Source organism: Musa acuminata, chromosome BXJ1-5, assembly GCF_036884655.1.
Source record: "Musa acuminata AAA Group cultivar baxijiao chromosome BXJ1-5, Cavendish_Baxijiao_AAA, whole genome shotgun sequence".
Classification (NCBI taxonomy): Eukaryota; Viridiplantae; Streptophyta; class Magnoliopsida; order Zingiberales; family Musaceae; genus Musa; species Musa acuminata.
The window spans coordinates 39,128,762-39,200,672 of NC_088331.1; the positions used below are offsets into that span (position 1 = coordinate 39,128,762).

The 71,911-nt window shown below is 41.4% G+C and overlaps 3 protein-coding genes across 6 annotated transcripts; 2 read left to right on the forward strand and 1 right to left on the reverse strand.

The window, feature by feature from the left end:
• Window positions 1-4,354: 4,354 nt before the first annotated feature.
• Window positions 4,355-38,472, forward strand: LOC108952797 (transcription factor MYB4-like). 4 transcript variants are annotated; one of them, XM_065183849.1, is made up of 12 exons: window positions 4,355-4,581; window positions 4,662-4,791; window positions 5,100-6,717; window positions 6,797-7,046; window positions 17,669-17,720; window positions 18,757-18,812; window positions 18,964-19,019; window positions 25,554-25,611; window positions 33,608-33,703; window positions 33,809-33,880; window positions 34,281-35,295; window positions 35,413-35,513. In XM_065183849.1, exons 1-3 carry the CDS (start codon window positions 4,449-4,451, stop codon window positions 5,641-5,643), a joined length of 807 nt encoding a protein of 268 aa, XP_065039921.1. In that variant the 5' UTR covers window positions 4,355-4,448; the 3' UTR covers window positions 5,644-6,717; window positions 6,797-7,046; window positions 17,669-17,720; window positions 18,757-18,812; window positions 18,964-19,019; window positions 25,554-25,611; window positions 33,608-33,703; window positions 33,809-33,880; window positions 34,281-35,295; window positions 35,413-35,513. The 4 variants fall into 4 exon arrangements, with proteins under 4 accessions (XP_065039921.1, XP_065039919.1, XP_065039922.1 ...); XM_065183847.1 differs by lacking the exons at window positions 17,669-17,720; window positions 25,554-25,611 and having other exon boundaries at window positions 34,473-35,295; XM_065183850.1 differs by lacking the exons at window positions 17,669-17,720; window positions 25,554-25,611; window positions 34,281-35,295; window positions 35,413-35,513 and adding an exon at window positions 37,048-38,472.
• On the reverse strand, window positions 13,218-16,777 carry LOC135673957 (uncharacterized). The gene is made up of 2 exons (XM_065183352.1): window positions 16,592-16,777; window positions 13,218-16,504 (listed from the first exon to the last, which is right to left on the reverse strand). Exons 1-2 carry the CDS (start codon window positions 16,775-16,777, stop codon window positions 13,229-13,231), a joined length of 3,462 nt encoding a protein of 1,153 aa, XP_065039424.1. The 3' UTR covers window positions 13,218-13,228.
• A 4,701-nt stretch (window positions 38,473-43,173) lies between the features above and the next one.
• On the forward strand, window positions 43,174-44,680 carry LOC135674223 (protein G1-like5). Its single transcript, XM_065183851.1, has 3 exons — window positions 43,174-43,381; window positions 43,468-43,534; window positions 43,791-44,680. The coding sequence occupies exon 3, from the start codon at window positions 43,862-43,864 to the stop codon at window positions 44,447-44,449; it is 588 nt and encodes a 195-aa protein (XP_065039923.1). The 5' UTR covers window positions 43,174-43,381; window positions 43,468-43,534; window positions 43,791-43,861; the 3' UTR covers window positions 44,450-44,680.
• The last annotated feature ends 27,231 nt before the right edge of the window (window positions 44,681-71,911 follow it).

A 71,911-nucleotide genomic window follows, 5' to 3' on the forward strand; every position in this document is an offset into this window, starting at 1 on the left:
TACAAATGATCTAAATGAACTTCTAACCTCAACTAAACAAATTGCAAACCTAAAAATATGGTGTTGCAATGGTTTATGAGTAAATACAATGTAATGTCACTCATAGTATTTTTAATATATTAATAAAACACTATAAATATCATTGAAAAATACTATAAATGAGTCAAATGAAAAAACGATAACGATTGAAAACTAATAAAAGAACAAGTAAAAAAAGAGCCAGAAGACTTTGCACACAAAGCTGAAGTGGTAGGTGCAAATCGATCGATTAAACTATGACCACTCTTCCCTTTATTGGATCAATTAAATATGAGCTTGTCGACAAGCATTAGGTCAATTAAATTATTTCTTTGGTAGTATAACACAAAGCGTATGCATGCATATGTATATATATATATATATATATATATATATATATATATATATATATATATATATATATATATATATACATATATATGAATTCTTTGGTACGTACTGATATGATTAATGTGACATCAACAACACCATCACATATCTGCCATGGAATTGATCTCAATCTCTTTCGGAAAAGGCAAATAATAATAATTAGGCTAAAGAACACCAACATAGACTGTTCTATAGTCCTCAGAGAGAGATCATGATGCGTTTTCTAACTTGATATGATGTGCTTATATATTTCATATCAAGTTTCCGTTTTTATTTTTCGGAAATGAATTGTCAACATTCCTGTTTAATCCAATATCGTATATGGATAAAGACTTGAATGGTGATAAAAATATCATGATAGAGACACACATGGAATAATACTTCTTCTTTTTTTAGATTCTCAATCAATCTATGGTATTCGAGTAGTTGATCCGATTACATGATTTGAGTGTACAAATATTTCTTAATCAATCCTTTTCACAATATATTCCTCGATTATATGGTAGAAGAGAACTACCAACCGCTTGTCACCTTCGGATGCACTCAGTTTTCCAATATCTACGTATACTCAGATGTCATCGTAAGAAATCCAAGTGAAGCTGTTTACTACTTCTTTCTCAGCACGGAGTCTTCATTTCAGTAGGCAAGTGATGATTCATCTCTCTCTCTCTCTCTCTCTCTGTGTCTCTCTCTGTGCATTTAAGGTGCATTGTCGAGTACGTAAAATAACATCCATGACTTGAGCTCCCCAAATGCTTTGAATCGAAGTGGAACGAATGACACTCCATCTCATACTTGCATCACATCAGAAACAACACAGTGTCACAGCACACCGTAACGTTGTCAACGACCAAAACCACCCGTCATTGACTCGCGCTTCTTTTATGCTACGAAGAACGACTTGAAATGGTCGATAGGGGGGAGAGGAGGACAAGTGCTCGGTGAGAGGCACAAGTCGTACGCATACGTATGCCTGGGGAACGTGACACGCTCGCTACTGCCTTGAGTCCTACGGCTTCTGCCTTTCTTGAATCGAAGAGCTACTTCCCATTAAACAAACCAGGCTGACTTCACGGAGTTTGACTGTTCAACCTGAAGAAAGCCGATTCCCACTCGGAGTTTCCTACTTGGTTAAGCCTCCCCATGGAGATCAGCAGGATGTGGCGGCAGACAGCAGGTATTAGGGTTACATATATGAATAGGTTTGGAATATTAGACGATCGGAGAGCTGTCAGTCATAACACAAACATCTTAGTTTAGAAGAAAGAGAAGCAAGTTCTTCATCTTGCGTTTGCGGAATGATGGAGGAAACAAAAGTAATTTTCCTTGAGAAGAATAATGCCATACTCGTGCTTGACATATACTGAAGTAACTATCGGTATCAGAGAAAATGGAGCTTTGTATTTGCTAAGATGATATGCTATTGACAAGTCTTTTTTGGATGATCTGAAAACTACCGATTATATCACAAACAACTTGTTTCAGTGAGCAAAAGAATGAAAAGGAAATAGACAGATTCTCTATCTTGTGTGCTTAGAACAAGGAAGGAAACAAGTAAATTTCCTTGAAAAGACTTATGCCATGCTTACACTGAGACCTATCTATATACGATGATCTTTAAATAAATATTATGTAAAGTGGAGCTTGTTGTTCTGAGTGGTTTGTGTATTTCTTTTAGGTTGGTAAGTATTTTTAGGTTTTTAGAGTCAAGGATACAAATTTGACAACACTTCTATATATCGAAAAGACACTCTAAAAACTAGAGCTTGATTATTTTGTAAATACTCCATCTATCTCTAGGTTTCGATCGGGGATGTGGAAAAAACACTTTTATGTACTTTCACGATTTCTTTCAAATTTTTTGAATAAATAAAATTTTTTAGAATTTATATGAGAATTTATAGAAGACGAACTGAGTTAATTCAATAGATCATTTAGCTTTAGTTTGTTTGAAGAACCAAACTATGTAAAAGTTACAGGAGAAAGAAAAATCTTTGATTAAAAATCAAAGAACACATAGATTTTTTACTATGTGAGATTAATTAATTACAAGTCCACAACTCGAGTATAAATTCATATATATATTATTATTATTTCTTATCTTCTCTAGATTTACTAAAATGTCTAAAGTATTTTCTCACATCTTTCTCTCCATCACAATCTGGAGGAGATATATGAGGTATTTATGGAATAAAGAAATTATATATTGACTTAGAATTCTTCTGATAGCTTCAACTTCAACTGTATCTTCGATGTAGACTACAACTGGGAGTATGTTTTTCTGGCAGATTATAATTGAAGACACTGCAATCCGTGCATCCACACCTCTCGAGCTGCTTTCATGATATCATGGCACCGGGAGCGACGACACATCACGCAACTTGCTCTTCGCTTCACCACCTTGCAAAGACTTCCATGGAAGAACATGACAAACCCACCTGTATCCATCGCTCAGGTCTCTCCGTGCAGTGAGGTAGTAGAAGACTGCCACTTCCTGCTACGTTCAGAATAAACCTCTCTGTGCTCCTACCAAGTGATGCTCGTGCTAATCTATAAAAGTATTTGTCACGTAGACGGTATGTGGTCGATCGGCATCTGTGCTTCCTCGGGGAAAATTCAACCCGGCATGGCAGCAGACTCATCTCTTCGAGTCGATGCCAGAAAAAGAAGCTTTTCACGTTGACTGGGAAGCCGAGGGGCTTGCATGTGAGGTGGACTTTCCGTGAATCCACATGATATTTTAATTCCTTTTGGGTTGGTGTCACCTAACTCTCGAGCTCACAAGAGATGAGACGGTCAGCCATCGGCAAAATAAGATATATTACGGATATGATTGAATTTTGATTATAATTATTAATTAATTAAAAATAAAGATAAATTATTATAAAAATTTTAAATAAGATTATTTTGATCGAAGGGATTCTCTTAATTAATTATTATAGATTTTTTTTATTTTCGACTATAGATAAATATGATCTCTTAGGGACCATATATATATAATATATATAATAATTGGATATGTGGATTATATGAATGTATGAATATGTGACATGATTGAGAGATTACATATCTTCTCTCACGTGTGTAAGTTTAATTCTGTTTGTAAAACAATATCACTATCGATTTTGGATCCGACGATAGTACGTTTATAAATCAAATAAAGATTTTCTGAGTAGCATCGTATACATCGTAAATTTAGATATATTATTATTTGATTTTATATTTTGATATTAAAATTATTTACACAATCATAACATGATTTTTATGCTTATATCCTCTCTAAATTAATGATATTACGTACCTCAAATCCCAAGTGATAATAGGAATGTAGCAATTGGCAAACACAACACCAACACCTTATCTTATCTTACAGATAAATATGATATAAATAATAATTTGTATATCAAAGTTTTTTAAAATAATAATTTACCAATTTTTTTAATATAATAATTTGTATAATAATTCCAATATTTTTGTGGGGGTAAATCGGGCTTAACCTTTTGCCTCCAAAATGGATCCATGTGCGGCTGACCATTTGACCATGGACTTATCAGTACCCGAAAAAACCAAATGCAGTCAAGAGAACCTTTTTGAAGTGAGCCACTATGCCATGAACATGTGTTGGCACTTCAATGTCTCACATTTATTTCAGCCACAAACGGCGTGTAATTGGTTTGATCAGGTAATTAACCTGACTTGGTCCTTTGCATGGAAAAGTATGACCGGGAAGAGAGAAGAGAGGTGCCTTGTCGCGTCAGAAACTTGAGATGGAAGGGCGCATGGAGAGAGTCACAGCGAGTGTGACCGTGACAACATCACACAGCACCGCCAATGTACCCCTGTTTCCACGAAGCTACAAAGCGGTGACATCACCTTGGACTCGTTATCACACGTTGGCAATTGGACGCCGTGATATATAGCCGACGGACGCCTCATGTGGCTTTGCGAAGCTAGGGTGGATGAAGGAGAGGAGGAGGAGAGCAGATTTAGGGTGGTGAAACCGTGGGAGAGAGAGAGAGAGAGAGAGAGAGAGAGAGACGATGGGCAGGGCTCCTTGCTGTGACAAGGTGGGCTTGAAGAAGGGAGCATGGAGTGCGGAGGAGGACAAGATTCTGGTCGACTACATCCAGCAACATGGCCATGGAAACTGGCGAGTGATGCCGAAGAGAGCCGGTAAGTCTTGACTTGAGTACGTGATTAGCTTCGTCATGCATGCTATTGCGTACTGAGACGGTCGGACCAACTCTCTTCAGGGCTGTTGCGATGTGGGAAGAGCTGCAGACTGAGATGGACCAACTATCTCAGGCCGGACATCAAACGAGGAAACTTCACCAAGGAGGAAGAAGATACCATCATTAGCCTGCATGGGGAGCTTGGGAACAAGTAAGTTGATCATAAGCCGGTCTCTAGCATTGTTCATGTTCTTCCTACATCCGTTTCATTTACTCCGATAAAAGAGGTGATGTGAATCTTCTCCTCCTTTTCGGACACACACAAAAAAATGCATCCTTATCTCCTTGCACATAAAGATCATTGCCACGAGGATCACATGAGCACTGGATATGCAGATTCGTACACGATATTCCATGTTCCCTCTACGGCAGATCTGTTGTCTGTCAGACGAGGAATCAAAACTTGTGATTAGGATTCGATAGAGTTTCTTACGCAGTCTTCTGCCTCCCTGTCCACAGATGGTCTACGATTGCGGGAAGCTTGCCGGGCCGAACGGACAACGAGATCAAGAACGTGTGGCACACCCACTTGAAGAAGCGCATGGATCCCAAGGAAGCGACGCGTGCGCCCAAGAGGGAGAGGAAGAGGAAGAAGAAACGTGACGCCAAGGACAAGCTGGAACCGGAGCAAGAAAACCAGCGGCCGGACGCAGACGCAGCTCGTCCTAGTCCGAGACGCGATGACGCAGGGCTCGTCGAAGTGTCACTGGAACAGTCCTACAGCGGCTTCTCGTCCGCCGCCACCGACTCGTCCGTGATGTCGGGAGACGCTACCGTGGACGCCAAGGACGAGAGCTTCACCTCCAAGGAACTCAAAGAGATCGACGAGAGCTTTTGGCTGGACGCGTTCGCCGTCGATGGTTCATTGCAACTCCCTCCTGCAGCAGTTGCAGACAGTGCGGCCTTCAGCGACGACATGGAGTTCTGGCTGAAGGTGTTCATGGAAGCTGATCATTTAGAGGACCCGTCGCAGATGAATCCCGCGAATGTCCATCTGAACTAACATCGATTCTTCCGGTGTTGTAGATTGCTCGATTGCCAAAGGTGTGTAGTGAAAATAGCCATTGAAGATTAGACTTGATGAAGGATTGGAAATAGGAATAAGACACTGTAAAATATTATGAGAACTGACACTTACCATCTTATTGCCACAAATCAATGTTGATTATGCTATATAATATATCAACGAGGACAGGAAATGGTTGGCCGCACATCGAAATCTCAAGCACAAAACATCTTTTTTAGCCTGAGAAATCTTTCGTGTACATCTGTGATCTAATCAGTGTTCCTCGAATCAAGATTTTCCTCAGATCGTTTATACTATCTACAATCTGAACCTTCCTCTTAGATTTCCACGGAGATATCAAGTAATCTAACATCCTTTGTAGCGCTGTCTCATTCCTTCTTCGTCTTCTGCTTCTAATAAAAATGAAGCTTTTCATGATCATCTTTTTTTATTTTTGGTTCGGTTTCCTGAGGATTGAGAGTAAAGACAAAAGAAGAAGAGATGGAGAAGCAGCAACAGAACAGAAAAATAGAAGACGATAACGAGAAAATAATTAAAAAAAAAAAAGAATTCCATTTCCTGAGGGATGAGAATAAGTAGCAAAGGAAAACAAAACAAATACAATATAACAAATGAAAATAAAATAAAATAATAATTAAAATAGACCACCGAAAAGAAAAAAAACTGATGAAGGAAACAAAGTGTTCCTTTTGCAGTATAAATACTAATTCTATAGTGGCTTGGGTTTATAACGGGTGATTTAGGTAATATCATGTAACGGGTGATATAATTGTAACGCTATATAATGGAAACCCCCCAAAAAACGGCACGTGTAAACAACGTTATAATCGTTCCAACGGCCAGAGGTAAACCGTTATATGGACTTCAGTCCGTCCTGTTTCCCAGGTTTTCGAGAGCCGATAGCCCCCGAATCCTAATCCTCTAATCCTCCTCCGAGACATGGCGACGACGACGACGACGATCGTATCCCGGTGCCCATTGCTTCACTCAATCGGTCAGAGAGAGCCTCACAGTGATTCCGGCGGCTCCACTGGGCCCCTCTTTCATTAGGTATCCCAGCGAAACTTACCGTTGGCTTGTTGTGACGCTCTTTTGGGTGTGATTTCTAGTGTTACTTGATCTCCGGCAGGTTCTTTGGAAGACCGACGAGTCAATTACGGATAGTATGTATGGCGTCGTCTGCTGCAGGGAACCCATACGAGAGTGGTGATGAAAACCCATACGTGTTAGCACATATGTTCTCCAAATTTATCAGTCCAAGCTGCGCGACTGTTTGTAACGATTTGGTGGCAGATAAAAGGGTTTGATATGGTGAGACTGCATATACAAGAAAGCGTAAGGATGCAGAGCGAAGGGGAGATGAAGTATATGTTGCCAAAGTAGGTTATGAATTACTAGTTTAACTTGCGCTGCGGTTGTATGGTATCTTAAACGAGCTTGTTTTGCTGTCTTCATTGCTTCTAATTATCTGCTTACTGTGTTTAACATGTTATCTGTACTCTTTATTACTTTTCCTGTTAATTTTGCTTGGTAACTGTTACGGAAAGTAACTTTTTAGCCGTGACCCCGGGGTCGACGCCGCTGGTTCAAGGCTCCAAATGGCTAGGTTCAGACGTGGTTCCTCCTTGGGATCCTGAGATGGCGGATGCAGTGGGCCTGGCTGGAAAGCTCCGCCATGCCGAGAGGGCTCAGCTACGGTCGCGTACCTGATGCGCCATACTGCGTGTCGTGACATTTGGGGCCCTCCTTCTAGCGTGTCGTGACATTTGGAGCCCAGCTACGATCGCGTACCTGCACACAGGTCGGGTCGGCAGCTCGGCCCGACCCCTCCGACGATCGAGTTAGCGATGTGGAGTGGAGTGTTGGGTGAGGGAGCCCCCCCCCATTTCGTTAGGAATCAGGGGGTATTTATAAGCGGGTTTGATGTTACCTGATGCGCCATACTGCCAGAGCAGGGTCGTACCTCTGATGGCGTCTGTCGCTGTCGTGGTCGTTGCGTGGAGGGCCGAACTACCGTAGGGTATGGGGGGTGTCAGTCAACGCCTCCCCCTGTCTTGGCTGATCATGGGGGTTCCGCCGGGGGGGTCGTTTGGGTACGTTCGGTATGGGCGCGTGTCGTGTCGTTGTTAATGCTCGTTCTGGGGCAGTGCGCCGCGCGAGACCTTCGTCGCGGGGGGTGTGTTATGTTGAATCCGGGGTGTTATGTCAAATCGATTAACTACCCCTATCATATGCCCCACCCGAAAGGAGCTATGCATCGGTTTTGCATGTAGGGAGTCCGATGCATGGCTTCCTGCTTCAAGAGGACCGTTCATGCGGATCCGAGGGGCACGACACAGGCGGGCCGGCCGCGCGAACGCATCTTGAGCAGCACGAGGCCGAGGCGCGCAACTTAGTCAGGAAGCCGAGCAGAGTTGGACTCGGGGGCAATGGAGCCGATGAGGGCCGAGGAGCACAGCGCAGGCGGGGTGACCATGCAGGTGTGGTTTCGGGAGTCGTAGAGCCGAGCGCCGAGGAGCACAACGCATGCGGGGTGACCGCGTAGGTGTGGTCTCGGGATGGCGCAGAGCCGAGGGCCGAGGAGCACAACGCAGGCGGGGTGACCGCGCAGGCGTGTCTCGGGATGGCATAGAGCCGAGGGCCGAGGAACACAATGCAGGCGGGGTGACCGCGCAGGCGTGTCTCGGGATGGCGTAGAGCCGAGGGCCGAGAAACACAATGCAGGCGGGGTGACCGCGCAGGCGTGTCTCGGGATGGCGTAGAGCCGAGGGCCGAGGAACACAATGCAGGCGGGGTGACCGCGCAGGTGTGTCTCGGGATGGCGTAGAGCTGAGCGCCGAGGAGCACAACGCATGCGGGGTGACCGCGTAGGTGTGGTCTCGGGATGGCGCAGAGCCGAGGGCCGAGGAGCACAACGCAGGCGGGGTGACCGCGCAGGCGTGTCTCGGGATGGCGTAGAGCCGAGGGCCGAGGAACACAATGCAGGCGGGGTGACCGCGCAGGCGTGTCTCGGGATGGCATAGAGCCGAGGGCCGAGGAACACAATGCAGGCGGGGTGACCGCGCAGGTGTGTCTCGGGATGGCGTAGAGCCGAGGTTGCGGGGCCCGGCCGGAATGAAGCCGAGGCCTTCGCCGTAGGAGGGCTGCGGCCGAGGCGGTGCTTGGCCCTTGGCTGGCGATCGGTTGCGGCCGGGGATTGGCTGTCCGAACGTGCGCGGGAGGCCGGGTCGCTTTTCTTCTGGGGAAAGTAAAGGGCTCCCCCCCCTTTAGGGACTACCGGTTTTTGAGGCTGATATGATTGGGCGCCTTCGCACCGCGCTGCCGCTGGCAGCCATGTCATACTGCATTTATGGCGAGGTGATGCTCTTTGTTTTTCGAAGCGTTTTTTGGGGAGACGAGGGGTTGCGTTTTGGCGGGGCGTGGCCTGCTTATAGGTAGCCTGAGGTTGGCCGCTGGGGTTTCCCTCACCTGTTTTCATCGCGCTACCTCGTGCACCCTCACTCGTCTTGCACCTATCGTCCCTTCTTTCTTTGCTAAAGGTTAGTGAGAATGGCGTATTCCTCCTCCCTTTCGTCCTCTTCGAAGGCCGTGGAGACGGCGACTTCGTCGAATCCCGCATCGTCGTCTGATGAGAAGGCGACCCGGGCCCTTGAGGCCCTGATGTGGCCGTACGACCACGACTCCACCGTGGGCGAGTCGTCGTTGAGCCTCCTCCGGGATCGTTATGGTATCCCGGAGGAGTTCGTCCTTCATGCTCCCGAGCCCGGTCAACGTGCGTATGACCCAATTCCTGAGGGCTTCGCCCTTACCCTAGATGCTTTCGAGGCTGGGCTACGCCTCCCCTTACACCCCGTCATAGTTTCGTGTATTTCCTGGTGGCGCATCTCCCCGTCCCAGATGGCGCCGAACTCATGGCGCTATCTGGTGGCGTTTTTGGGGGAGTGTCACTATGCCCATATAACCCCGACCCGTGCCCTCTTCCTTTCCTGCTTCCGTCTTACCAAGGGGTCGGGGGGCTACTATCTGTCCGCCCGAGCGGGTTTCCGGGTGAGCGGGGCCCCTTCCAGCAATAAGGGGTGGAAGGAGCGTTTCTTTTTCGTCAGCCGCCCGGGAGATTGGGGGTTCGGGATCCGCTGGGGGGCGCGTGTGATAGACAACACTGTCCCGGTTTTGGACGACGAGGGGCGTCGAGAGCTCCAGAGGCTTAGAGAGATCCTCCCGGCCTCCCGAGCCATCCGGAACATGTCCGAGCGGTGGTTGGCGGAGGCGGGTCTCAGCCCGGTGCCTTTAGGGGTTCTCATTTCGCTCACGGGCTGCCCGCTTAACTGATGGTTGTTTTGGCCTTCTCTCGCAGAGATGGTGCGTCTCGAGGCCCTTCGAGGGGGAAAAACTTCTTCGGCCGCGTCGGGCCGTTCGCCTGTCGTCGCCAGGGCGGGAACGAGGGAGGCCCCCGTGGACGTCGAGGCCGGTCAGCCCCGGAAGAAGGCACGGGTGCTTCCGAGCGATGGTCCTGAGGTGGTCCCGGCCTCAGTGGAAGGTGTCGTGGCGCCGGCGGCGGGGGCTGCTGCAGCACCGGCGGTCGAGGGCGTCGTAGCGCCGGTGGACCACGCCGCGGGGAGTCAGGAGGAGGGCACGGCCGGTCCGAGTGGTCGTGCGGTGATGGAGGCGCCTCGCCAGCCCTCCATCCGCGAGCTTCTTCGTCTTCCGCTCGGGAGAGAGGACGAGCCTTACTTGGCGCGGGAGGTGGGCGCTCTTCCACGCGGTGCGGCCACTGACCTGTTAGTGGGCCAGTGGGACGGTCTCACCCGGGGCAGCCGGGTGTGGGCCGACGGCGATTGTGCGGCCAAGTTCGTCCGCGGAGGGTTGCATCCCGACATAGCTCGGGATTTGTACACTTTATCCTCCGAGGCTCTGCTTAGCAAATCTGCTAAGTCGCTGTTGTGGGTAAGTGTTGCCTCGTTGCTCCGCTTGTGCGTTTTTAGGACATGCCTGATTTTGACCTTTCCCCTTCCCTAGGGCAACCACTATGCCGCTGCGCTGATGGATCGCGTCTGTGACGCGGGACGTGTCATTGCTGCCTTGAGTAGTCGCAATGCCGAGCTCCGAAGGCAGGCGGACGAAGCGCGGGCTGGAGCGGGCCCTGAGCCAATCGCGGCGGCCGAGCAGCGTGCCTCGGACTTGGAAGCGGAGGCGGTGCGCCTTCAATCTGAGCTCCAAGCATCCATGGAGCGGTCCGCGGAGTTACAGGCGCGGCTGGAGACGTCGGAGGGGCGTAATACGGAGCTCCAGACGAAGTTGAGAGCGTCGGTGGCCGAGGCTTGTTCGGCGAGGGCGGACTCCCTTGAGCTGCTCCGACGCCTCGAGGAGTCGCGAGCCGAGGCGCGGGGGGCCTCAGAGGCTCTTGACGCCGAAATCTGCCAGAGGCCGGGGAGGGAAAAGAAGCTAATCGAGGACTACAAAGATTCCCCGGGATTCCAGCTCGGCCTTGTCCGGACCGGGCGGGTTTCGTACGAGTACGGGTATCGGGTTGCCCTTGCTCGTTTCAAGGTGCGCAACCCCGGCTCGGAGGTTGTGGAGGATCCCTTTGGTTCCTTCCCTGAGGACCTGGACGTCGGTATGCCAGCCGATGTTCCCTTCGACGACAGCCCGGATGCCCCCGAGGAATGATGATTTTTGTACTTTTTTGCTTTGTTTTTGTAACCTGCTTTTTGAATAAACATGATCTTTCTCTTCTCCGGTAGACTGTCTGCGTCTCGGCACGACTCTATCTCCAGCCCAATCTTTTTTCTTACGGAAAGTATTTTTTGAGATTTTGGGCGTTCCAAGTCCTTGGCAGGGGATGGCCCATCATTGTGGTGAGTCGGAATGTTCCGATTCTGATGACTTCGGCCACCCGGTATAGGCCTTCCCAGTTCGGAGCTAACTTGCCTTTTGCCCTGGTCGGGTCGCTGACTTTGGTCCTTCGTAGGACCAGGTCGCCTAGTCTGATGGGCCGGGGTCGCACCCTTCGGTTGTAAATCTTTGCGACCGCCCTTTTGTACGAGAGAGCTCTTACATTTGCGCTGGCGCGCCGTTCTTCCAGCAGATCGAGGGCTGCTCGAAGTCCTTCATCCGAAGCCTTTTCGTCGTAGCTTCGTGTCCGGAGGGTGGTGATGGCTACCTCAGGTGGCAGGACAGCCTCAGTTCTGAACGCAAGGCTATATGGGGATTCTCCGGTTGCGGTTTTGGGAGTGGTGCGCAACAACCATAGCACGCTGGGGAGCTCATCTGTCCAGGTCGATTGGGCTGCGGACACTCTTCTTTCGAGTCCATCCAGGATGGACCGGTTGGTTACCTCCGCTAGCCCGTTGGTCTGAGGATGGGCCACCGAACTGAACCTCAGTTGGATGCCATGATCGGCACAGAACTCCCGGAATCTTCTACCGGCAAACTGAGGTCCATTGTCTGTGATGATGGCCTTGGGCAACCCGAACCGAGTTACTAGGTTCTTCCACACGAATTTCTCCATTTGATGTTCCGTGATCGTCGCCAGTGGTTCGGCCTCGACCCACTTTGTGAAATAGTACACCCCCACAATTATGTACTTCCGTTGTCCAGAGGCTGGTGGGAAGGGTCCGAGCAGGTCCAAACCCCACTACGCGAACGGCCACGCGCAGTCGATGGGACTGAGCGGAACCGCGGGCTGTCTGGGCGCGCGGGCGTGCTGCTGGCACGAGCTGCACCGTCGAACGTAGGCTTTGGCGTCCTGGCACATGGTCGGCCAGTAGTAGCCTTGACGGAGTATCTTGTGCGCCAAGGTTCTCCCGCCGATATGCTCACCGCATACCCCCTCGTGGGTTTCGGTTAGAACCGTATGGGCTTCGTCAGGCTCTAAACATCGCAGGAGGGGATAGGTGAAGGACCGTTTGTAGAGGCAGCCACACTCCACGGTGTACCATGCGTGCGTACGTTGCAGGCGCCGAGCCGCGACTTAGTCGAGGGGGAGGGTTCCATCTCGCTTGAAGCGTAGCAACTCTTGTACCCACGTGGTCGGCGCGCCGCCTGGGGTCGTAGTTGCTATTTCGACGGCGCGAGCGGGGAGCTCCTCGACCTCTGGCCATGCTTCGGAGATCGGTTTCGACGCCAGCTTAGCTAGTGCGTCGGCTCGCTCGTTCTCCTCCCTCGGAACGTTAGATAGTGTAAAATAGCGAAACTTGGCGATTAGGTCCCTTACCCGTGCCAGGTATTTTGCCATGGTCGCGTCCCGAGCTTCGTATCCGCCGTTGAGCTGCTCGGCCACAAGTTGCGAGTCGGTGAGGACGCGTATTGCGGCCACCTGCATCTCGAGGGCCAACTCCAGCCCTGCTAGGAGCGCCTCGTACTCCGCCTCGTTGTTGGTGGCTTTGAATCCGAAGCGAAGGGATCGCTCGAACGAGCGTCCATCGGGGGCGAGGAGGACTAGCCCTGCGCCGGCGCCCTTTGGGTTGGCCGAGCCGTCGACGTGTAGGGTCCAAGCTTCGGGAGCCTGCTCGAGATCTACGTCCTCCAGCTGCGTTAGCTCCGCAATGAAGTCGGCTACCACCTAGGCCTTGATGGCGGTCCTGGGCGAGTAGCTTATGTCATGTTCGCCGAGCTCCACCGCCCATTTGAGGAGCCGTCCTGCAACATCAAATTTTGTTAAGACCTGCCGAAGGGGTTGGTCGGTGATGACCTCCACCGGGTGTGCCTGGAAGTAGGGGCGCAACTTCCGAGCTGAGAGCACTAGGGCGAGCGCGAGTTTCTCTATCGGCGGGTAACGCTCCTCAGGTCCACTCAGGACGTGGCTAACGTAGTAGATCGGGAGTTGTTGGCCGGAGCTTTCTTTGACCAGGACGGAGTTGACTGCATGCTGGGAGGCCGCCAGGTAGAGGCCCAGCTTCTCGCCTGGAGAGATGGAGGCGAGCCGGGGGAGGCTGGCCATGTGCTGTTTTATTTGTTTGAAAGCTTCTTCGCATTCTGATGTCCACTGGAAGCTCTTCGGGCTTTTGAGTGCCTTGAAGAATGGGAGGCAGCGATCGCCCGATTGGGCGAGGAAGCGAGACAGAGCGACGAGTCTTCCGTTAAGTCGCTGCAGGTCTTTAACCGTCCGGGGAGACTGCATATTGATTATAGCTTGGACCTTCTCTGGGTTAGCGTCGATTCCTCTCTCGTGCACGATGAACCCGAGGAACTTCCCGGAGGTGACGCGGAAGGCGCACTTTGTGGGGTTGAGCCGCATGCCGAACTTGCGTAGCGTGGCGAAGGCCTCGGCCAGGTCGGCAAGGTGTGTTCTGGCCTCTTGGCTTTTTACGATCATGTCGTCTACGTAGACTTCCATGTTTCTTCCTATTTGATGGGCGAACATCTTGTTTACCGTTCTCTGGTATGTGGCCCCAGCATTTTTCAGCCCGAACGGCATGACTTTGTAGAAGTACACGCCTTGATTGGTAAGGAAGGCCGTGTGCTCTCTGTCTCCGGGCGCCATCCTGATCTGGTTGTACCCTGAGTAAGCGTCCATAAAAGAGAGTCGCGCGTGACCGGCCGTTGCGTCGACCAGTTGGTCGATCTTCGGGAGGGGGTAGCAGTCTTTAGGGCACGCGTCGTTGAGACTGGTGTAGTCAACACACATCCTCCAGCTTCCATTGTGTTTCTTTACGAGGACTACATTGGACAGCCACCGAGGATATTTGGTTTCTTCTATGAAGCCCGCGGCCAGGAGCCGGTCCACCTCTTCTTGTATTGCACGTTGTCGGTCAGGGGCCTGGCGCCGGGCCTTTTGTTTCACGGGGCGAGCGTCAGGTGGGATGTTGAGGTGGTGCTCCGCGATCTCGGGGTTGACACCCGTCATGTCCGATGGGGACCAGGCGAAGACGTCGGCATTTTCCCGTAGGAGACCGACGAGCTGCTCTCGTTCCTGCTCTGGTAGCTCCGATCCGATCTTCACAGTCTGGTCTGGTCGGGCTTCCATCAAAGGAATGTCAACGGTGGACCCCCTCGGCTCGGGATGAGGAGTCAGTTTTTTCGTTTCCCGCGGATCTGTCAAGGGTGACTCGACCCTGGCTTTCTTGCCCAATGATACGGCGGTAAGGTAGCACCGCCTGGACTCTCGGGGGCTTCCCGTGGCTTCCCCGACCCCATCGTGAGTCGGGAATTTAATGGTCTGGTAGTAGGTCGAGACAACTGCTCTGACCTTGTTGAGGGTCGGCCGGCCGAGTATGGCGTTGTAGGCGGTAGGGAGGTCGACCACCAGGAAAGTGGTCATCACCGTCTTCGACTTTGGCGGGGTCCCCAGAGTCAAGGGCAAAGTAATGGCCCCCGGGGGGGATATCGAATCTCCCGTAAAACCGGTGAGCGTCGAGCGCATCGGGCTCAGGTTCTCCGTGGCCAAGCCCAGCTTCTGAAAGGCGTCGAAGTAGAGTATGTTGGCCGAGCTCCCTGTGTCGACCATGATCCTCCTCATCTGTGCGTTGGCTACCCTGGCGGATATCACCAAGGCGTCGTCGTGGTCGGGTCGCTTGGCTGCTTCGGTTGGGAAGGTAATCTCGGGCTCCGGCTCGTACCCCGAGGCTTCGTCGGGGGCAGCTCGGGCGTACGCCTTCCTGCCTGACGTGGAGCCTCCCCCTGATGCGAGGCCCCCGGCTATCACATCGATGTGCCGCTCGACGGGGCCCTCTGGGCGAGGCGACTGCTCTTTGTTTGGCCGGAGGTACTGGCCGAGGTGTCCTCTGAGGATGAGCTCTTCGATTTGCCTCTTCAACTCGTAGCATTGCTCAGTGTCGTGCCCGTGCTGCCGATGAAATCGGCAATATCTTGATCGGTCTGCGAGCTCCCGCGGGTTCCTCATCGGGCGAGGGTCCTTGAGCAGCCCCTTCCCCTTCTCGTGCAGGAATATTTCAGTCCGGGACGAATTCAAGGCGGGAAGAGGAGGCCTTGGGTCAGGTCTGTCCAACTTTCGCCGGGAGGTGGCGAGTTGTTGCTGTCGGGGCGGTTCTGACTTGATCTTTTTGTGTTCCTCCCGTCTTCTAGCCATCCAAGTCTCCGCGGCGATAAACTGACTGGCACGCTGGAGCATCTCGGGGACCGCGACGGGGGGTCGCTCCACGAGCGACCAGAAGAACCTGGAGGGTCGCAGGCCTGTCATGAATGCCTGCATCAAGAAAGAGGGGTGGGTATCCGACAATCCGCGGATTTGGGTCGTGAATCGGTTCACAAAATGGGAGAGGGGCTCGTCTTCCTTCTGGTTGAGCCCCAAGAGCAATGCCATGGACGGCTTAGGCCGGGCGTACGCCAGGAAGTTAAGCTCAAAATCCTTGGCGAGCTGGTCGAAGGAGGTGACGGTCCCTGGATTCAGGCCGCTGTACGACGTGCGGGCCGGTCCCCGCAGAGTTGTGGGAAATGCCCTGCACATCAGGGCGTCAGAAGTCCCGAATAGCGCCATCTGGGCGCGAAAAGCGGCGACGTGGTCTGTCGGGTCGGTGGCGCCGTCATATGCATCCAGAGTGGGAAGGCGGAAGTGCGATGGGATCGCCTGATCTTGTATCTCGGGGGTGAACGGAGATCCGTGGCGTCCGTCCACCCCGAGCTCTCCCTTTGACTTGCGGACTTCCTGTTGTACCTCGTCAAGCCTTTGACTGACGAGGCGTAGCTGAGCTCGTAGGGCATTAGTCGAGTCGGCGGTCGGAGCCTCGGGCTCGGGTCGGCTCGCCGTGTCTTCTGCTTCTCGGCTCCCCGGCCGGGCTGCGGGGTTTTGAGGTGAGACGAGGGGCTCAGGGGGTGGTGCGTGAGTCTGGACAGGGGTCTCCCGTTGTGGCGAGGGCCGGGTCGCGTGTGGGGGGGTCCGCTGGGAGACGAGCGGGATGATGGTCTAGACCATGCTGGTCAGGGTCCGGACTTGGTGGGCGAGGTCGTGAAAAGCTTCGGGCGATACCGACGACGGGCCGGCGGGTGCGCCGTCGGGAGGCGACAAGCCTGGGTCATTGAACAGTTGCCAGTAGCGTTCCGACACCGCTGCGGGGCGTTCGTTGCGAGCTTCGCCGTGTGGGGGGTGTTCCCCCGAGGCGGGGAGCCCAGCGGTTGAGGACTCGCCGAGGTGGATTCGCTGGTCACCTGACATTTGGGGCCCTCCTTCTAGCGCCAATCTGTTACGGTAAGTAACTTTTTAGCCGTGACCCCGGGGTCGACGCGGCTGGTTCAAGGCTCCAAATGGCTAGGTTCAGACGTGGTTCCTCCTTGGGATCCTGAGATGGCGGATGCAGTGGACCTGGCTGGAAAGCTTCGCCATGCCGAGAGGGCTCAGCTACGGTCGCGTACCTGATGCGCCATACTGCGTGTCGTGACATTTGGGGCCCTCCTTCTAGCGCCAATCTGTTACGGTAAGTAACTTTTTAGCCGTGACCCCGGGGTCGACGCGGCTGGTTCAAGGCTCCAAATGGCTAGGTTCAGACGTGGTTCCTCCTTGGGATCCTGAGATGGCGGATGCAGTGGGCCTGGCTGGAAAGCTCCGCCATGCCGAGAGGGCTCAGCTACGGTCGCGTACCTGCACACAGGTCGGGTCTGCAGCTCGGCCCGACCCCTCCGACGATCGAGTTAGCGATGTGGAGTAGAGTGTTGGGTGAGGGAGCCCCCCCCCATTTCGTTAGGAATCAGGGGGATTTATAAGCGGGTTTGATGTTACCTGATGCGCCATACTGCCAGAGCAGGGTCGTACCTCTGATGGCGTCTGTCGCTGTCGTGGTCGTTGCGTGGAGGGCCGAACTACCGCAGGGTATGGGGGGTGTCAGTCAACGCCTCCCCCTGTCTTGGCCGATCATGGGGGTTCCGCCGGGGGGGTCGTTTGGGTACGTTCGATATGGGCGCGTGTCGTGTCGTTGTTAATTCTCGTTCTGGGGCAGTGCGCCGCACGAGACCTTCGTCGCGGGGGGTGTGTTATGTTGAATCCGGGGTGTTATGTCAAATCGATTAACTACCCCTATCAGTAACCATTAGTTTATCTTTCTTGTTTCAGCTAGAGAAGGCTTATGACAGAATTATGATGTCACAGCTACAGAATAGGAAAGGTTTGACATTTGGGTCATTTAAGATCATATTATTTTATAACTTTCCTTTTCTTTATTTTTCTTGGTGCAACAGTTGGAGAATCAGCTAGATATGAGTCTCTCTTCAGAAAAAATGATTTTCATAAGTGCATGATTACTTTATATGTATCTTCAACATTCTTCTTTATGATAGTATAAAATTGATCCTGTCTTAGAACTTTGTGTTGGTGGCATGTTGAACTTTGTGTGGCACTTTTGACTTCTCATTCCACTATTTGAACTTTTTGGACATTGATTCAAAATTTTAAAATATTACTTGGCACTATATAGTTTCTCAAAATATTTTTGGATAATTGGATATGTTCTTCATTACTGTGATCCACAATCTATGATACTTGTTGCATCTCATTGATTTAGAGTTCTTTTGTTGCCTGATGAGATCTGGATATTCCAGCTAGCAATGATACTACTTTTGGTTTTGTCACCAGGTTTAGTATTTCCAAGCTATCATGCCTTGATAACATGAAGAATGAAATACACCAACATATCCTGCAATACCTACTAAGTAAATAATCAGAACCTAGTAACTTCATGGATGTGATTAACTAGATGGGAAGATATGGCCTAGTAAATTACAATATGGGTAGATATCAAATTCTTAGAAAATCGTGTGCAGTTGCAAAATTTGTTTCGAGTTATAGGGTGTTTGCTTTACAGATTTTTATTGGATGTCCATGGTGACATAATTTGTTTATTTAGCTTGTAGAGCATTTTCAGAATTTCTTTTGCTCATTGTCTGAGGAACACTCTCGATGTATGATAAATCTTACTGTGTATGTGGTGCAAACTGGTATGAACTCTTTATTAGGTTGTGGTTTTTTATGTAACTTCCTCTGAGGGAACTGGCAACAGATGCATGGTTTTCTATGTGTTGGATTTCTTTTCCTACTTTATGGTGAATGTTTGTAGTCAATCATGTTTTGCTTTTGTTTCAGACATCTTGTTTTAGTGGTTTTTACCTTACATTATATATTTTGATACTTGTTACATAACTCAGGTGTCAAAGGATATCAAGTATGCTGATAAGCAGCCAATAGTATCCTGGGGTCCAAGGTACTTGTTTGAATTATGCATTGAAATGGGCCTGTTTTTTCTAATTATTGCTATATGGTTCATAAGTGTTTCATTCACTTAAAAAATATATATATTGTTTTAGTGGCTTTTACCTTACATTATATATTTTGATACTTTTTTCATAACTCAGGTGTCAAAGGATATCAAGTATGCTGATAAGCAGCCAATAGTATCCTGGGGTCCAAGGTACTTGTTTGAATTATGCATTGAAATGGGCCTGTGTTTTCTAATTATTGCTATATGGTTCATAAGTGTTTCTTTCACTTAAAAAAAAAATTTGGTTGTTAGTGCAAAGATTATTATACTGTCTGACACGGATGTAAAATACTATGCCAGAAAAGGCATTGAAATGCTTCTTTCTGGCCTATTCTGAGTTTCTCGATATATGGTTAGGCTAATTTCGGACCGAGAGGTATCAACATACCTTTTCTTATATCTTTGTCGGTTTAGTTTCATTGGCTCTCCACTTTGATATGAATGATCACCACTTTGCTATGTTGATGTGGCAATCCATTGATTGTTTCCGTTAGATGGTGGACCAAGTGGTTATCAAGGAATAGCTTCAAACATGTGCTGTTTAGACGTTCTCCCTTGCAGAATACAGTATGCTACAAGCATCCCTTATTCCATTACACAAAAAATTGATGAAGTTGCAAATTATGAATGACATAGGTGGCATTAGCTTTCTAGTTGTTCTGAGCGGTCAACATAATCCTTGAGCGGTTTGAATAAGATGCGATGAGAAGGTAAACTAACTATGTTACTTAATTATGGAGATTTATTTATAGGATTCTCTGATCAATAATCAGACTTAAAAAATTATCGAATTAGGTTTTCTTATTATTTTTCCCTAAAAGCTTGAGCTGTTGGTTGACTTAAAAAAGGGTGGCCTATTGCTCAAAAGGTCCTGTCAATATGGGGTCTTGAGAGGATCGATATTTGGATTGCCCATTTCTTTTTTGTAGTTGAAGATTATCATGGACAATGTATCTTGGAATAATAGAATCATTTGTTTTTATTGATAAGCTATAGTAATTAACATACAAGGAAATGACAACTCCTTGTAATGGAAGAAATAGTCTTTTTGTTTAATAAACTTTCTTGAACCTTCTATGTTCTTTTTGTCAAGTTTAATCAGGTAAGAAACTTGGGTCCTTTTTTTTTATGAAGATCATAATATTTTTAAGGTGAACTTCATTTTTATTGATAAATAAAAATGAACTTTCTTGAACTTGCTATATTCTTTTTGTCAAGTTTAATCAGGTAAGAAACTTGAGTCCTCTTTATTGGATAAATGATAAGCTGTATCATTTTTATTGTCTTCTAACTTAGGTTAGACTTATGGTCCATTACGGAAGCTGAATTTTTACATATAGGCATGTTATTGATGTTTAAGTGGCTGGAACTTGGAAGTGTGAAGGTACCATTATACCTCAAGTGTTTGGAAGGTTGAGATTGGTACTGGTAGGATAACGTGGGGTGTGCAGCACCACCTGAGATGTTCTTATACTGTTTCTAGGAGGACACAGCGGCCTCATGAGGATTTGGTTCCTGTCTTGTGAAGTTGAGGACAGAAGGCATATTGCAATAGATATGGTTGCTTGGATATGAGTTTTATTCCTTGTAATGGAAGAAATAGCCTTTTTGTTTAATGAACTTTCTTGAACCTTCTATGTTCTTTTTGTGAAGTTTAGTCAGGTAAGAAACTTGGGTCCTTTTTTTTTATAAAGGAAGGATAACGTATTATCACGGACTTAGCTGGTTTTGCCTAAGTCGTGCGGCACCCTTGCGTGTTCGTCCGCAAAGGTCAGCCTCCTCGAAGCCTCCCATGATCCCTTAGGTCCCACAAAAGAGAGAACAGGACAGAGAAAAGGCCTCACTCGGGATCCACAAGCAAACATCTCCGAAAAACACTTTATAGACAATGCAAATTACAAACAGACTTTACAAGCTCTGAACAGTTGCACAACAAAGGGTAAAATGATCCATTATAGACCGAGAATCTCTCACACGTGTCCACATGACACAACCTTTATTTACAAGCCTAAAGCGGCCACCGACCCAACTAAAATGGGACTATCAAGCCTTCGGCCGTCCCCCTACATGTTGTACAAAGCATGAACATACCAAAAGATACGGACATACATAAGCATTACATCAAACACCCTGTTTAGAAGTTTGTCTGTGACATTCTCCCCCACTTATTCCTTCGACGTCCTCGTCGAAGCCTTTGTCGACACTGCAATTCCTTGCCTCTGCTGAGTCTTCAATCTTCTGCTCCAGCTGCAATGCGTCCCTTGGCTCCCAACTGCTCTCCACTGTTGTTTTCGAGTAGTCGAACCTTTTGATCCGCCATGTTGCTTCAACTCACCAATGACTCTGACTCCGGTGTGGGGTTGGCTGAGTTGTGTTGATCCTTGTTGATTCCTGCGGATCCTTCAAATGAAGGAAAAGACCATCCTTACTGCGCTAGTCTCTCAAATGCCTCATGCTGCTTGAATTGGGTGGATGCTTGTTGGAGCTTTTAACGAGCATCGTCTCGCAAACTTCTAAAGATTTGGGTCATTCCTCCACAAAATTTGCTCATTGACTCTTCTTTCACTTAGTTGTCACATCCAAGTTGGTTCGCATCACTTCCGCTTTCGATTGCCATTTCGTTGGGAAATGAAGCGGACAATCTACTCTCAGTAACACTGATCACCATTGGTGAGGATTTGACAACTATTGTCTTTCATTATCTTCGAAGGGTCTTTGAACTTTTGTAGAGCTCCTCTGCTGGATAGATAAGAGAATTGAGGTACTCGGTTTCGCCGATTCTCTTAAGGGTTGAGAAGGCAAAGGTTACTTGACTTCGCCCGCCTCCTCGAGGTTGTACTCCATACATCGAGCTGGTTACTGGCCTTCGCCTGCTCTTTGCTCACACTTCTGAAGCACTTGAAGTGTTTGCACTCCTTGCGTTGAGTTAGCTACTGTGATTCACCTTCTCAATGCCATCGAACTTCTGGAATGCAGGAAGTTTTCACCCCAACTTGGAGTAATTCTCTAATAGATTTGGTCGCCTCTGGGATTGTACCGTCTTCTCCATCAACCCTATCGCCTACTCCCCTGAGTAGCGAAGGTACAGCACCGCGTACTGACTACTTCGTACCATGGCGCTGCCATGCCCACGACCCGAAGTCCTTCGCTTTCAGCTATCTTGATGAGAAACTCATTGACACCGGTCTTACGAAGTTCCTTGGCCTCTGCCCTTCAGCCTTGTCTCGGTACTTGGAGTTTGCCTCTGCATGCTCCACCTCCTCGGCCCCTTTTACGACCAAGCGCTCTTCCTCCATGAGAGCAAGGGATCAATGACTTTCACGGAAGTCCCGCCTCTGCGGTACCATGGCGCTGCCATGCCCATGGCACTACTATCTGTCGCCTCGCATCTGCATCCCTTTTCTTCACAATCAGTAGATATGCCTCTGTGGTACTCCTCCGAGTCCACCTCCATTCTATCTGATGCTTGATTTTGGGTAGCCAAGTCCCTTTGGACTCGTCGTTGCTTCCTTGCCCCTTTCGACCCCCTGCTTCAACACCTCTGTGTTCTCCAAGCAGCACCATTTTGGTCGATGGAAAGACAGACTGCAACTCCCATGCTCGGCCTCTGCCATCACGTTGTAGGGTTTGCACTGATTCTGTTCTCCTTAGCTTCCTTGGTAGCAACGTTCGCTTACTCGACGTTGTCTTCTGACTTGTCGGGCTCCCTTAAGCGAATATGAGCTCTGGAGCAGTCCAACTCTCCAGCTGCTTCGATCATACCGCTGTATGATCAAGTCCCTCCCATGGGACTCACTGGTACTTGCATTCGAACTTTTCCCTTGGTGGAACACAGCCCCCGTATGCTGATGACCAAGGCTTTCATCCGATGCAAGATTCGATGCACGCACGGAAGACCCACCTCTGCGGTACCATGGCCTTCACTCCTTGAATCCATAGCCCTTCTTGCCGTCGTGTTGTTCACCGAAGTGGAGCTTCCAGTAGCTCCCGATCATACCTCCGTATGATCTAGTCCCTCACGGGGCTAGGTTGTGTGAATCACATTGCCACGAACTATTCCACCACGATCCTCTGCACCATGTCGCCTCCTGGCGACATCTCTATTACATTCTGATCCTTGTGGGATGAACTCGAATTGTGAACCCTTCATGTGTGGCCTCTACCAATATATCGCAGGGTCTCTTCCACCATCGATTTTGTTCGCTCCTTTGGCAATCGACCTTCATCCACCCACTCTTGGGTCACACCACGATGAAGCACCGCTCTAGGACAGTCCGTCGCCTAGTAGTTCCCAAAGTCCTCCGACTTCACTGCAATTAGTGCACCATTGTCTGGATCCTGGGCCTCTACCCCTACCAGCACAATCTTCGCTGCGCACCGCCTCCTTTATAGCAACTTGAATGACAACACTGTGGCATATTCTTCAAGAGTACCCGCCTCTGCGTCCTCTTGCCCCGTGCTAAGGCCTTCTGAACCCAACTTCGCCTCCGCAAATTAAGTCGCCTTAGTTCCTCCATCAAATGCTCCTCCGAGATAAAGTGCATGTGCCCAGAAGCTCCCTTCGTCTTTGGCACCATGCAAGACCGCTCCGTCAGAATGAATGACCCATGTAACAACATGATCCTGCTCTTGCCTCTGCAAGAGCTCATGTCCTTTACCTCTGTCCAAGGAAAGCACTATGCCTCTGGTCCATGTTCCATCTTCTATGCTGGCTCCCTTCATGCGGCTTCGGTACTTCGCCAAGTTACACCCAAGTTGCTCCGCTCCTCGTTTTTGCATTGAGTTGATGGTGGCCCTCGCGCCCACCATTCCACGGGTCAGCCCTCCCTTGAGTCCGATCTCCGTATCGACTCCAAGTGTGCCTTCATTTGTGTTACTTTGGGTCACTCCCCCACTTGATCTCGCAATGCATCCACCAATGCATTCTCTCAAGCGAGATCATGCGACGACTCATCGCCGCTTGCTCAGTCCATTGAGCTTCGTGGAGTTGTTGTTTGTTGAGGTACTCCTCCTCAACTTATGAGGTCCGTCCCACATGATTCTCCCTCTGGAGAGCTGGGACTTATCCCTCCTGGATAACTGTCCCATTGGAGCAACATCTCTCTTCGTTTCGGAGACTACCATCCCCTTGGACTACTCCGATCTGCTGAACAAACTGTGCATTTTTCTGCCTTCTGCAAACACACTTGCTAGATTGCAACTCCACGTCAATACAGCCCCCGCTGCACCCCTCAAGACCTAACAACATGCTAAACTAGTTGCACCCTTCAGCCTCCTACGGACATATCCTTCACATGCCGAAGAGAAAGTTTCAATGCTCCATGGCGCCGAGTTTCGGTCGCCTTGGGATGGCCACGAACATTCCATCGTCCACATACAAGCCCATGTATGAGTACCAAATTCTTCGAGCTAGCAATTCCCCTCACCTCTGTGAGCTTTGCATAACTCTTTTGGTCGTTGAGCAACTCATTCCACCTTGTATGGTCTCATCCTTTACCAAGCGTCTCGCTTGCCTTTAGCACCATCAAGTATTGTTGTCAACGTTGAGCCATAGCTCAAACTCAACCATCCCAACCTTTGTGCGCTTCACATTCTTCCAAGCTTGTCTGTTCTCGTGGTGCCTCTTGCGCGAAGGGTTGGCCATTCCTCTGAATGCCAATCTCAGATGCCCGCTCCTCTGAACGACTCCTTTTCCCTACATCTCCATGCCCTTTTTCCCCCAAACGACCGCGCATGTGCTGACTGCCCTCAACGCAGCCCCGCTAGGTCCCCCACGTTTGCATGCTAAGTGTTTCTATGAGTGCTTGTCCCGCTCTGATACCATCTGTCACGGACTTAGCTGGTTTTGCCTAAGTAGTACGGCACCCTTGCGTGTTCGTCCGCAAAGGTCAGCCTCCTCGAAGCCTCCCATGATCCCTTAGGTCCCACAAAAGAGAGAACAGGACAGAGAAATGGCCTCACTCGGGATCCACAAGCAAACATCTCCGAAAAACACTTTATAGACAATGCAAATTACAAACAGACTTTATAAGTTCTGAACAGTTGCACAACAAAGGGTAAAATGGTCCATTATAGACCGAGAATCTCTCACACGTGTCCACATGACACAACCATTATTTATAAGCCTAAAGCGGCCACCGACCCAACTAAAATGGGACTATCAAGTCTTCGACCGTCCCCCTACATGTTGTACAAAGCATGAATATACCAAAAGACACGGACATACATAAGCATTACATCAAACGTCCTGTTTAGAAGTTTGTCCGTGACAGTATGGTGTGCAGTACCACCCGAGATGTTCTTATGTTGTTTCTAGGAGGACACAACGGCCTCATGAGGATTTGGTTCCTGTCTTGTGAAGTTGAGGACAGAAGGCATATTGTAATAGATATGGATGCTTGGATATGAGTTTCATTCTATTGATACTGTCCAGATGTCGCTCATGTAATTGTGGCTTAAAATCTCCGGAAACTATATTTATATTTACTCTGGAGTAGTAATATGTTGAAACTTAAATAACAGTCTAATTGTTTTACTATCATATCTCTAACTTAATGATGCATGGTTGACGTCTTCTATTTATAGAATGTCTCAAGCTAGATGCTATTCTGCATCTTTCTATTTTATAAGTAGAGTGGTATTTTGATGCTTGATTATTTTATACTTTGCTTCATCCCCTCGAAGGTATTCTAGATCAGATGTTAAGGATATGCACATCAGTATGGCTATATCTGCAGTCTTTGTAAGATCCAAGATGTTTCAAAGCTGCTTTTTAAAAATTATTTATTGTTATGTATGTCGGAATACCAGGTTGATGCTGCTATTGGTGATTTCAAAGTAACTCTTTATTCTACCATGGTCATATTTACCTACAAGATCAGGTGGACTTGTTAACATTCTATACAAGTATACATTTCTTATTACACTTAGGTTAACGATTTAAGTCATTAATACTAAGTAGTGAAAAATATTTAACTTGTTTAGCAGTTATATAATTAAGGTTGGAAATTTAGCATCCACCCTACAAATCTGTCCACCCATTTTATTTTTTTTTTCCACATGACTTGGCTGCAATATCAGCATTAAACTCTGTATAACTTGACAGTGTGCTGGTATATGGTTAGATCAGAAAATTTTGCTTCCTTCAAGGGTCCTAAAGATGTGCATGACTTTAGTATTTTTATTTGAGATCAATAAAATCCATGCATATTTGATGATTAATTGGTGTGACTATCTAATACCAGATGCAGTTTTTTGAGGATCCTTTTTTTTGGTCCCTGGGGTCCTTTCTTATGTCATGAGTTCTGGATTAACTTGTTCAGAAAGAAAAGCTAATCACAATGTCTTTTCTCTGATGACTTTGCAAACTTGTTGCATCTTTGCTCAACATAATTTTTCTCTAGCTGAATCTGAGTTCTTCTCAAATTAGGTATGGATGTTGACATGCACATTATGGAAAAAAGGTCCTAATTAATAATTATTAATAATTACATGACTTTGATGGGGGCCTGGTAGGTGGTTTTTCTTTTTGGTATTTAGGGTTTGGTTTTTATTTGTGAATTTACTTGCAGTTCCTTTAAAAATTGTGAACTCATTATATTTTATATAGCTAACTATTGTTGTTTATAGAGAATTCATCCCATCCTAGCGTCATAAGGGTTATTCTCCTCAATCACATTAATTGTTGGTTATCCTCCTTAATCACATTAATTGTTGTCCATCACTCTAGTAGTTACCTAATTGATATCTTGACCGTAGGTAGTGAAAGCTCATCGTTATATGTTATGTTTCAAAAGATATATAATATTTTTTTTTCTGCTCAAAGTTTGCAGTGAAGATGATGAGCCTTTTAGATATTTGTAACATTACAAGATTATAGAGAATTCATAAGGAATTTTTTTCTTATTGTTCTTTGGCTGAGTTGTTGTTTAGAGGACATCGAATTGTTGTAGGTAAGGCTCCTAAGAACAAAGTTGTAGATGTAAAAAGAATTCGAGATAGAATTATAGTTCGAAAATTTGAGAAAGGACAAGATGTTTTAAATGTCATTAGTGCTTATGCCTCTCAAGTTGGATTGAATGATCAAACCAAAAGAGAATTTTGGATAAACTTAGATGATATTATTCAAGGAATGGGAATGTCTATAAACGAAAAACTTATAATTGGAGGGGATTTTAATGGTCATGTAGGAAAAACTATAGTGAATATAAATGGGTGTAGGTGGCTTTGGTTATAGGGAAAGAAATGAAGATGATGGTATGATTTTGGAATTTGCAACTTCATATGATTTTATAATTGTAAATACTCACTTTAAGAAGAGAGTTAGAACATTTAATTACTTATAAGAGTGGTCACAACTATAGTTAAATAGATTTTTTTCTCACTAGAAAGGTAGATAAAGTTATTTGTAAGAATTGTAAAGTTATACCTAGCAAAACTTTGATGAATCAGTGTAGGTTGACGGTATTTGATATTTACTGTAGCAAATAGAAAATGAAAAAGATAGTAGAAAAAATTACTAGAACTAAATGGTGGAATTTTAAAGATGATAATATAAACACTTAAAAAATGAGATAGGGAGGCGACTTAGAACTTAAATGAGGATAATATTAATATTATCTGGACTACGATGGATAATAAGATTAGGAGCTTAACAAATGAGATTTTTGGTGAAACTAAAGGTGGAGGTGTAACTTTAAGAGAGAGTTGATGGTGGTGCGAGAAAGTTTAAAAAATAATTTTTACTAAAAGATTGTGTTTTAAAAATAAATAAAATTATAAAAATGACGAAAAATTTAAAAGATATAAATAATCTAAAAAAGATGCTAAAAAGCGATTAGCATGACAAGATATAAAACTTATGATATTTTTTATAATAAAATAGGTACTAAAGATAGTGAAAAGGATATATATCGAATTTCTAAAGTTAGGGAAAAAAGTATAAGGATTTTAGTAATATTAGATGTATTAATGATAATGATCAAAGAATACTTGTTAATGATAACGAGATTAAAGAAAGATGAAAAAAATATTTTTATAAATTATTTAATGAATATTCCATACAGACTTAGATTTAACGATAAATAATAGTGGTAAATTTAATAATCATAGATTTATTCATAAAATTTGAGTCAATAAAGTAAAAGATGCATTAAAGAAAATAAAAATAGTTAAGAGCATAAGGTCTGATGGTATCCTTGTCGAGGCCTAGAAAAGTTTAGGAGACAAGGGAATAACTTAGTTAACTAGATTACTTAAAAAAATCATGATATTTAAAAGGATGTTTGATGAATGGAGAAAGTTTTTTAGTCTCTCTTCGTTTCGGAGACTACCATCCCCTTGGACTACTCCGATCTACTGAACAAACTGTACATTGTTCTGCCTCCTGCAAACACACTTGCTAGATTGCGACTCCACGTCAATACAGCCCCCGCTGCACCCCTCAAGGCCTAGCAAAATGCTGAACTAGTTGCACCCTTCAGCCCCCTACGGACATATCCTTCACATGCCGAAGAGAAAGTTTCAATGCTCCATTGCGCCGAGTTTCGGTCGCCTTGGGATGGCCACGAACATTCCATCGTCCACATACAAGCCCATGTATGAGTACCAAATTCTTCGAGCTAGCAATTCCCCTCACCTCTGTGAGCTTTGCATAATTCTTTTGGTCGTTGAGCAACTCATTCCACCTTGTATGGTCTCATCCTTTACCAAGCGTCTCGCTTGCCTTGAGCACCATCAAGTATTGTTGTCAACGTTGAGCCATAGCTCAAACTCAACCATCCCAACCTTTGTGCGCTTCACATTCTTCCAAGCTTGTCTGTTCTCGTGGTGCCTCTTGCGCGAAGGGTTGGCCATTCCTCTGAATGCCAATCTCAGATGCCCGCTCCTCTGAGCGACTCCTTTTCCCTACATCTCCATGCCCTTTTTCCCCCAAACTGCCGCGCATGTGCTGACTGCCCTCAACGCAGCCCCGCTAGGTCCCCCACGTTTGCATGCTAAGTGTTTCTATGAGTGCTTGTCCCGCTCTGATACCATCTGTCACGGACTTAGCTGGTTTTACCTAAGTCGTGCGGCACCCTTGCGTGTTCGTCCGCAAAGGTCAGCCTCCTCGAAGCCTCCCATGATCCCTTAGGTCCCACAAAAGATAGAACAGGACAGAGAAATGGCCTCACTCGGGATCCACAAGCAAACATCTCCGAAAAACACTTTATAGACAATGCAAATTACAAACATACTTTACAAGTTCTGAACAGTTGCATAACAAAGGGTAAAATGGTCCATTATAGACCGAGAATCTCTCACACGTGTCCACATGACACAACCTTTATTTATAAGCATAAAGCGGCCACCGACCCAACTAAAATGGGACTATCAAGTCTTCGACCGTCCCTCTACATGCTGTACAAAGCATGAACATACCAAAAGACACAGACATACATAAGCATTACATCAAACACCCTGTTTAGAAGTTTGTTCGTGACAGTATGGTGTGCAGTACCACCCGAGATGTTCTTATGTTGTTTCTAGGAGGACACAACGGCCTCATGAGGATTTGGTTCCTGTCTTGTGAAGTTGAGGACAGAAGGCATATTGTAATAGATATGGATACTTGGATATGAGTTTCATTCTATTGATACTGTCCAGATGTCGCTCATGTAATTGTGGCTTAAAATCTCCGGAAACTATATTTATATTTACTCTGGAGTAGTAATATGTTGAAACTGAAATAACAGTCTAATTGTTCTACTATCATATCTCTAACTTAATGATGCATGGTTGACATCTTCTATTTCTAGAATGTCTCAAGCTAGATGCTATTCTGCATCTTTCTATTTTATAAGTAGAGTGGTATTTTGATGCTTGATTATTTTATACTTTGCTTCATCCCCTCGTAGGTATTCTAGATCAGATGTTAAGGATATGCACATCAGTATGGCTATATCTGCAGTCTTTGTAAGATCCAAGATGTTTCAAAGCTGCTTTTTAAAAATTATTTATTGTTATGTATGTCGGAATACAAGGTTGATGTTGCTATTGGTGATTTCAAAGTAACTCTTTATTCTACCATGGTCATATTTACCTACAAGATCAGGTGGACTTGTTAACATTCTATACAAGTATACATTTCTTATTACACTTAGGTTAACGATTTAAGTCATTAATACTAAGTAGTGAAAAATATTTAACTTGTTTAGCAGTTATATAATTAAGGTTGGAAATTTAGCATCCACCCTACAAATCTGTCCACCCATTTTATTTTTTTTTTCCACATGACTTGGCTGCAATATCAGCATTAAACTCTGTATAACTTGACAGTGTGCTGGTATATGGTTAGATCAGAAAATTTTGCTTCCTTCAAGGGTCCTAATGTGCATGACTTTAGTATTTTTATTTGAGATCAATAAAATCCATGCATATTTGATGATTAATTGGTGTGACTATCTAATACCAGATGCAGTTTTTTGAGGATCCTTTTTTTTGGTCCCTGGGGTCCTTTCTTATGTCATGAGTTCTGGATTAACTTGTTCAGAAAGAAAAGCTAATCACAATGTCTTTTCTCTGATGACTTTGCAAACTTGTTGCATCTTTGCTCAACATAATTTTTCTCTAGCTGAATCTGAGTTCTTCTCAAATTAGGTATGGATGTTGACATGCACATTATGGAAAAAAGGTCCTAATTAATAATTATTAATAATTACATGACTTTGATGGGGGCCTGGTAGGTGGTTTTTCTTTTTGGTATTTAGGGTTTGGTTTTTATTTGTGAATTTACTTGCAGTTCCTTTAAAAATTGTGAACTCATTATATTTTATATAGCTAACTATTGTTGTTTATAGAGAATTCATCCCATCCTAGCGTCATAAGGGTTATTCTCCTCAATCACATTAATTGTTGGTTATCCTCCTTAATCACATTAATTGTTGTCCATCACTCTAGTAGTTACCTAATTGATATCTTGACCGTAGGTAGTGAAAGCTCATCGTTATATGTTATGTTTCAAAAGATATATAATATTTTTTTTTCTGCTCAAAGTTTGCAGTGAAGATGATGAGCCTTTTAGATATTTGTAACATTACAAGATTATAGAGAATTCATAAGGAATTTTTTTCTTATTGTTCTTTGGCTGAGTTGTTGTTTAGAGGACATCGAATTGTTGTAGGTAAGGCTCCTAAGAACAAAGTTGTAGATGTAAAAAGAATTCGAGATAGAATTATAGTTCGAAAATTTGAGAAAGGACAAGATGTTTTAAATGTCATTAGTGCATATGACTCTCAAGTTGGATTGAATGATCAAACCAAAAGAGAATTTTGGATAAACTTAGATGATATTATTCAAGGAATGGGAATGTCTATAAACGAAAAACTTATAATTGGAGGGGATTTTAATGGTCATGTAGGAAAAACTATAGTGAATATAAATGGGTGTAGGTGGCTTTGGTTATAGGGAAAGAAATGAAGATGGTGGTATGATTTTGGAATTTGCAACTTCATATGATTTTATAATTGTAAATACTCACTTTAAGAAGAGAGTTAGAACATTTAATTACTTATAAGAGTGGTCACAACTATAGTTAAATAGATTTTTTTCTCACTAGAAAGGTAGATAAAGTTATTTGTAAGAATTGTAAAGTTATACCTAGCAAAACTTTGATGAATCAATGTAGGTTGACGGTATTTGATATTTACTGTAGCAAATAGAAAATGAAAAAGATAGTAGAAAAAATTACTAGAACTAAATGGTGGAATTTTAAAGATGATAATATAAACACTTAAAAAATGAGATAGGGAGGCGACTTAGAACTTAAATGAGGATAATATTAATATTATCTGGACTACGATGGATAATAAGATTAGGAGCTTAACAAATGAGATTTTTGGTGAAACTAAAGGTGGAGGTGTAACTTTAAGAGAGAGTTGATGGTGGTGCGAGAAAGTTTAAAAAATAATTTTTACTAAAAGATTGTGTTTTAAAAATAAATAAAATTATAAAAATGACGAAAAATTTAAAAGATATAAATAATCTAAAAAAGATGCTAAAAAGCGATTAGCATGACAAGATATAAAACTTATGATATTTTTTATAATAAAATAGGTACTAAAGATAGTGAAAAGGATATATATCGAATTTCTAAAGTTAGGGAAAAAAGTATAAGGATTTTAGTAATATTAGATGTATTAATGATAATGATCAAAGAATACTTGTTAATGATAACGAGATTAAAGAAAGATGAAAAAAATGTTTTTATAAATTATTTAATGAATATTCCATACATACTTAGATTTAACGATAAATAATAGTGGTAAATTTAATAATCATAGATTTATTCATAAAATTTGAGTCAATAAAGTAAAAGATGCATTAAAGAAAATAAAAATAGTTAAGAGCGTAAGGTCTGATGGTATCCTTGTCGAGGCCTAGAAAAGTTTAGGAGACAAGGGAATAACTTAGTTAACTAGATTATTTAATAAAATCATGATATTTGAAAGGATGTTTGATGAATGGAGAAAGTTTTTTAGTGTCAATTTATTAAAATAAGAGTGACATACAAAATTATTCAAATTATAGAGAAAATAAAATCATGAACCATACCATGAAACTATGGGAAAGAGTTATTGAAAGTAGGATAAGACTTGAAGAAATATCTCTGAAAATCAAACTAGTTTTATTCTTGGAAGCAAGGTTCGTCGTACCGTACCGTAACGGCGTTTCGACCCAGGCTCGGTACCGGTACGGTACGGTATACCGCTCGGTACACCCAGGTGTACCGAGCGGTACACTCACGTGTACCGAGCACTGTACACTGATACAGTGCTACTGTACACCGCTACAGTACTACTGTACACTGCTACAGTACGGGTACGGTACGGGGCGGTCCGCGTACCGCTGGCCTGTCGGACCGGTACGTACCGCCCGTACCGGGCGGTACAGTCGGTACGGCAAAAAGTATGATAATAGAAGCTATTTATTTATTAAGATAATTAATGAAAAAGTCCGGTACGGCAAAAAGTCCGGTACAGTTGGAAGATCGATCATAGAAGCTATTTATTTATTAAGATAATTAATGAAAAAGTATAGGAAGAAAAAAAAAAAGTTTTGTATATGGTTTTTATTGACTTATAGAAAGCTTATGATTGGGTTCGTAGAGATTTATTATGATGAGTTTTAGAAAAGAAATATATATCCATTAATTATATTGATGTTCTTAAAGATACGTATGATAATATAGTTACTAGTGTTGCAACTATAGAGAGTGTGTCCAGTGAGTTTATTATTAACATAGGATTACACTAAGGATCCGTACTAAGTCTTTATCTTTTCATATTTATAATGAAGGAATGTACTGGTCACTTACATGATAGACCAGACTTCCTTTGTATATATTATTTGATGAAGATATTGTTTTAGTTGATGTGAGCCTAAGTAAAAGTTGAAATCATTTGAGCATGCAGTATCACCCACTTTAGATGTGTGTTATATACTAATTCAATGGTCTTTGTGTCATGAAGAACTTCTGATGTTGAGAACTCAGGCTGTCAGTATTGATGATCATAATATTCTTTTTTAGGAAACTTCTTCATAGAGCTATATTTCCGCAGGATATTATGATTTTTTTTTCCTGTTTTGAGTTACCATCATCAGTTGACATTAAAGTTATATATTTTGGAACATCTTATGCTAAGCAAAGAGGGTCAAGTAACCCATTTGAACTTCAGTCATATACTTGCTCTGAACTGCAGGAATTTGGAGAGGACGAAGGTAAGGGACTGCTCATGGGAAGGCGCATACTTGGTTCCCTACCATTGGTTTTCTGTTGTATAGCTGTTTCATCCTTGGTATGCATAAGCTACATGAATTTTTTCCTGAGTAGTTTCCCTTCTAAAGACAGTGTCGGCATCTAATCTGTTCCTCTTAGTGATCCACTAATGCTGTTGTTACAGGGCCACACTGGTCTCCTTAACCTCGGCTAGCTTTTACGTGGTGCCATTCCTTTGTTTCTCTACAATAACCAGGTACTTCTCTACAACATTATTCTTATATGGTCATCAGTTAGAGGTCTTTATATTTGCATGGTTACAACTCACGAACAACATCTTGGTATTAAATTGGGGGGTTAATCCTACTTTTTCATGTGAATGGAACACAAGTGATAAAACTATTTAGGGTGACAACGAGTCAAAGTTTGTATGGATCATGAGCTACACAACTATTTAGTGCCCAAATGAGTCTAAATTGATTAGATAATTTGAGTTGGATCTTCTTTTAAGTCAATTAAATAGGGAATCGATCAATTTAATCCTTTTGAAATTTGATAGTGGGCCAGTATTGTAGTGCGTTTATACCAATGTGTTTTTTTCGATACTATCAATATTATTTGATATCCTAAATAATATTTTAAATATTTTTATGCAGAGAAGATAAACAGTGTATGGTTTTTTTTTGCCTATAATGGTGTATCCGATGTGACTATGTTCATGCATGCTAACCATATACATCTTGAACATTGATTCGTACTCATAAGCGTCATTAGATGGCACATGTTGCATGCTTGACTTGGTCACGATATGTGCATACATGGCCTGATGATGCCACGTGTCTCATGAGGCTTACTCTGACGTAATTGGCTGGAGCTGTTTGTTCCCCTGGCAACATCAATTACCCTCTGCATCATTGCCTCGTGCCACCGGTGATCGTGCTATTGTAACTCAAAAAGATTCGCCAAGAGTCGTGCAAAGGTTTGTGACTCGAAAAATATTTTTCAAGATTCGTGCAAAGGGCATCGACGTCGCATCAGTTCTCTGGGTAAATCGAATGATGGATACCAATCCTTGTACATATGTTAAATGTTGGAAGGATCAACTTCGATCTCTAATCACGTCTATATCATTTGTAGTTCATTTCAATTTGGGTGGAGGACAAAGTCTAAGAGCGTAATCAGCGATGTGGTCTTTATCCTCTCCGTAAAATTGCATGCAGATATGGATCCACTGGCCATCTCAAGTGTTAATCGATCTGACTTAATTCGGATCTAATGTGTTGAAAAACGAGAATGAATTGTAAGAATCCATCAGCTTATACAAAAGGTTATTTATATATCTTTAATTTAAATTTTTTTATTATTTATTTAGTGACGTTTTTATGTTAATCATGAAATTATGATTGACATGAGAAATATATTAACTCAATATTTATATTTATAGTGTTGGTTGATATTATTATTATTATTATTAATTAATTTAATATTTTAGAATTTTAGTAATTTTAAATTATTTAATATGTTTTAAAAATATGTTTAATTAAACATGAGGTCGCAATAGTTGTTCAAATGACACTTAAAAGTCAAATTGGGTAATTAAATCGATCTCCATCGAATCAAGCAAAGATTGCATGGTATTGGCGGCGGATCTCGCCCTCCGTGTCGGTTAAGGTAAAATAGAGAAAAAGAATTATCGGGAAGCAAAGAACTTGGGGCGAACGGTGGGATTTTGGGAGGCCGGCTTGTTGATTCTGGGGTTTCTAATGCGGATTTCTGGTGTTCCTTTAGATTCTCGAGAAGAATTCGAGAACAGAAGCCTGTTCTTCTATGATGAAAGGAACGGACAAAGCGCAACCATAGCACCTTCTCGAGCCGTCGGTGACAGGTGAGATCTTCGTCGATGTTCTAACAATTTACGTTTCTTTTGATTCCGTTCTGATCTATCTTCATAATTTTTTTTAATTTTTCTTTTTTACAGCTAAAATTCCCTATTTTCCTTCGTCATTTTGGTGTGTTCTGTTGTAGGTCTCAGAATTCCCTAGGATGACGAATGTTATCATCCTCTCGTTTTTTGTGACTTTTTAATTTTGACTTTCTTGTTCTTGTTCTTTTCTTTTAATCCATCATTTATTCCTTAATTTGCTTCCTTTATAAAGAAGCCTGGGCCAGTCAGAGCTATGTTATTGGAGCCCAGGAGAAAAAAAGACAGCATTCTAAGGCAATTGTGACATGGACGGTCATGAATCCAACCGACGCTATGCGATCTACCATCGTCAGTGCAGACATGGGCGACGATATATCCGATTTCAAGTCCCACACAAGCCGGTACGAAACTGAGGTGACGAGGATCGATGGGGAAGGAAGCTGCAACCTCTGTTCTTCGGCCACTATGGGCAGCCTCATATCACCGCATGCCAAGGTAAAAGAAGAGGGAAAAAGAGAACAAAAAAGGAACTTGCCGCAATGCTTGTGCATTGTGTGGTGAGCAACAAGGATCATCCTTGGGAACAATCTCTTGAGTACGCATGTAGAAAAATGTGTCATCTTGTTCAAGGGAGTCGTGCATCGGAGAACACTACTTTACTGGCACCATGGAAGTTGGTCAGATAAATGCAGCAATTGCCATCCTGAGGGAGCAATCTAATTCCCAACTATACCATGTGTATGCCAAGTTGGTCGCTTCTTCTCAAGTTCTCTTTAAGACATGTGGCTCTTAATTGTGATGACAGTTCAATTCTGTGTCATTTGCCCCCTATTCTATGGTTTTAGGACTTCCAATTTACCCCTATTCTATTTCTTTAAATAAATCTGCTAGGGATAACACAGCTAGATCCTTTCTCTCTTTTCCATTTTCCTATTCTGCAATCCTAACATTCTCTGCGGTTTATTGAGTCATAACCAAGCACCACTTGGTTTTTAATTAAATATTTTTGTCTTGTGAGATCTAATCTTTCAAGCATTCCTAGGGATAGTGGGTGTTTGTGCTGTGTCATGTCTGCCATAAAAAAAAGCTGTTGGTATGCCACTAATCCTATTATATCATTTCTTCTATCATCTACTACCTTCCCATTCTCTTCTTACATTTTGCATATGATACGCTGCCTGATTCACGTTGGCATAGTTATCTGTGCCTTATGTTTTGGTTTTAGTCCAAGATATGGGTTTCCATGTGTGTGTAGGTATAGGATCTAGGAAAAAGAAACAACGCGACTCAGTTTTGTATTAGCTTTTTGTTCAAAGAATTTCAGTTTAATCTATTCTCACTTTGTTCTAAGTTTCTTCGATAAAATATAAGATTCTTGTACTAGCTAATTTTGATTTTTTGCTGAACTGCAAAAATGTTCCTTGCTTCATAAATATAGATTCCTACAAAATTGAAATGCTATGCATCTCTGTAAAAGTTATATTGTGCCATATTTTCAGGGTGTAAATGGGAAATTTTTTGCGAATGGAGGGATAAAGGGCAAGCCCAGTGCACAAGACAACTACATTTTGCTGCACGTATCATTTCAAGGGTGTAAATGGGAAAAGTTTTGCACTTTGTATAACTGAAAAAGGAAGAAATGACAAAATTCTTGAACTTTATTCAAATGAAACACAGATTATTATCTTTTTAGGGTTACAGAAAAAGCCAGACGTGCAAGAGTCATCTAGGGAAGGTTAATGTCTTATCCTTACAAGTGGGGAGGCAGACTTACTATGATGTTGAATTTCATCCTTTATTGAGGGATGCAAATAATATTTTAATTTTTATGGATAAAGAAAATTTTATATCTTCCGTATTTTCTGCTCTCAACCTGGGTGGCCAGAGTTCAATTAATGAAAACAACTTCCTCTTCTTATAGTATAAGGTTTCACATATTGATTCTTTCCAAAGTCTGCATTGCAAGAATCTCATGCATAGACATATTATCTAGCGTGGAGCGTACGGTGAAAAGGGAACATCCTTAGATATTGACAATTATCTTGATTTTCAATATAATGTCTTCAAATATGTTGACAGATTTACATATTCTGCCATGTGTTATATGCGTTCTCATAGCAAACACTTGTGGTATTTCCTTCCTAAATATGCTCAAACGAATTGATGATGTTGCAGCTTTCTTGATCAGCATTACGTAAGCCTATTCGTATATGATTTTAATCTGTTTATGTACTCTTGTACAAACTCTTTATTATTTAAAGTTGATAGGTCCAGGGACTATGTTGGTTCTGGAAGATGGACCCTTTCTTCTTTTTCTATAGCATGATTTCTCTCAATGAGCTTGGAGTTCTGGTCTTTTTTAAGTTTTTCCTCAGTGTCTGACACTAATTTCCAAGTTGCTGACCTCCTAGTAAGTGAGATTTGAGAGGAGCATTTATTTGCGAGTCATTATGCAGATATCATTTTGTATAGTGTCGGCATCAAATACAACAAAAAATGTACATCTTTTTGATTCTCCAATCCACTTTTAAAGCTATATCTTTATTGTTGTGTTCCACATTCATTCCTAGGTCGTGTTTTAGCATCTGAAGTACAAGGTCATCATGTTTAAATGGTATTACATGATTCGATCCAGCTTGAATTTTGGAGTAATTGTCATGTGTATTATATTATGCTAGTTCTTGTGAATCTTAATGATTATTTTTACTACTCGAAAATGATATCTCTTATGAATCTCATCGCTTTATAAAAAGTATGCAGATTTTTTCTTTTGACATCTAATTTGATCTGATAATATTTCTAGTAATTATAGTGTTTATTAGTTCTTGGTTCTCTTCAAAGTTGTTAATTTTTTGCTATGCTGACAATTTAGTAAATTTTCTGTCCTTTCTATTTTATCTATTTTGTTCATGGTCTTGGTTTAACCACATTTTTTTCTCAACTCTCAACATTCAGGTTTTGACCAAAATTTTCTCCATGTTTGTGCCAAGTTAAATGTTCCTATTTCATACCTTTTAGGATTCAGGTGTCCTTATAGTAATATGGGGAAGAAAGAAATCTCTGGTACATATAAAACAAACAGTACTTTCTTTTTTGTTCTAAGATTTTCTGCGCTTGGTTGCATTTTTGAAAGAAAAGAAACTTCATAGCATGTGGAAATTAATTTATGATTTCATGGGCTTATGGACTCTTAAAATTGTCAACATTGGAAACTCTTTTACCAATGTGAACTCATAAAACACAGTCTTCTAGGTAAAGAGAATTTCAGGTGACATTTGATTTTGCCTACATGTAGATCTTCTGATTTAAGAAACTTTCAGTATTTTTGTTCTTCCCCTGAAATCTATTCAATGCTGGTTTTTCACTCACCATCAGTATTATTTAATAAACATGATCTGTTGCATGAAATTTGACATTACTAGGCAAACACTTACAAATGATCATTAACATCTTTGGTTTGCAAGGACGAAAGCCAAAATCTGCATCTATACTTAACTGTGTAGGTTATGCTGATTGTACTGATGGTGTTGGTTGATATTGTGAAACTTCCATGACTATGTGCAATCATTACCCCAATTAAAACAAACAACTTCAATATTCAGCTGTAATTCCAAGAACGATGGCAGCCTGTTTAATGGTAGGAACTTTTTGTCTTATTTGTCTGCTAGATGAATATTGCCGCCATAGGAAAACTCGTCTTTCTGCATTTTTTCTTATGAATTCTCATGTCTAAGGTAGTTTCTTTGGATGCATGAGATTTTATTTAAAACTGAAATGATAGGTTTTCCTATCCACCAACGGACTTAGCTCTAGGTAATTATTCCTTTTTTGCCTAAATTTGTTTTATCTTGGAAGTCAGGCTAACTTAGAAGATTGATATCAGACCGATGTCCAGGATGACAAGGCTTCTTTGTTGAGAGTTATATAACCATGTAATGTTTCATCAGCCTGGTGACTCCTTTTCTGGTTGCTATTTCTGGATTCTCCGGAGAAGATGGACAAAATACATAGATATTATATATGACCTTATTAGTGCAGGAACCTAAATTTGGTGATGAAGCTGGTTAAATTTTTCATTTTTTTTAATGTAAATTTTTTCTGGTACATGATTGATGCATATATAAGAACTCAGATGATATTTTTTATTTTGTACATTTTATTGATGAAAACCATGGTTAATTTTTAGGAATAATCGACCAATGATGTGACTATGGGAGATTTCTTCTGCTACTATTTTCCTGCACTTCGAACACGGGTTCAATCATTAACTTGATAAGTATTACATGTATTTTGCTAATTTCTGATGATTTATTGACTCTCACCAGAATTCCAAATACAGAACAATAGTTTGGAAAGTAGCTTCTGCATATCACGATGTACATGATGATGATTTAAAGAAAAAGGTATTTCATTTCGAAAGTGATATGAATTGTTGAATGCCACATCTATGAACAACTTGACCACATGTCAGATTTCACATTAATACACCTTGTCCAAGATTTCTTCATGTTTCTTTGTTGGTCATCCCTTGTTTTGTAATCTGTGATTGATTTAAACTTTAATTTGTTACTATGTTTGATAGCCTGTCATTCCATTCTCAACGCCACATAATTTTGACATTTCATTTACATGGTACATTGGCATTGCAAGAAGGATTTGAACAAGAAGTTTTGCACAAGCACAATTGCAAACTTGTCATAAAACGACACTATGAGGTTCAAGTAGAGTACAACTGCAAGATTTATACTGCTTTTAACGAAGCATTTATTTAATGGAGTTTGTTTGGTGAGAACCTCTTTACAAGCATCGTACCTTAATTTCCTTGCTTGCTGAGGTGACATTAGACACTGAACAAGAATGAGCATTCTATATCTCTACATTGTAGTGACCTGGCTTTGTAGCATTCTATATCTTTTGATCATATCAATCCTTTCTGTAAAACTTGGCCAAACCTTCTGCAATTTTGAAAAAAGATATTAAAGAATAGGAAAGAATTAATCTGAAGTCTGATTTATTAATGGATGGCTACCGAACAGCCGCTGTAGCGCTTAGCAGACTTTGATTCAGACTTGGGGCCATTCTCAGTTGTACACTTCATTCAAAAATCAACATGCTTCTCATTCTCTAGCTTTATTATCTAGTACCTGGCACGTGCAATGCATTTTAAAGTTATTGTTTATTGTGTTGCAGTACTTCAACAATTGTTAGATATAATTATTTACACTGAACTTGTCATGATATTGTTTACAGATTCTTTCTGGTCTTGAATATTTATCTCATCTGCCTGTTTCAATGGTCCATTGTCACAGTTCCCATGGCAGCGTTACTACTTTCTGAGCAAGACCCTTGTTCAGGACTCTGGAATTGCCAGGATAAATTCCCTCTTTATGTGTCCCTTGGTATCATAACCTCAACATTTTTGATAACTTTGAGGCATGAAGGTGTCCTAAACCCTGCTTTTGTCTGGGAAAAGATGTTCAACAAGGAAAACTAGGCTTGTTCACCTCTGATGGCTCACTGCCTACCATTTTCTATGGGAGGAGAGTTTACAGTATGTTCCTTCTGTTCTCTTTCAAAAAGCATAAAGAGCTTGTCTTCTCATCAATTGAATCCTTAATTTAGGTGCATTCCTTGTACTTTCTTGAACTTATTTATGTCTCCAACCTATCAGAAGTCTCATGCTCTTTGTTGGTTACTAATTAATAAAGATTGATGTAAGATCTTCCTTAAGAGTTGCATTCTGAAAGATTCTGAATTGTATGTGGAAACCCATGAGAAAGCTAAGACAAGGGTTGTAGAAGGGCCACCTTTTGCAGGGCAGAGAGACTAAATAATATTTGTTTGCATTGCTTTCCTGGTACCCTGAGTTTACTAATTAATCTAGATTGATGCAAGATCATTCTTAAAAGAGTTACATTCTGAAATATTCTGAAATGTATGTGGAAATCCATGAGAAAGCTAAGACAGGTTGTAGAAGGGCCACCCTTTGCAGGGTAAAGAGACTAAATAATCATTGTTTGCATTGCTTTCCTAGTACTGTGAGTTCACTAATTATATACCTTGGATTTTACTATTGGCTTTTATTAATTCAATCAGCATCTGCAACTCTCTTTCAAAATTTTTGTATTCATGCTGGCTGTCAGTATGTTAAGCCTACTAGTTCTCATCATAAAAGTAGTAATAGAAAACTTTGATGCCATGAATTTAAAAGCAAGTGGCAATTCTCAAGCCAATTCATTATGGTCTTCTCTAAGTTTTTGAGTTTGATATGTTATTGTAGGTTGAAGATTCATATCCAACCTAATAGCTTAGTGGATTTAATACCATCCTAAGAGGATTGATTATATGAAAAGAATCAAATTATGACAAGTTGTTTGGCACTGCCACATCATTCAATGCTTCAATAACACTGTGGAAACAGGCAGCTACACAAACAATAAAAATGCATTTCATACAAGTCATAATTCACCCTTGGAATGGAGTAGATAAAGTAACACTAAAGCAATCCAAAAGACAAAAAACAAATGGTTCATTCTTCCAAAACTTGCTTTATGGGAACTTGATCAGCTCTCATGTTAACCATTCATTATGGTGTTCCATTATTTCCTAGACATTATTATGATCAATGGCAACACATTGTTCAGCAAAATTAATATACTTAATTCTCAAGTCTATCATCAAATCAAACTCTGAAGTTTTAAATTACTGATAAATCCAATACATGCCACCAATCAAGATGACCTGTCGGCGCGTAAATTAATATCGGATTATATTTATTATTTTTCTATGATTTACTAAATTATTATTAAGGTCGTCTCACCAATACATTGCAACTGGCATTACACATAATGACCTAAACCCTATTTATATTCAGCAAAAAATATTTACCTGAGTTTTTTTTATATGCATATGCAGAGGAAATAATAAATCACAGAAAAAATATTGCTGAAACCTCAGTTAGCCTCTAAGACAGATCTTAGTAGCTCATTTTACCTTGTGCACTGTTCTTGGAACTATCCTGTTTGATACACTGAGGTTTATATGTGACAAGTGCCTTCATTATTTCATTTTTTATATGTACATAATGTAGATTTGTATATTGTATAAATATACTGATGATGGAGAAAGTCTTATACTGATCATCAACTTCCTGACACAGTGCTCTTTGTTTTGGAGTTTGGCACATCAATGGAAAAGAGTTGACAGTAAATACACGGTGGTTGGTCAATTATAATTAATAACATTAAGATTATTTTTTTTATTTGATCAATGATATTAATTTTATTAGAGCTCAATGGCTATGAACAAAAATAATATACCCAACTTCAAAGAGGAAATGGTTGTTCTCAAGAGTTAGGCAGGCATCAGCTTTATTTATCCTTCCCTCATTAACAAAAAAGATTGTAGATTTGTAATAAACTATATTGAGTAGAAAAAAACATGATTAATAATAAGAAAGAAAACCTTATTCCTTTTGATTTAATTCTGCTGCTATAAATAGTCACCTCCTCACTCAACTTAGATTTTTTTTTTTTAATCATGTCACATCACATTTCATCCCACTGTCTCCTTGTCTCCCTTCACACAAGATAAAAACCCTTTTCTCTCTCTCTCTCTCTCTCTCTCTCTCTCTCTTGTTTCACTTGTGCAACACCAGAAAACCAGGATCATCCTCCCCTTTTAGACCAAACAACATCTCCACAGCTAGGGAGCTTTCTCTCTGCACTCAGAAGCATGTAATCCCCCTAAATTCTTTCTCTTTCACTCTCTCGCTTACTCTCTCTCTCTCGGAATCTTTTCACCTACCACCAGGGGGTGTGAGGAATCAAACCAGTGAGGCTTCCACCTTTCTCTCTTCTTCTTTTGATCTCCCTCACCTTCTCTTTTCTACTAACCTGTGATCTACTTAAATCTGTCAGGACCTCTGCTTGTTGAGTGTTCCAACCCTTCCTCGCTTCTGACAACAGATCAGCTGCAGCCCTAAAGGTAACCATTCCATACATAAACTGAACTCCATCTCTCTCTCTCTCTCTCTCTGTATATATATCCACCTGCCTTGCTCTTTCTCTCTCCTTCAAGCTTTGTCATGGCTTTGTAGAAACGTTCTCCGCTCCATCCAAAGTAATCAGCGTGACCATAAGACCATTCAAAGCTACTGATTTATCTTCCTTACAGATGCATGCTTCTTTATCACTTTGACATCCTCATCATCATCATCGTCTTCTTCTAACCTTCTGTGTAGGCGCAAGAATAGTAGACAAGGTAACAGCAGCAAGCAAATCAAGGAGAGAGAGGTCGTTTGATCGGTCTTTGATGGACTTCGTACCTAACCCAGATAGCCCCCACTCCGACAACAGCGGCGGCCTTAACAGCAGCCCCCAGCAGGTTGCGTCCTCCTCCACCGCCACCTCCACAGGAGCGCCCTCCTCCTCCTCCTCCTCCTCATCACCGTCGTTGAGCCGCTACGAGTCACAGAAGCGCCGCGACTGGAATACCTTCGGGCAGTACCTCAAGAATCACCGACCCCCGCTGTCGCTCGCGCGGTGCAGCGGCGCCCATGTGCTCGAGTTCCTCCGCTACCTCGACCAATTCGGCAAGACCAAGGTGCACACCCAGATGTGTCCCTTCTTCGGCCACCCCAACCCCCCGGCTCCTTGCCCCTGCCCCCTCCGCCAAGCCTGGGGCAGCCTCGACGCCCTCATCGGCCGCCTTCGCGCCGCCTACGAAGAGAACGGAGGCAAGCCCGAGTCCAACCCGTTCGGCGCTCGCGCCGTCCGCCTCTACCTCCGTGAAGTCCGCGATACTCAGTCCAAAGCCCGCGGCGTCAGCTACGAGAAGAAGAAGCGCAAGAAGCCCCCGCAGCACCAGCAACACCCTCCGCCGCCACCTGCTGCGGCATAACACCGACCAGGAGCTTAGCAGATACGCCTCCGAGCCTTTCTCTCTTCCAATCTACAGATGAGCTCCAAATCCATATATGATGAGAGTATTAGCTATATCCGTGTGTTAGCCTTTTGTTCTCTTCAAGCCATTAGTATCAGTATCATCAGTTCATGTTGCTTTCTCTTTCCCTGTTCTGATTGAACCTTGGAACATCATATTGCTATATTTATGTCACTATTCCATGAAACATCCCCTCGCCATTACTTGCCTCAGTTTTGTGGAAAGAAGCGCGGTATTATCATTAGTGTGGCTAACAATCCTAAGGCAAGGAGGCGAGTACTGTACTTGGAGTTTGGAGCTCGCTCGTTGCTTCGGTACTGTACTCGAGATCTCTGCTCTCTTCTCTCGGCCTGCACAACCGAGATCCATTTATCTACTAACAGTAAGCAACAAGGAAAAGGACGTCAGTACGACTTGCTCTGGTCTGGAGCTGAGTGATGAGAGCTATGAGCTGAGACTTAGATTCTTGTTGCAGATCAGAAGCTACTGCTCTTCCTGATCTGTCAATCTCACTCTCTCTCTCTCTCTCTCCCTCTATTTTTTTTTCTCTTTATATAGATATCGAAGATGAAGTTGATTGACTTTGTTAGATAATGTTTTCATGCAATTCAGCATTTTGCTTCTCAGTAATTTGCCATGGACTCCTTAACTAAGTGGTGCACTCACAAGCAAATTAAGTTACCATTGGTGGTGTCTTGCAAATGTAACAAGGGACATGTAGACTTTGCTTGCTAGTTTTATGGATTCTAAGGTTACATACACTTACAGGGAAAATATTTTTCTTCTGAAACTACTGAATTATGTTTTTTTTTTCTCTAAATTTCTTATCACAGGATAGAAAAAATGTCTGTAGACATTTGATTTGATGATAGATTTTTGTTGTTGGTGTAAAAAAAATTAAGTTTCAAAGCATGCAAATATGAGAAATCATTGAGACATAGTGCACATATCCATATGATTATATATTACAACTATACTACAAGACAAAAGATGCACTATTCATTGAATCAAGGTAAGTGAAGTTAATAACAACATGTAAGCATATGGAGACAGGCATTTTTGGGAAGTGAATGGTGGATATGATTTATGATAAGACCAGTGGGTGATGGTTTTCCAAACTTCCAATGCATGTTCCTATGTATGATGATTGATGGTTTATTTTGCATGTTTATTTGGAGATTACTCCTCACTAATTAGTTTAACTGGAATAACCTTATCTCCCATGTAGGCATTAATGTGTTATATATATATATAGATCATAGCATTACAACACAATGCTACTTTGTCTCGCATATTCTCTGGCTAAACATAATCACTGTATGATATCAAGTTGCTCATAGACTCATGGGACAATCGAAAATATGTCTGCCAATAAAGTTAATTGCTTGAATATGATTCTCATTGAAATTTCTTATACAGTTAGTAAGTGTTGATTCACACTAGTGTGGTCTGCACCAGTCAAGAGTAGATTCACATAGGAATGTGATGATTTGTTTGGCATTCATATCCTACACCACAAACTATATCTGAGGCTACACCTCTTTTGCTTCTTGTACATGATGCAGCTTGCTGCTGTAAGAATAGGATGAATCTTATTTTGGTTCCTTTTTATTGGTTTCGTTATTGTTGATGCTACTATTATCATCGTAATTTTTTTGTTCTTTTTTACTTTTATCTCATCAATTTCTTCAAGTAAGAAGAAAATTGAAGTCTAATGAGATATTGATTATGCTTTTGTTCTACAAAAACTGATAAATGTGAAATCGATCAAATTGGAAGAGAAAGAAACTTGTTAATAGTAAAACATATCTGTTAAGGTAGAGGTGAAGCAGTGGATCAAAAATGCTACAAAGAAAATTAGCTAAAAGAAGTAGCATTATCAAGATTTACAACCTAATATTCATCAAGAGAGTTCATAGCATCATCTCAGTGAGCACAAATGGCAGTAGCTGCAACTAATAAGTTTCAAGGCTTATTTGACATCCCTTGTGTCAATATACAGAAGCATGTAAATAACTTATTTTGGTTTCCGAAAACATAGTTGGTGTTTGTCATTTCAACTCATTGGATGATTGGGATCTTGTGATCAGTAGTTCTTAAATTAATCCAGTGTGCTCTGTGGAATTGATGCATCAGCAGTGGTTTAAGCAGAAAGATGTATATTTATTTGCTGTAGAATTGTTTCTGGTGATTGTGCCAAGGGATGCTGTGTTTGCTTGCTGATATCAGGATTTCATAACAGCATGAACTCAATAACCAAATTGCTCATCTTAAACATATCATGGCATGATTTCATAAACATCTTGACCTATACATACATACTTTCTTTCTTTTCTATAACTGTCACCAGAGTCTGTGATTGTGTTTGATTGATGCCATCAACCACAGATTTCTTCTTTAGTTGCATCTCCACATGTAATCCATTTGTTGCAGTCTCACAGAGTATGAGAGTATCAAATAGTCCAATGATTAAAGACTTGTTTTGCATGTTTTAACTCCTTGTGTGATTCAAAGCACTTTGGAAATTGTTATTGCAGGCACACTCACTATCTATCTAACCCCACAAGCTTATGCATTAACTTGTTTTCTTTCTTCCCAAATGTTTCACATGTCGATGCGATTGCAGTTATTGTCATTTGAGCTCTTTTATTGTCAAACTGAAGTTAGCTACCAATACACATATCTTGAAATTTATTGAACGTAATATATGACTCCAATTGTATGGAAATTGTATGTAGTCAGGTCATCTATTGGAAGTGTCTGACTCTCACATGATCAACAGTTTCAGATAGTCAAACGCAGATCATCAACAATGAATGTTTGATGAGATGATATCCAAAACATTAACAGGAATAGATTCTAAGAATAATTATGACTTTGTTTTTGGCTTCAGTCTCCATCATTATTGTTGTTTGTACAAAGTTGTGCTATAGTTATTTAGTGTAATGATGCTGATTGTGAATATTTTGTAAGGAGTTGTGCAGTTTGATTCACAAAGGCATTTGGAAGCATATCATAAAGCAGTATAAAGGCTTTGGATTCCTTCCTGAGAGAGAGAGAGAGAGAGAGAGAGAGAGATAATCTTATGGAAATTATAGTGTTGCATCCTTAATTAATTATGTGATTTATATAATACCCCAACTTCATATACTTTTTTTACTGCTGTTATAAACTTTACGATCGATTAAAATCCATGCCGATGATGATGTAATTCTATATTTGTTATAAATATCCTGTTATCGTCTTCGTTCTTTTTCATTCAACCTTAAGGTTAGTAGTATTATGAAATGAACATTTCAAAATATCAATTAACTATTATTTCAAATCAATCGGACACATGTAATCTATAAAGAAGAAAATATTTTTTAGAATATTCTTTATTAAAAAAAATACTTTAATTGGCTAATTTTATAGATGACACTCATGCCAAAGGAGTATCTCATCTCTTAACGATCTGATTGGTTCTTACAGGACAATATTCTTCCACCGAGTTCCATAATATTAATCGGATCCTAACACTACTAATAATAATGTTAAAATATTAAAAGGATAGCCTGAAAGATGTATATATCTCGTTTCCTACATAAATGATGTATTTCTTCTACGTATGTCCATGAGGAGTACAGTTGGGTGCGACAGCTACACGGGCGAGCAGACGAAAGGCAAACCCACACACGTGTGCGCTCGACCGTACGATTTGGCACTCGTGTGATTTGATGGGTGGGTGAGTGCACGAGAGTAACCGCCCTGAGATGACTCGGCAATAGGGACCGGGACCCGCCAGTCCCAGCCAACCACGAGGGGCTTTGTACCCGATGTCGTGCCCAGTCACGGGCCACGAGGCGCGACCCATCACCGGCGCGGTGACACCAACGCCGTACGTGGCAATGGCATGCATCCCACGCGCGCATGTCCGCGTCTTGCGAATCCTGCAACGGTGTCATGTCGGAGACAGCGATGATGCATGGTGGCCGTGCGATCCTCCTCGTATCCACCCAAGCAGAGACGACAAGCTCGAGCTCTGCTAGTGATGGAAGGCCTGCTGATGCATCACAGTGCATTTTGCGTGCTACAGAAGGGTGTTCGTATGATATCTAAGATGAGGACTTGTGTTCCTAACCATGCAAGCGGAAAGTGCGTGCAGGAATCCATCGTCACGATGGGAGTTGTGTCCTCCATGTTGGGGTTTGACCCGTCCGTACGGTCAACCTTCTTCCCCCCGTCCCATTTCTCATGTTTGATGGGTAGAATAATAGTGCTGCAACGCTCATGGTATCGTGCATCAACTTGGCCTGCAAGCTGCAGAAGAGAGAGAGAGAGAGAGAGAGAGAGAGATGCTTTGGCATCATTGATTCCATGAACAACGAAGACAGCTGTGACTTGGGGGTACTTGTTGCTGGTGATGTGCACAGATCACAAAGGACAGTACCAGATTGACAAGGGAAGAGCAGAATAGGAAGGTAATGTAAGGAACAATGTGTCTCTTAAATGCTACCTTCAGAAATTGCAAGCATAGAAGAGAGCAATGATTTCTCTAACAACTTCTCATCATAACCTATAATGATTATACATACTCTTTACTTCATTTTATTTGATTCGGAATGATATGTCTGTGAAGTTTCGACTGTAGTTCGTTCTTTACCTGTTGATACCAGCAATCTGGGTCACAGTCTTGGGCCATCCTGATGAGACCAACCAATAGCCTAATCGATTCACACAAGAACAAGCATTCACATATCAAAAGAATAATCTTTTTGAGTGTGTATGGATGGTAAAATAAATAACCTGTTTACATCAAAGTTGTTGTGCAAGAACCAATAAGATCAGAAATAGACACATACACAGGGATGGCAAAACACTTGTGCAACCGGAGATGACAGTGTTTGTGACATCAATTTGAATTACCATAGATCATACTTGTTTATACTTGCACAACAAAGTCATAAAAGATATATATTACCGAGATTACATGAAACCAAGCTTCGCAGTCAATAAATATACTTATCCCTTATCGTAAAGTTCAACCCCAGGGGTGGGTCTTAGAGACCCCCCCCCCCCCCCTGACTTAAAATCATGAACTGAAAGCTCTTCAGCTGTATCTGTGAGCACGGAGCTATCTGATCCCATGCAGCAGCATCTGAAACATCTTTAAGCAAAGCTCCTATGTCAGAGCTGAATACATTATAAGTGAGATACTCTCGTTTGCCCACACAAAACCTCCACACCAGACAGTCCCATTTAGAGACGATCAGCATTAATGTCACATTGGTGAGGAAAGATGGCATCTTTTACAAAATTGTCCTGAAAATTCCCAACCGAAAGAACCGTAGATACCTCCTCTAATCAACAAGATAATAGTGCTCCTTTAACCATGAGGAATTATTATACCATTCATCATGGATTCGTACTCTTCTCTGGCCAAGGAGTTTGCAAGATCAAAGACGCAATATAAAGATTTCGGCAGAGCCTTGCAAGCATCTCTGCAGAAAACAAAGCAAAAAAAAAAAAAAAAAAAGTAAGTTAGTATAATCAAGTAAAACAATGTGTCAAGTTTTGTATTTGCACCCAACAGCCCGGATAGTGTTTCAGTATCAACAATTTACAACTACCATTAATTCCAATTCCAAGAATAATTTCCATCAGGCTGTGGTGCACAAAAAGAAAAAGGCACATTGCTAGTGGAATAACCGGTGGCAGCATCTTCACAGAAGGTTTTGTTTCAGAACAGCATAGCTTTTTTCTTTTCAGCACATATGAAGAAGGTCCTCTTGCACTTTGGAAGAGAGAGAGATGGCAAATTTTAACTTAATAACTGGGCCAAGACAATCAAGAGCTTCAAACAAATTCTGATATATTCAGGACGAAATCTCATCTCATTGCTTAACCAAAACACAATACCTCCCTGTTCTTCTAAGAATACATAACAGCAAAAGCAGCAGTGACAATGCAAAAACCATTATGGACGAGACAAAGTTACCATGGATCCATGGTGGTTAAAGATGAGATAAGTATTATGAAGAAGCGATAGAGTTATAGAGGAATCTTCTATATTTCTCTCAAGAATTTTTTTTATAATTTTAAAAATTCTATCTATTTCATAACCCTGGGGTTTATATAGTCCCCAAAGATATATTACATTAATTATCTTCAAAATGAATCATTCTCTTTCAAAAGATTCTTTCAAGAATCAATAACCAATTTGATTTGTTCGACATTTAATTTATTTATTTTTTTTGATGTAATGAATCTCCCTTTTGATGCAATGTAATGAATATTTCTTTTGATGAAATCAATCCCTTTATGATACTTGAACAAGTTAAATTCCAACATTTTCCCCCCTTAAACTTGTTCAATCTAACATGTCAAGTTTCTTTCGAAATTATTGAATATATACATCTTTGACATCCATTTGTAATATTTTTCATTTCATTTGAGCTGCTAGAGAGATAAGTAATCTTACTGTCTCCAGTCGAGCAATTGATGCAAATATTTCTTTATAGTTAATCCCATATTATTGTTTGTATCCCTTTGCAACTAATTGAGCATTGTATTTCTCCACCTCTCCTTTTGTATTTCCTTTTGTTTCGTAGATCCACTTAACATAGATAACTTGATGGTCTTCTGGAAATATAGTAAGCTCCCATCAATCATTTTTGTTAATGACATGAATCTCTTCATTCGTAGCTTGTCGTCATTTTTCTTCTTTACAAGCTTCTTCGAAGGTTAATGGATCATAACCTTCTATATTGTTAGTATCAATCCTTTGAGTCACATCATATAGCTCATGAATCAATCATGTCCTTCTTATAATTAGACTTCTTGAATTATGTGACCTAGCTGATCTAGGTGATGATTCCGGTAAAGTCACTTTGGTGCTTGCTTGTATTATATCATCCTATTCTAAAGTTATAGCTTTCTTATGTTGCTCATCACTTTTTCAGTTCCAAATCTGTTGTTCATCAAACTCAACATCTCTTGATATCACAACTTTATTTGTGATAGGATTGTAAAATTTATAACCATTGGAATTCTCAGAATAACCTAGCAAAATGTATTTATGACTTTTATCCTCTAATTTTATTCTCTTTTCTTTTGGTATCTTCACAAATGCAATACTTCCAAAAATTCTCAAATGATCAACTTTTGGTTTTTGTAAGCTTCATGCTTTTTCTAGCGTAACATTACCAATTCGTGTTATCAGAAACCTATTAAGCAAATAAACTGCACAAGCAATAGCATCTCCCCAAAATTCTTTAAGAATTTTTCTTTCCTTTAACATACATCAGACCATATAAAGGATAATCCTATTTTTTCTTTCTGAGACACCATTTTGTTGAGGTGTATATGACATGGTGAATTGATGTAGAATTCTATTATTTCTACAAAAACTTTCAAATTCATTTGATATATATTCACCACCCCTATCTGTTCTTAAATATTTAATATTACAATAAATTTTTTTTTCAACCAAATCCTTAAATTCTTTTAATTTGCTTAAACCTTCTTTCTTTTCTTCTAACATATAACATAAGTTTTGCTACTATGATCATCAGTAAAGGTAAGAAAATACCTGCTTCCTCCAAGTGATACTGGATTGATAGGGCCACAAACATCTGAGTACACAAGACCAAGTCGATGCCATGCTCTTTTTGTTCTTCTTATTGAATCTTGGATTTTGATGATGAAATCAATTATAAATTATTTGATCTAATCTATATGTTAAGAAAAGTATGCAGAATTAACTACGATAGCAGTAAGTGTTGAATCTCGTATTTTGATGATGAAATCACTTGATATGTGTTTATGTTTTAATCTGCATTTTGAGTGACGCAGGATGCTCCGATCAGGATGAGACAATTAAAGCATGAAATTCATGTTATGCCGGAGGAACATGTCAGAAGATTGGACGTTGGGTCGGAGGATCAGTCGACGTATCAACAAAAGGCTTCGGGCCGTGGACTTGGGCATCGAGCCAAGAAAAGAGGGTATTGCACCAAGGATATTGGAGTTGCAGAGTCAACTGGCCGATTGGCCAATAGGTCGCAGAGTAGGACAATGCGCTAAAGAATCGAACGAAGCGTCGAGGGACCAATGACATGCCGGACAACTTGGTTAATTGTTTAGGATTAATTATCTCGATCGAAGTTTTGTTTGAAGTGTGCAGGATTAATTATGATGGAAGAAAGATATACAACAGGAGTTACACCGGAGTCAAGACTATGATCACGTTGAGAGTTCGAGAGCTCGACGGAAGTCCGGACGGTCGTCGGAGGTTCTGTAGGAACAAATCCGAGAAGTCCAGGAGCTTGCCAAAAGAAGCTCATCGGAACTCACAAAGTGGATTGTCGCAAGTCCAGGAGTTTACCGAAAGTCCGCAGGAGCATCATCGAGGGTTCATCGGATGATCGACCGAAGTTCGTCGGAAGCTCGCCGGAAGAAGCGATTGATGCATCGGAGCAAGTTGCAGTAAATGTCTTAGGAAACATCGTAGTTAGCACAATGATTAAGTTAGAAATGGGAGGTGATCCCATTAACTTAATCTTGGGGCAATTAGGCCCTTGAAAAACCTAAATTGTGCCGAATGGATCAACCCATTCGGACCCTGATTTCTGTAAGATCCCGAAATTTCAGGAATTGACAGTTTTGAGCTCGGAATTCAAACTGGGTTAGGGCCCATAAATACCCCAGCCTTTCAGCACTAAAAGGGCACCCAAAAAAACCACCGAAATTTTGATTTTACTTTGTGATTTTTAGAGCTCAAAAGTGTTGTATGAGTTGAAAGTTCTTCTTCCTCTTTTCTTCAAAGTTCTAATCTGTTAAGAGAGGAAAGAAAATTCTGTAAGTGTTGTCTCCTAAGCCCGTCAAAAGGAGTGAAACTGTAAAAGGGTGGTTGGCCTTTGCCTATTGAAGGAAGGCCTCTAGTGGACGTCGGTGACCTCATTGGTGGAGGAAGCCAGAAGTGGATGTAGGTCAAGATTGACCGAACCACTCTAAATCTCAGTTTGCATTTACTTTGAGCATCTTATCTTTACTGCAAACCTTCTCAAAAGCTTACTGCCTTCTGCGCATATACGATCGTGTTTCAAGCTCTGCATTTTCCGAATCAGCGTTTAGACATAAATCATTTTTATCGTACGAATATCATATTTCAGTTTGCGTTTACGTTCTGATTTCTATCATAACTGCAAACTGCCTTTATATCTTTGCTTTAACTGCATCTCACTTAATTAATAAAGTGATTTACGAATCGACTTTCTTACCGAAATCGCTTTTATCATACTAATGCAGTTTTCAATCGTCGAAGGTTTTCCGCTGCATTAATTCACCCCCCCCCCTCTTAGTACTCTTGATCCTAACAGTAAGACATAAAGCAGGGTTTATGCTAGAGTCAAGATCGAGTTCTCATTGGGAGTTCGAGAGTTCGTCGGAAGTCTGGATGTTCATCAAAAATTCTGCCGGAACCAACCGAGAAGTCCAGGAGTTTGCTAAAGAAGCTCATCAGAAGTTGCCAAGAAGATCTCATAAAGTCCAGGAGCTTGTCGGGAGTCCACCGAAATATTGTCGCAAGTTCGTCGGATGTTCGTCGGAAGCTCGTCGGAAGAGAAATTGACGTACCGGAACAAGAAGCACTATAATCATGTCTTAGTTATCATAGTTAAAGCGTAAATTAAGTTAGGATTGAGAGGTAATCCCACTAACTTAATTATGAGCCAATTGGGCCCTTAATAGGGCTGAATTGGGTCGAATTGAGCAGCCAATTCAGCCCCTGAAAACATGGCCAGCGGTGGCACCACTTGGAAAGCAGTGCACCAGGCTTTTTGGGCGGTGGTACTGCCGGTAGCAAAATATGCCAACGGTGGTACTGCCTCTGTCAGGTGGTGGTATCGCCTAGTGTCAGATCAGTGATGGTAGTATCGCCTAGAAATGGCGGTGGTACCGCTAATACCCCGAAATCTGGGGATGTGATACTTTTTGGCTCCAATTTTGAAGCCATTGGAGCCAATAAAAACCTTACCCTTTTCTACATAATAGGGCATGAAAGTATTGGCTTATCTTGAATTCTTGAGTCTTAAAAATATTGTAAAAGTCAAAAAGAGTTCTCCTCCTTCATCTCTTAGCCTTGTAACCATCCAAGAAAGATGAGTGAGACTTATAAGGGTTATCTCCTAAACCCGGGAAAAGGAGAAAGCACTGTAAAGAGGTGTTCATTCTTCACCTATTGAAGGAAGGCCTTTAGTGGATGTGGATGACCTCGTCGCAGGAATTCGAAAGTGGATGTAGGTCATATTGACTGAACCACTCTAAATTCTGGTTTGCTTTTTATTTATGCAATTTACATTCCTGCAAACCTCCTTGATCTTCTCTTACACTTTTACGAAAGCTTTCAAGTTTAACTTCTCTCCAAAATAGATTGAATTGAAACCATTTTTGTCGGAATCGGTTTTAATCGAAATGAACATTTTTCTGAAATCGCGAAAGTTTTTTGCTGCACTAATTCACCTCCCCTTTTAGTGTCGCTCTTGATCCTAACAGTTGGTATTAGAGCAAGGTTCACTCTTATTTGGTTTTAAACCTAAGAGAGATGACATTTGCTAGCAAACAAGAGAGTTATTCAATTACACATCCGCCCATGTTCAATGGGACGGATTACACATATTGGAAGACTAGAATGAGGATCATCCTAATTTCAATGGATTTTGAACTATGGAATATTGTATAAAATGGATTTCAAAAGTCTTCTCTACTAATGAATGATTGGAATGAGTTGGAGAAGAAGACTTTTGTTTTAAATGCAAAGGCTATGAATGCCTTATTTTGTGCCTTAGATAAAAACGAGTTTAATCGTGTGTCCATTTGTGAACCGACATTTGATATTTGACACATACTCGAAGTGACTCATGAAAGCACTAATAGAGTGAAGGGATTAAAAATCAATCTTTTAGTGTATACTTATGAGTTGTTTCGAATGAAACCGAGTAAGACCATTGGAGACATGTACACCCGATTTACGGACGCCATCAATGGTCTAAAAGGACTTAGTAAAATTTTTTTCGGATTTTGAGCTTGTTAATAAAATTTTAAGATCTCTTCCAAAGAATTGGGACCCTAAAGTCACGATCATTCAAGAGGCCAAAGATTTAAATAACTTTCTTCTTGAAGAACTAATCGGGTCACTAATGACCTATGAGATGACTTGTAATGCTTATGAAGAGCTAAAGAACAACCTTCCAAAGAACAGGAAGGATATGACTATAAGAACTCAAGAAGACTACTTGAAAGAAAATTTAAGTGACGAGGACTTTGATGAAGACTTGACACTATTAACAAAAAGTTTCAAAAAATTTATAAAAATAATTTAAAAATAATACTAAAAATAAAAATGAACCTAAGAAAGAACAAGTGATATGTTATAAATGCAAGAAATCGGGATATTACAAGAGTGAATGTCCCCAAGTAAAGAAGAGAACCAAAGAAGAATGCTCTTAAAGCAACATGGGACGACTCAAGTTTATCCAAAGAAGAGGAGCCAACCAACACCAAGCAATTTGCTCACTATACACTAATGACCATTGGAGATGAGGTAATAAGTTCATTTGATACAAATTTATCGTTTGATGAACTTTTAAATGCTTTTTATGATTTATTTGATGAATGTAAATCAATTAGTAAAAAATATAAATTATTAAAAAAGGAGCATGATTCTCTTGTTAGTGATTATAATAGATTAAAAGTTAAGCACAATGATAGTTTAGCTTCATGTACGAAATGTGATGAACTAGAAATACTTCAAAAGGAAAACTTGCTATTTAAGAAAATCTTAGAAAAGTTTGAGATTGGTAGCAAATCCTTAAACATGATCCTTGCCAACAAGGGTCACATTTATAGAAAAGGCGGAATCGGATTTGTGAGTAGCTCTCACCAAAATCCAACCACCTTTATTAAAGGTCATACTTTGCATCTTTCACCCCGAAACAAATGCAACTTATGTTACAAATTTGGGCATGTAGCTTATCATTGTCCATATAAGAAATGTAGTCTACACAAATTGATTTGGGTTCCTAAAAGAACCTCAAATGACTCAATGCAACATGATAAGCTATGTAGATCGATTTTTGAGGCACCCAAGGTTAAATGAGTACCTAAAAATCATCTTTTTCTGTAGAAACGTTTACCATCATAAGCTAGAAGCAAGAGATGATACCTTGATAGTGGATGCTCAAGGCCAGAGATCCAAAATAACTCATAAAGCTCTCTAGCCAAAAAAAAAAAAAAAACACAAAGAAAAGATCATTAGAATTAAAATAAGATCATGTTTAATGACTTGATGAGGTAATCATTATTTGAAATCTTAAGTGATAAATACTTGATTATGAGCTCTCAATATTTGAAACTTAAGAATTTTTATGCATGAATTCCTTTCTCACAGTTTCCGGATTTTTAGATATCTTGACAATTGAAAAATAAGTCTTCATTTGCTACTATCTCTCGTTACAAGAAGAGAATTAGGGATGTTGAACTATCCGAATGCATGAATTTGTTAATTTTTATTTCTGGACTTTGTTGATCACTCACTTGAATCATGATCTTATAGTGTGCGCAATGAGCCATATGCATTTTTCCATACGAGTTTTTATGTTGCTTACGTACAAATTTTATATGATGAATTATAAACTTATGATATGCATTTTTTTTAATATGAGTTCTATATAATGTTTGAGTATGGTATGCATTTTATATGGTGAATCATGAACGTACAATCTTCAATATGAATCTTCTTATCTTTATATGATGTGAATCTTTACATGATAAACTTATGATGATGTAAATAAGGTTGTGTGCCTCAATAAAAATTTTGCAAGTTAGAATCACCCTATGACAACACCACACAACAATGTGAGCAATGCTCATTGCCTGTAGGTGGTGGCACTGCCCAGCTGGCGGTAGCACCGCCCAACTAGCGGTGCCACCGCCCGCAACCTGCCCCTTATAAACCCCAAGCCCTCCTACATCCTTTCCTCACACCTCTAAACACCTCTCCACCCCTCATTCTCCTTGATCCTCCTCTAGAAACTCAAGGAAACCCTCATCTCATACCAAATCAAGGATCAATCTCTGACATTCTTTTGAAAATCACTAGAAGAAAAAATTACTAAGGTAATCTCTACCCAAAATTGATTCTCCTTTGTATAACTTATTCTTGCTCCTTATTTACTTTCATAATTGTAGTCTCAATGAGTTCTAGAAGATCCTCTAGGGATAAAGGGAAGAGGAGATTACATGAAAATTATAATTCCCTACTTTTCGATTCTCATCAACATGCCCTTAAATTTTCATCCATAGAGACTATACATGTTCATAAGGGTAAATATGCTGATTTAGATAAATTAAGTAATTTGAAACATATTCAATGGTTTGTTAATATAGACATTCTCCTAATCCTTCAAATAAGTGAACCTATCTACTCTAGACTTGTTAAGCTATTTTACAACAATTTACATGTAGATGAAAACGAAACAATATCTACCTATCTCTTAAGACATCATATACCTATTACGGATAGCATAATTTGCAACATCATAGGAATTGCGGTAAAAGAAAGAGGGTGTTATTTTAGAGGACAATGAGATGAAGAATCAGTTGGAACTACTTACACTGATGCCTTAAGAATAATTTTTGGTAATTCTAACCTAACTATTCTTCCAAAAAGCTACAAACATTTGTTACCTTTAAGCACCAAAATACTTTATTACATCCTAATAAGTATTATTCTCCCAAAACAATATCATCATGATGAATTAAGCCAAATGGAATTAGGCACCATGTATTGGATTATGAAGGGATATAACAATTGTTTTGGTTACCTAATCCAACAGAACATGATTGAATTATCAAAAAAGGACATGATGCTTCCATATGGTGGCCTAATCACAAGACTACTCTATGCCTATGACATTGCTTTCCCACCTGAAGAAGAAGTGATAAAACTAGATAGATTTAGTATCATAAATATAAACCTACTTGGACGGTTGAGATGCACATTCAGAAATGGTATATGGGTTAGACTATCTAGAATGACTGATCCCATCCAACCAGAACCAGAACTAGAAACACTAATTTTTAGGGGTAATCAATCTCCTCAAACTGGTCCCTTTGAGGTATCACCTCTAGTAGAGCAAGTACCTCCCTCATCTATTAATGACATAAGGACTCGATTTGAACAATGTCACTATCAAATTTTAACTGAGTTGTAGCAGATTCATCAACAACTTAATACCTTATTCAGATATTTTGACTTGCCACCACCTGAATAAGCTGTGTATGTCTTTTTGCTGATAACAAAAGGGAGAGAAGTGGATGAAATCCCTATTAGGATCGGAGCGGCACTAAGAGGGGGGGGGGGGTGGAGGGGGAGGGTGAATTAGTGCAGCGGATTAAAACTTCGGTTTTGGAAAAATCTTTTGTACGATAAAAAATCGAACTCGGAAGTGGTAAACTTGAAAGCGTGTTCGTAAAGGTGTGCAGCAAAAGTAATGAGCAAGTAAAGCACGTATGAAGGTTTGCAGTAAGGTAAATAGCAATAAGTAAATGCAAACCAGAGAACACACCAATTTAAAGTGGTTCGGTCAAAATGACCTACATCCACTTGCGAAGCCTTCTTCGAAGAGGCTCCCAACTTCCACTAGCAAATCACTTTGAAGGGGAATGACAAATACCCCTCTTACAATCTTTTACAAGTGGTTCACACTTACAAATTTTCAAAGAGAAAGAGGGAGGTGAACACTCAAGCTATTGAAAACAAAAACTTGCTAAAGGCTTTGCTAAGACTTTTATCTCAATCTCTTGCTTCTTAAAGGTTGTAATCTCAATTGAGAATTGAGGGGTATTTATAGGCCCCAAGAGGATTCAAATTTGGACTCCAAATTTTGAATTCTCTTGGGTTCTCGAGGCTGGCGGTGCCACCGCCTATCACCGCCCGACCTCTCGGGTTCTGGGCGGTGCCACTGCCTACACTATTTCAGCTCACTAGTTGGGCTTCAAACTTGGCCCAAACTAGTCCGAACTCGGGCCCAATTGGCCCATACTTGGGTTAGAAGATTAATACTTAATTCTAACCCTAATTAATATGCTAACTATGAATTTAAAGATATTTCCTAAGCTATTACAAAGTCCACAAGTCAAGACTTTTTCCAGTGAGCTTCCGGCGAACTTCCGGTGGTCTTCCGACGAACTCTCGGAAACCATTCTGCGGACTCCCGGCAAGCTCCTAGACTTTACGATTTGATCTTGGTGAGTTCCAATGAGCTTCTTTGGCAAGCTCCGATCTTTCTCGGCGAGCTCCGCGAACTTCCAACGAACCTTCCGACGAGCTTCCAAAAAACCCTTCGGTAAGCTCCCTACTCATTCTCGGCTAGTTCCGACAACATTCCCGACGAACCTTTGGACTTCCGTCGAACTCTCGAACTCATAACAAATCCTTCGCGCTTGACTCCGACACTTTGTTTCGCTTTATGTCTTCATCGTTATCATAGTTAATCATGCACACATAAGGTAAAACTCTACTCCGATCTAGACAATTATTACAATGCGAATTGACATTCTGTTGCTCGACACGTCATTGGTTGGCGCTTCGCCCGATTCTTCAGCGCATCGTCCTCTCTTGTGGCTTGTTGCCCAATCGATGGTTGACCTCCGCAACCCCAATATCCTTGGCACAATTCCGCTCTTAGCCTGATGCCCGACGTCCGAAGCCTTCTGCCATCCAATATCCCAACGTGATCTACTCCGGCGCAATGTCAATTCCTCCTGCGTTAACTGTCTAATCCTGATCGAGTAGACCTGCATCACTCAAAACGTAGATTAAATCATAAACACATATCAAGTGATTTCATCATCAAAATACGAGATTCAACAATCCCTCTCCTTTATTCTGCCTACTTTGATGTTGTAATCCTATGTTGTTTACCTTGATGTTGTAAACATAAAATGTTATTTACTTTGATGCTGAAATTATGTGCTTTGATGCGGAAAATTGTTTACTTTGATGTTGTAAACTTAAAATGATGTTTACTTTCATGTTAGAATTCTGTGCTTTGATGTTGAAAATTGTTTACCTTGATGTTGTAAACTTAAAATGTTGTTTACTTTGATGTTGGAATTCTGTGCTTTGATGCTAAAAGTTTCTATGATGTTGTGATCTCTTTAAATGATGAGTATATTATCATACAATGACGTAATATCGTGTTTACTTTGATACTGAAAATTTCTATGATGTTGTGATCTATTTAAATAATGAGCATGTTATCATACAATGATGCAATATTGTGTTTACTTTGATGTTGAAAATTTCTATGATGATCTCTATTGAATATTGAGAAGTTTTAATCATACATAATGCAATATCGGATTCTTAACTTTTGAGTGCTACAAGCACTAATGATATTACCTCTTGTAAGTAGTGATGAAAGGCTATGACGAAATATTTTATAAATGCATGAAGTGTTTATACATTTAAATATCTTGATGTTTAATACATGGAAGTCATTGACAAATGTATTTATCACGGATTTCACTCTTATGAATTTTTAATGAGAAATGAATTTGATATAATGCTCTTCTCACTATGAAGTTTTATTCGTGAATTTCTCCTTCATGTGATACTCCTCTCCCATGAATTCTTCTCATGAAAATTGAAGGAATTTCAATGGATATCTTAATCCTTGAAAGATGAATTTTTGTGTATGATAATTATTTACAATATTGAGGATTTGATTTCATATGGATATCTCGATCCTTTTCATGAATCTATTCTCTTTGTCAAAACGAAAGCATGTTTTAATGAAAACTTATTCATCATTTTTAACTTGATTCAAATCATTTCACAAATTTAGTTCTTAATGGATTCTCTCCTTACCTTCTTTCCTCTTCTTCATGCAAAATGTGATGACAAAGGGGGAGAAGTTGTTGAAATCTATCGCTTTAATATTGATAACATTTAATGATGAGAACTTTTGAGTATGAAACTTACTTGGTTTTTTTTACCACACTTGTATTGTTGAATTGTTCTCCTTTTTATTGATGACAAAGGGGGAGAAATAATACCAAAATATGGTAAATTGATAACAAATGTATGCAATGTATTTCATCATATATACTTGAAATGTTTGCTTGATAAATTTCTTTCATTATGATAAGATATCTAGAGCTTAACTTGCTATTTTAAAATTGATATCTTACCATAGAATGATGAATTATTATTTTTGTCATCTTTCATATTTGAAATATAATACTTGAAAATGAATGTCATGCTTTGACATCATTTTGAGAAATACTTGACATCATATTTTGAGAATGTTAGATCATGATAGGAATTATGATATGCATGTTGATAAGTTTAATGAACTTATCTTATCATTTTGTTTCTTGAATTCAAAGGTCTTGAATTCAATAATATATTTTCTCAAGTATGGCATATAGATAGGGGGAGTTAAGATTAACTCCATCATGAATTGAATGTCATCATAAAAAAGGTGGAGATTGTTGAATCTTGGATTTTGACGATGAAGTCAATTGTAAATTATTTGATCTAATCTATATGTTGAGAAAAGTGTGCATGATTAACTATGATAGCAGTAATACATAAAGCAGGGTTTGTGTCGGAGTCAAGATCGAGATCTCATTGGGAGTTCGAGAGTTCGTCGGAAGTCCAGACGTTTGTCGGAAGTTTTGCCGAAACCAACCGAGAAGTCCAGGAGCTTGCCAAAGAAGCTCATTGGAAATCGCCAAGAAGATTGTAGTAAAGTCTAGGAGCTTGCTGGGAGTCCGTCGGAACATTACCGAGAGTTCGTCGGATGTTCGCCGGAAGTACACCGGAAGCTCGCTGGAAGAGCAATTGACGCACCAGAATAAGAAGCATTGTAATCATGTCTTAGTTATCAGAGTTAGAGCATAAATTAAGTTAGGATTGGGAGATAATCCTACTAACTTAATTAGGGGCCAATTGGGCCCTTAATAGGGCTTAATTAGGCTGAATTGAGCAGCCAATTTAGCCCCTAAAGACATGGCCGGTGGTGGCACCGCTTGGAAAGTAGTGCACTAGGTTTTCTGGGTGGTGGTACCTATTGGGAAAATCTTTAGGGGCGACATCACATGCGCAGCGAAAGAACAAGAAAACAAAATCCCTTATTCCCAAAGAGATGTTTGTCGTCGTGCGAAGATTGGTGCGCAAAATTCGCGAAACTGAAAAAACTACGTATAGAATAGATTGTGTTACCTAGGGAGATCGTATATCCCTATTTTCTTGCAGATCCTTAGGAGAGGGTGAAGGAGGTCAAGCGTCCTCCTCTCTAACGGTGATCTACACAGTAGGGCTGCAACGACACTCCTCAAAACTCTAGGCCTGCTCTGAGGTGGAGAAGGAAAAGAGAATAAGAGGGGCAAGCAAAGGCTCTAACCTATGAGGCTCTGAATCCCTCCTATTTATAGAGGTCCCCTATCAAACCCTAATGGATCCTCGCCTATTGGGTATTGGATCTGCATCCAATAACCCAAGCCTTTTAGATTAGTGGATCTCTATCCAATAATCTCTCATGGGCTCTTATTGGATCTCGTTCATGGGATCCAATAATTCAGGGGCTTATTGGATATCCAATAAGATAAGAGCTCCATCGGATATCTTATATCCGAACCTCTACTCATCGCAATGCCTACCATATATGTGTGACCCTCTAGGCCCAATATCGAGCTGGCCGTGAGTCATACCTGCCAGAACTCTTTCTAACTCAGTGAATTATTATCTCTGTAATAATTCACTTGACTCATCGACTACGGACGTATTAGGCCACTACGCCGTACTCCCTAGACGATACAGGGGAATCCAATATATTAGACTTGTCTGTCCTCGGTTAACGTGTATCTATAGTCCCTCATCCATCTAATATCCCAGAGACCGTATATCGAGCATGGTGTTGTCAGACCCATATGGTTTCTACTTGAGTCTCGCTCTAATCAGATTCTCCCGGAGAACTATTTCTCTCTCAACCCGAATGACCTTGGTCAGGGATTTGTCTGAGCAAGAACACATGAGATATTCCTCTCATGACGTCGAGAGTGGATGATCATCTATTGGCACTCAATAGCCTTTGTATGGTCGACTACCACTCCCAATGACCAGTTGTACTAGATCTGGGATAGCCAAATCTATAAGTCTGGTATCAAAGAGTGAAGCACTCATACAAGACATCCTTAGTGTCTCAAGTCTAAGGACCAGATATACTACTAGGACTACGGAATCACTGTCTGATAATAAGGCATCATCAACCATCCAGCATTCCGTAAGCGGATCAATTAGTGAACTCATTCTCCAATGAGCACCTATATTGTATCCTTAGTGTCCCTATACGAGCAGCTATGAGACCAGCTGCATCCATTATATGGACGGGTATACAACACACCAGTTTGTCCGGTTATCACGATGTCCCTCTCAAGTAACCTATGACCGGGATTATTTAAGATATGTGTTTAAAGGTGAATCGATCTTATTTTCGCGATCTCATCACGATCCGATTCCCATTGCACAAATCCAAGGACATTATAATATATATATATATATATATATATGCATATATACAATAGTTATAAAGTGATATATATACCAAAATATAATAAGTAAAAAGATTCTGTATCAAGTTACACGTGCCATCACTCACATGATTGGCTTGCTGGGCACCTATGACTAGCAATGTCCCACTTGACCTAAAGCCAATCACCTATGTGTCTGATCTCCATCAGACCCCTGTGATGCTTAAAGACAAGATGAGACAATGGCTTTGTCAGTGGATCTACAATGTTATCTTCGGATGGAACTCTTTCCACTACTACATCTCCTCGAGTTACGATCTCTTTGATAAGGTGGAATCTCCTTAGAACATGCTTATATTTCTGATAAGACCTAGGTTCCTTCGCTTGAGCAATCGCCCCATTGTTGTCGCAATATAAGGAGATCAGCTCCTTGCTACTTGGCACGACTCCCAAATCTGTAATGAACTTCTTCAACCAAACTCCCTCCTTTGCTGCATTTGATGCAGCAATGTACTCCGCCTCTGTGGTTGAGTCAGCAGTAGTATCTTACTTGGGACTCTTCCAGCACACTACTCCTCCATTCAAGGTGTATACGTACCCCGAATTTGACTTGCTATCATCGACATTAGATTGAAAACTTGAGTCTGTGTAGCCTTCAACCTTATGGCTACTACCTCCATATACTAATAAAAGATCCTTAGTCCTTCTCAAGTAATTAAGGATACACTTTACTGCTTTCCAGTGCTCCAAGCTTGGATACGCCTGATACCTGCTCGTGACACTCAGAGCATGCGCTATATTAGGCCTAGTACATAGCATGACATATATGATAGACCCTATTACTGAGGCATAAGGTATCATATCCATGTTTACCCTTTCTTCTAGAGTCTTTAGGGACATACCCGTAGAAAGCGATATCCCATATCTCATCGGTATGAGACCTCTCTTGGAATTTTTCATGCCAAACCTTTTGACAATGGTTTCTATGTACCTGGACTGGGACAAGCCAAGCATCCTCTTCGATCTATCTCTATAGATTCTAATCCCAAAGATATAGGATGCTTCCCTTAAGTCCTTCATGGAGAAGTATCTAGATAACCAAGCCTTTACTGTGGATAACATTCCTACATCATTCCCAATGATCAGGATGTCATCCACATATAACACCAAAAAGGTGATAGTGCTCTCACTTACCTTCCTATACACACAAGGCTCATCTTCATTCTTAACGAAGTCATAAGATCTGATTGCCTCATCAAATCTTATGTTCCAACTTCGGAAAGCTTGCTTTAGTCCATAAATAGATATAAGCAACCTACATACCTTATCTAGGTAGTTCTCAGACACGAATCCCTCAGGTTGCATCATATACACCTCCTCCTCGAGGTTCCCATTAAGGAATACGATTTTCACATCCATCTGCTAGATCTCATAATCATAGTGTGCTGCAATAACTAATAGAATTCTGATGGATTTTATCATTGCTACAGGTGAGAAGGATTCATCATAATAAACACTTTGCCTTTGACGATACCCCTTAGCCACTAGCCTTATTTTATAGGTCTCTACCTTTCCATCTACTTCGATCTTTTTCTTAAAGATCCACTTGCAACCAATGGGTACAATACCTTCGGGTGCATCAACTAGGTTCCAAACCTTGTTGGAGTACATAGAATCCATCTCAGAATTCATGGCTTCTTGTCACTTCCCGAAGTCTATACTCATAATAGCCTCCTCGTAGGTCTGCAGATCAATATCCTCAACATCCTCTCTTCTAATATGTCCTACATATCTCTTAGGAGGATGAGATACTCTATCAGACCTATGTAAAGTTGAAACTTGTGTATTAGGTACCTGAACAGACTCGGGCTGTAGAGTGGTGCTTGAGCTTGGTTCTCCAACCTCGCTCAACTCTATCATTCTCCCACTATCTCCGCTAAGAATGTGTTCTGTTGAATCTCGTATTTTGATGATGAAACTACTTGATATATGTTTATGATTTAATCTGCGTTTTGAGTGACGCAGGATGCTTCGATCAGGATGAGACAATTAAAGCAGGATAATCATGTTGTGCCGAAGGAACATGTCAGAAGATTGGACGTCGGGCCGGTGGATCGGTCGACGTATCGACAGAAGGCTTCGGGCCGTGGACTCGGGCATCGGGCCAAGAAGAGCGGGTATTGTGCCAAGGATATCGGAGTTGCGGAGTCAACTGGCCGATTGGGCAATAGGCTGCACGAGAGGACGATGCGCCGAAGAATCGGACGAAGCGTCGAGGGACCAATGACATGTCGGACAACTTGGTTAATTGCTTAGGATTAATTGTCTCGATTGAAGTTTTGTTTTAGTGTGCAGGATTAACTACGATGAGAGTAAGACAAGCAGCAGGAGTTGCGCCGGAGTCAAGATCATGATCACGCTGGGAGTTCGAGAGTTCGACGGAAGTTCGGACGGTCGTTGGAAGTTCAGAGAGAACAGATCCGAGAAGTCCAGAAGCTTGCCAAGCGAAGCTCGTCGGAACTCGCCAAGTGGATCGTCGCAAAGTCCAGGAGTATGCCGGATGTCCGCAGAAGGATCACCGAGGGTTATCGGTTGATCGACGGAAGTTGGCAGGAAACTCGCCGGAAGAAGCGATTGACGCATCGGAGCAAAGCTGCAGAAGTTGTCTTAGAGTTAATCGTAGTTAGCATGATGATTAAGCATGAAAATGGGAGGTGATCCCATTAGCTTAATCTTGGGGCAATTGGGCCCCTGAAAAGATTCAAAGTGGGCCGAATGGAGTGAACCATTCGGACCCTGATTGCACCAGGAGGTGCAACCGCCCCAGCCAGGAGGTGCAACCGCCTGGGCTGTGGGGTTGAGAGGTGCAACCGCCCCAGCCAGGAGGTGCAACCGCCTGGGCTGCGAGGCTGGGAGGTGCAACCGCCCCAGCCAAGAGGTTGCACCGCCAGAGCTCAAGTTCCGAGCTCTGCCAGGCGATGCAACCACCGAGCTCAGTCTTCGAGCTCTGGCAGAGAGGTGCATCAGCCTGAGCTCAGTCTCGAGCTCTGCCAGGTGATGCATTCACCAAGCTCAGTCTTCGAGCTCTAGCAGAGAGGTGGATCAGCCTGAGCTCAGCTTGGAGCTCTGCCAGGTGATGCAACCACCGAGCTCAGATTTCGAGCTTTGCCAGGTGATGCAACCACCAAGCTCAGTCTTCGAGCTCTGCCAGGTGATGCAACCATCGAGCTCAGTCTTCGAGCTCTGGCAGAGAGAAGCAATCGGCAGAGCTCAGTCGTCGAGCTCTGCCAGGCGGTGCCACCTCTCCAGTCGAGAGGTGCAACCGCCTGATCCCAGAATTCTGGGATTTGATCGATTTGATCGTTTTGAGCTCGAATTTTGAATTGGGTTGGGGCCTATAAATACCCCACCCATTCAGCACTGAATTGAGCAAGAACTAACCCGAACCACTCTAAATCTCTGGTTTGCGTTTACTTTCGAGCACTTTATCATTACTGCAAACCTCCCTCATCACTACTGCTCTCTGCGCTTTCACGAACAAGTTCTAAGTGCTGTTCTTCCAAATCTGCATTCAGACGTAAACTCGTATTTTCATACATTACAGTTTACGTTTACGTTTGATTCTGCAGAACTGTTTTCCGTGCTTTTACGAACGAGCTTCCTTGCAGTTTACGCTTACATTTTAATCCTATTGATAACTGCAATCTGTCCTCTACGATTTTACGAACGAGTTTCAACATTTAGACGTAAAACTGCATTCAGACGTAAATCGGCTTTCTTCGCTCAATTATCAGATTTCAGTTCACGTTTACGTCTTGGTTTCAACTGCATACTGCCTTCTGCGAGTATACAAACTAGTTTCAAGGTTTAGACGTAAATCTGCGTCTAACTGCGTTTAGACGTAAATCTGCGTTTAGACGTAAAACTGCGTTTAGACGTAAAACTGCGTTTAGACGTAAAACTGCGTTTAGACGTAAAACTGCGTTTAGACGTAAATCTGCGTTTAGACGTAAAACTACGTTTAGACGTAAAACTGCGTTTAGACGTAAATCTGCGTTTAGACGTAAATCTGCATTTAGACGTAAATCTGAGTTTAGACGCAAAACTGCGCTTAGACGCAAAACTGCGCTTAGACGCAATCTGCGCTTAGACGCAAACTGCACTTAGATACAAACTGAGAATTTGCTTTTGCATCATAATAGTTCTTAAACAAACGCAGCTTTTGGTTTTAAATCGCTGTAAGATTTCCGCTGCACTAATTCACCCCCCCCCTCTTAGTGCTCTCGATCCTAACAATTGGTATCAGAGCGGGGTTTTTCTCATTTCGGATTTACACCCGAGAGAAATGACTTTTCAAGAGGGCTGTTCGGTCTTTCGTCCACCGTTCTTTAACGGATTGGACTACACTTATTGGAAAACTCGAATGAGAGTTTTCTTAATCTCTCTAAATCTGGATTTATGGAATATCATTGAAAACGGTTTTCAACTTCCCTCCAAACCGATGAACGAATGGTCGGTTTTGGAGAAGAAGAATTTTTCTTTAAACGCAAAGGCTATGAATGCCTTATTTTGCGCATTGGACAAAAATGAGTTCAATCGGATTTCTACGTGTGAAACGGCTTTCGATATTTGGCGCACTCTTGAAATCACGCACGAGGGAACTAGTAGAGTCAAAGACTCGAAAGTTAATATTCTACTGCTTGATTTCGAGCTTTTTCATATGAAACCAAGCGAAACCGTTGTTGACATGTACACCCGTTTTACGGATGTCGTCAATGGTTTAAAATCACTTGGTAAAAGCTTTTCGGATTTTGAACTCGTTAACAAAGTTTTGCGCTCACTTTCTAAAACTTGGGATTCAAAAGTAACTGCTATTCAAGAATCGAAAAACTTGAACCATTTTCCACTTGAAGAACTAATTGGTTCATTGATCACATATGAAATGACGTGCAATGCACGTGAAGAACTTGAGAACCACCTTCCAAAGAACAGGAAGGATTTGGAACTCTGGACAAATGAATGCCACTTGAGCGATGACTCAAGTGATGAGGACAATGATGAACAAACCAACCTTCCAAAGAACAGGAAGGATTTGGGACATAGAACATTTGAAGACCACTCGAGCATAAGCTCAAGTGATGGTGAACTTAAAATGAAACGAAAATTAAAAAGCAAAAAGAATGGAACTACTTGCTTTAAACGCAAGAAGAAGAACAAAAATTGGGATGAATCGAGCTCCTCCGAAGAAGAGAAAGTCAACAAAAGCAAGGCGGCAAACTACGCCTTAACAGCCTACAATGATGAGGTAATCGAAATCCCCCTAATTTACTTCGAAATTACATGATGCATTTCATGATGCATTTTTCTTTTTCTTTAAATTTTCTTGAAAATTATATTTTTAATAATTTAATAATGAAAATGCAAAAATATGATCATGCTTGTAATCTTGAAAATGATAATGAAAATTGCATGTCTCATGTTAATGCAAGATAGAAATCTAATGATTTTACACCTAGTGAGATTAATCTTATTTATGTGCTTGAGAAGCAAGAATGTATATTTTGATGATTTTCATATTGCTTTTCAATGACGATACATGGCTTTTGTCTGGAAGGCTTGATATTTTTCATTGTCTTTGTTTATTAAATATAATGTATGGTTTTGACATAAAAATAAAGATTTGAGCATGCTATTATAAAGTCAATCATAAATTAAAACTAAAGAAGTTTTAGGCATTTATAAGAATCATTCAAAATTATGTTCAATGAAACCTTGCTTAATGTTGCAATGAAAATATTAAAGTTATACTTGATGATTTCAGATTTGACAAATGCTACACTTTAAATATGAATCATTCTTCAATCAGATTAAATGCTTCAATCATTTTCTATCTCTAAGAGTTCTCGATTGTGGTGAAATACAAGTGATAAATTCATTTATAATATCTTGTAAATCACTTGAATTATGAATGAGTTTTTTTTCTTTTTTATGATGTGTTAAAAGAATCACTTAAAAAGAAAATGTTTTTCCCATTTTATCGAGATTAATGATTTCATGATATTATGTGAATCTCGAAACTGATTTTGATGAAATAGTAATAACGTTATTCATGTTATGAATCTTAAAAATGATAATATGCTTCATGTGATAATATGAATACATGAAACACTTATGATATTCTGTGTATTCATAAAATATTTATCTCATCATCCAATAACTCTTCTTGGTATTCCCTATGAGATGAAATGAAATAATGCATGAAATACAAATGAGAAGTTAATGATCATGCATAATAGGATGTAATGAATTCTAGATACCATCGTTTGAATATCTATGATCATGCTGCCAAAATGATATATCATGAATGCTTGAATATCATGTTTGATATGCTCATGATGATAATTGATTTTTCAGTATCATGCATAAATCTTTTGAAATGTAATGTTAATGAATTTGTGCATTGAAACTATAATGATGCACAAATAAGAATGATTACTTACCTTTGTCATGATTTAGAAATTGATGTAAAGGGTTTTTCCCTTGTTGACAATGACAAAGGGGGAGATAGCTAGCTTGTACAAGTCAAGAAGATGCAAAAACTTGATTTGCTAGCTTACCTATTTTAAGAAGCAAAGATTGCTAACTTGCTTATTTCAAGAAGAAAAATTGTCTTCTTGAACATCACTATCTTGAATATCTCAAGAAGCAAAACTTGCAATTTGCACATTGTAATAGGAAGCAAGAATCATGAGCTTACACAAGAAATTTATCATGCATTTGCTTTCGAAATTTTTGCTAGCTTATATATTGTGAAACTTGTATATCGTAAAAATTGCTAGCTTGTTGGTCTAAAGAGAAGCAAAAAGTTGCTATCTCAAAAGAAGCAAATGTGCTATCTTGCCTATCTCAAGAGGCAAAAATGCTAACTTGCGCATCTAGCAAAGTGAGCAAAATTTTCAAGAAGCAAGAGTTGCCTTCTTGAACATCTCTAATTTGCTAGCTTGCATGATGTAGAACTTGCTATCTTGAACATTACCAAAAGTGCTATCTTATATGCTATAAAACTTGCATATCTAAAACTTGATAGCATGAATGTTCTAAGCATGATGTAACACTTGCTAAATCTTCTAGCTCCAAGATTGCATGATGATAAAACTTGATACTATGTTTTTCATGCAAAGAGAAGAACCAATATCACACACACTTGATTGTAGTACTTCTCCTTTTTGTTGATGACAAAGGGGGAGAAGTATGTTGATGACATGACATGTGATGCATAAGTTTATGCATAAGTTCATGTTGACGTGTTGCAAGTATTCATGATGAATATTGCAATGACTTGAATTCAGTTTGAATTCAAGGTTCTATCAATATGGCATATTGATAGGGGGAGTTTGTTTAAACTCCGGGAGTTAAGTTTAACTCCGTCATCAAGTGGTTGTCATCATCAAAAAGGGGGAGATTGTTGAATCTCGTATTTTGATGATGAAACTACTTGATATATGTTTATGATTTAATCTGCGTTTTGAGTGACGCAGGATGCTTCGATCAGGATGAGACAATTAAAGCAGGATAATCATGTTGTGCCGAAGGAACATGTCAGAAGATTGGACGTCGGGCCGGTGGATCGGTCGACGTATCGACAGAAGGCTTCGGGCCGTGGACTCGGGCATCGGGCCAAGAAGAGCGGGTATTGTGCCAAGGATATCGGAGTTGCGGAGTCAACTGGCCGATTGGGCAATAGGCTGCACGAGAGGACGATGCGCCGAAGAATCGGACGAAGCGTCGAGGGACCAATGACATGTCGGACAACTTGGTTAATTGCTTAGGATTAATTGTCTC

Excerpts from the sequence above, each read along its gene's own strand:
- LOC108952797 (XM_065183850.1), top strand. The coding sequence starts at position 4,449 with ATGGGCAGGGCTCCTTGCTGTGACAAGGTGGGCTTGAAGAAGGGAGCA. Across the intron at positions 4,582-4,661 it reads AGTGATGCCGAAGAGAGCCG|GGCTGTTGCGATGTGGGAAG; the intron begins GTAAGTCTTGAC and ends AACTCTCTTCAG. Across the intron at positions 4,792-5,099 it reads CATGGGGAGCTTGGGAACAA|ATGGTCTACGATTGCGGGAA; the intron begins GTAAGTTGATCA and ends CCCTGTCCACAG.
- LOC135673957 (XM_065183352.1), bottom strand. The coding sequence starts at position 16,777 with ATGTCAGGTGACCAGCGAATCCACCTCGGCGAGTCCTCAACCGCTGGG. Across the intron at positions 16,505-16,591 it reads CACCCGCCGGCCCGTCGTCG|CGGACCCCCCCACACGCGAC; the intron begins GTATCGCCCGAA and ends CTCGTCTCCCAG.
- LOC135674223 (XM_065183851.1), top strand. The coding sequence starts at position 43,862 with ATGGACTTCGTACCTAACCCAGATAGCCCCCACTCCGACAACAGCGGC.